Source organism: Antedon bifida, chromosome 6 (assembly GCF_963402885.1).
Source record: "Antedon bifida chromosome 6, ecAntBifi1.1, whole genome shotgun sequence".
NCBI lineage: Eukaryota > Metazoa > Echinodermata > Crinoidea > Comatulida > Antedonidae > Antedon > Antedon bifida.
Window position 1 is genome coordinate 3,976,842 of NC_136231.1, and position 61,129 is coordinate 4,037,970.

Below are 61,129 nucleotides of genomic sequence, written 5' to 3' on the forward strand. Positions count from 1 at the left end.
GATTTCAAAGAGGTCGAAATTTAGGTGATTTTCCGAAAAATCCCTGTACTATAACACAGGGATTTTCTCGAAAAATTACCAAATTTCGACCTTTTTATTTTTCGACATAAAGTGGTCCCATGACACTATAAGATGATGATATGGTACTATAGGTGCACATATAGCAATATTAGTGCATATTAATAGGATTTCAAAGAGGTCGAAATTTAGGTGATTTTGCGAAAAATCCCTGTACTATAGCACAGGGATTTTCTCGAAAAATTACCAAATTTCGACCGTTTTATTTTTCGACATAAAGTGGTCCCATGACACTATAAGATGATGATATGGTACTATACGTGCACATATAGCAATATTAGTGCATATTAATAGTATTTCAAAGAGGTCGAAATTTAGGTGATTTTCCGAAAAATCCCTGTACTATAGCACAGGGATTTTCTCGAAAAATTACCAAATTTCGACCTTTTTATTTTTCGACATAAAGTGGTCCCATGACACTATAAGATGATGATATGGTAATATAGGTGCACATATAGCAATATTAGTGTATATTAATAGGATTTCAAAGAGGTCGAAATTTAGGTGATTTTCCGAAAAATCCCTGTACTTATAGCACAGGGAATTTCGACCTTTTTATTTTTCGACATAAAGTGGTCCCATGACACTATAAGATGATGTTATGGTACTATACGTGCACATATATCAATATTAGTGCATATTAATTGGATTTCAAAATCATATAGCAATACTGGCATATATAATAGTAAATAGGAGTATATTTACTTGTGAAATTTGATGAAACCTATTACCTATGGCTCAAGTTTTTTTACAATTTGCAAATTTCAGAAATGTAGTTTATGAATCATACCCAAAAATGCATTATTTAGGAATGGGGTGGCCAGACAAGTTTTTACGAAATTACTAAAAATGTTGACTTTAAGAAAAACAATAAATAAACCCACTCGAAACCATAAATGATAGAGGATGTCATCGGTTATAATAAATTAAAAGTAAATGAAGTAAAATCGATGACGGTAACATTTAAATCTTTGTAAAAATTTAGATTATTCTAGCTATTAACCCTGAAAATACCAGCTGGCGCTCCATAAATGTCGCTACCTGCTTGTTGCCCACCACTTGTAGGCGATATTTATGGCAATAATGTTAACAGTTATTCTAGTAAGCATTGTATTTAACAGAAATTGGGGCTCGTTGATATACAACTTCCACGATTCGGTAGTACAAAATAACACAGCCGTTTCCCACACGTTACTATATCTAGAGACAATATTGTAGAGATAATTTGGTTAATTAATGGCTTTTACCGATAGGTTCACCGCATACAGTCGTTTACATGCCGTGATGTTAACGGAGTTCGACGTCTTGCACGATCAATTAAATGGTTAATTTTAGGTATTAGGAGGGCTTATATCTGAATACGAAATATATATATATATAAAGTTTTTATTTTCACTTGTGACCCGCTGCCATTCGGAATTCCTCAGTATCGCCCAATCACAGGCATATACATATTGTGCACGTCAGCTTCTGTAATTGCGTGTACCTTTTTGTTGATTTTCTTACAATTATGAATTATAGTTATTGGTAAGTCACGACCAAGTAATATATCTTAATACGCTCTCAACTTTACAGTGCGAGTTATCAGTATTTTAAGTAGAATCGTTTTGAATTCGTGTCATTCATTGAAATTGATTCCGTAATTAATGCTCGGCTTTTCAAGAGGCGCAGGCTTTTAATCGATTATAAGCCAATCAAGATACGCCTCTCTTTTCATTAAAATGACGCGCATGATTTTTGTCCAATCGCATTCTCTGTTACCTCGGTATTGTTTGTTAATGGTATGAGCCAATTTCAGCAACCAACTTATTATTAATATTACAATTGCAGTCTATTCGCACCTCCTCAAAAACTGACAACGTTTAGACGGTTGAAATGAAAACGCTATGGAAACTTAGGAATTAATTCCACAGATGGAAGTTTACATGGATACAAATTAAATGTCACGATTCGGATGTATTCGATTTTAATTTTCTAAGCTTCGTGTATGCACTTTCTTCTTAATGAAATTACTTGATTGTGGAATAAAATGAACTTTGTAATTACATAGGCTGTTATTTGAACTTGGGTATGTCATTTTGTGAATCATACGAGAAGTTATCATTATTTATATTGGATCGACGACAACGTTAATTTGTATAATGTGGCTATTAAGGACATTTTGCCTGATAGTAATCGGGAATAAAGGTAAGATACTGAAATTGTAATTTAACTTACTTTTATGAGTAAATGTTTCCCAACCTGGCGGGAATACTGAACCTAATCTGGGCACTACACCATGCATATTTTCGTACGTTTCTAACATTAATTCCTATTTCATTTGCCGTCTTAGACTTTCTCATACTAAAGCGCTATAATATTTTATTTTTCTTTTATTACTAAAAATGTATTCATTCATTTCATAATATTCATAACTTAACATTTACAGTACATCTCCTTAAATGTTAAGTTCTTAACACTAAAGCGCTATAATATAGTACATGGTATTTTGTACTTCTGAAATCTTTTACACATCATTTATTCAATCAATCAATCCTGCTTCAAGAAAACAAGGGGTCTCTTCTCCTCACACCCTGTGTAACATAATCAACTGTAAGGTTTAAGGAGTGAATCAAAATGTGTTCACACAGTTCACTCTCGACTATACATGATTGTATAATAAAGATTTCTTTTTGTAACAACCAAACAAATTATAAGCGAACTTACAGAACGTTTCGAAAGAAAGACATCTTTCTTATACCTAATGTAAAACCAGATGATAATCTTTCCAACAATATACCTGATTGATTTTGATTTTCTTTAAATGTATTATTCATTGTTCTTACGTTTACATTCAAAAGTGTATCAAAATCACATTTATTTATATATATTTCCTAGGACGTCATTTTGTAGTTAGTAATGTTAATATTAATATTGATAAATCAGATGTTTTTCTTTAATTTTACCGAACTTATATAACTCAAAACATTAGTTCTAGGCCGGTAGTAGAAACAATTTTTTAATGTTGGCGCAGAGCCCATTGTTTCTCTGGTCTCAATCTAACCCTTAGCTCGTTGGACACGTTAGCCTAGTGACGTAGAAGGTGTGGGTTCGATTCCAAGTTAGGAACACCTTAGAAGTGGAATCAGTCTTTTTAGTATTATTACATCAAAATTGGGAAAAACGTACTGTTCAATTCATCAATTAACTTCCTGATGAACCACATTAGTTTTTAATTATTTTGTTATTATCACATTCTTTCCAAAATATAATTATCTGTATAAAAACAATTCAAGACAGATCGACCGTATCAGATGTAAAATAACTCCATCCAGGTCATCAAAATAAAATTTATTTGCGTTCTCACATCGTATTATTTATACGTAAAGTACCTCCGTCAGCTTACGTAACTCTTACCCAACCCTACGTTATCTTAACGTAATAATACTAATAATATAATATAACCCCACCTAACGTTCTATAATAATTGTTTTGTTTAGGTTTCACCTCGATATGTCCTTGATCGTTTATTAAAACAAGCTATGGGGCTTTTAACCAATCACAGTATAAATTTATATCCGCTCTTTATCCTTATAGCAGTGCTAAGTCATTTATTCGATTATTTACGGTAATTGTTTTATTCTTTTGATTTTATATCGAAAGATTAAAACATAGTGGATAACACTAGTATCGATACAAAGCTGTGTCCTATATAACTAATAATACAATTGTTTATGGATCCGATAAAATAAACTTTCGCAATGATGTTGAAAGCTTCATCTCTTTAGATTAAGCGTCCTTGTTCAGGAGATTTCACAATGTCAATATTGGTAAATAAATTGTCATTTACACAATATGTTGTCACAAGTAGCAATCTAACGAGCACCCACGCGTCAGTGATATACACGATGGTAAGCATAAGACAACATAGCACATACAACAATATTGTTTTCGTCATAGGGTGGTGGAAAATTGAATAATGTAACCATGACAGTCTATCTATATTAAAATAATCTACTTTGACAGCATTGTCTGAAAATAATACCAAAACTCAGTATCGTGGCTATGATACAAACACAGTAGGGCTAACAACCATATAAAGCTTGATTCTCACTAGGACGCAACACAAGGACGTAGGCGCAACGTAAGTGAGTTGACCAATCATAAGCGATGGATTATTCGAACTGTCGCGTGTCATTGGTCAACACGCTTGCGTGGCGTTTACGTCCTTGCGTTGCGTCTCTAGTGAACCAAGCTTTAGTGAGTTGACCAATCATAAGCGATGGATTATTCGAACTGTCGCTTGTCATTGGTCAACACGCTTGCGTTGCGTTTACGTCCTTGCGTTGCGTCGTCCTAGTGGGAACCAAGATTAAGGAGTGTTATAGGCACCGCACTCTAAAGTAACTCTGGTATCCATTCTATATTCGATATATTAATTCATTATCGAATGCTCTGTAGTCTGCCTATCACACATAATCTGTTGGAATTGATTGAGAATAGAGAGACAATAGATTGCTAGATTGACTGTAATTTTCCAATTACAGCGACGCGTCCTTAGTTTAGTCTTAATTTTTGGAGGCTAAATAATTACAATGTAAGTTAAGTGCCATTATGGCCACTTCAATTAACACTAAACGTCATTCTACTTACTGCAAACGTTAAAGATCTACTCGCTCAATAAATTAAAACATACAGATAAAATCTATTGAAGTGTTCAAGTTAATAATTTAAGAACAAAACCACAAACAAATTATAAGTTTAGGTTTTTCAGCCTGGATCAGGTAGGCATATATCTATTCAATCTCGACCAGAAGATTTTTAAAGAGTGCGATTTCCGCACCTAGATGTCCATATTTCCTAAACTTTTCTCACCTCAGCCCCAGCCACGGTGGAGCTGAGGCTTATATTTATCAATTTTATCCCAACTCGAATACTTTTAAAAAGGTAGAATTTTGTATTAAATCTTACCACATTCTTCTTCCTCTTCTTTCCCTTTTCTTTCTTTTTTCTTTGCCTCTTTCCCTCTCCCCCCCCCCCCTCTTTCTTCCCCTCTTTTTCACCTTTTCCCTCCCTTTTCCCCTCTTTTTTTCCTCCTTTTTCTCCATCTCCTCTTTTTCTCCCTCTTTTTTCTCCTTCTTTTCTCCTTTTTCCTCCTTTTTAATCCTTCTTTTCTCCTTTCTTTCCATCTTTCTTTCCTCCTCTCATTTTCCCCTCTTTCTCTCTTTTCCCTCTTTTATCCCTCTTCCCTTTCCTCTCCTTTTCCCTCTATTTCCGCTCCCGCCACCTTTTCCTCTTCTTTCCCCTTCTTTCCCTTTTTCCTCTTTTTTTCTTCTTTATTTCTCTTCTTTCCTCTTTTTTTTTCTCTTTCCCCTTTTCCTTTCTTTTTTCACTCTTTTTTCCTCTTCTGTCCTCTTCTTTTCTCTTTATTCCTATTCATTCTTCTACATTCTTCTTTTTCCTATGTTTTTCTTCTTTCTCCTTCTTTATTCTTTTAGATTCTTTTTTTTATAGTCTTTTTTTTAATTCTTTTTTCTATGGTTTTCTGTTTTTTTCTATTCCATTTTGCTTCTTTTCCCCTCTTTTTCCCTCTGTTTCCCTTCAATTTCCCCCTTTTTCCTCTTCTTTTCTCTTTTTTATTCTTTTTTCTATGGTTTTCTGTTTTTTTTCTATTCCATTTTGCTTATTTTCTCCTCTTTTTCCATCTATTTCCCTTCTATTTTCCCCTTTTTCCTCTTCTTTCCTCTTTTTTCCTCTTTTTTCTTCTTCATTCCTTTTCTTTCCTCTTATCTTCTCTCCTCTTTCCCCTCTTTTTTTCCTCTTCTGTCCTTTCTTTTAGATGTTTTAATATTTAAAAAAAATTCTTTTTCCCTTCTTTTTTTCTTCTTATTCTTATATTGTTCTGCTTGCTCACATTTTGTTTCATGTTCTACAATATATAGTACGGTAGCTCAACTGTATCATCAGGATTAGTTACTCATGCAAGCCCAGTGGCTTAAGCGAGATTCATTGTATAAACTTCAAAATGAATGATTACTTTTTGAGGTTGCATGTCTTTTAACGAATTTCACGTACGATAAACTGTCCACGGGTTGATCATCCAGCATGACGTCAGACGTCATGGAAAATACAATACAGATTGATGGGGTGCTTAACGCAAGTGTAGAGACAGACCGATGGCATGCTACTGTGTTTATATCGATATTATTTTGTGTTTAAAAAAAGATCATAAAACAAATGCAGGATTTATTCATTCTTGATTGCTATAGATTGTTGCAAATCAAATTTCGGAATCATGAATGAGTGGCATCCTGTCGGTAGTCCTCGTACGAGTGTTTCCAGAATATTAACAGGCGGTTGGCCACTTGAGTCCACCAGTAGACAAATTCAGCCTTAATTAAAAGTAATTTCTGATTTACTCTACAAAAAAAATCACAAACAAAAAGCACCGTACGAGAAGACATTCATGTTAAAGTTGATGTCACCTTTTACACCTTTTACAATGCACAACCAATCACATAAATGAATCGCGTTGCATGTCGAGAGAACTACTTTGAGAAATCTAGTGTATGTAAATAGCAAAACGCCATTAACACGATTCGATATTGATTTATGTATTATGTGGTACGATACTTTATACCGTCTCATGCGATGCCCGCTCGCCATACCTATTGTATGCCAATATAACGAATTACGTTTCAACATCGGCTGATCACCTAGACGTTGTGATCGGGTGGTAACTGTTATTTTAGTTTAATGCTGTTTGTAGAGAGTCTATGTTTCATTATTATTTCATTTTGGCTATTAAATGAATCAGCAAATTAAATAGATAAAATTCTATGATAATATTTTGTCGGAACGACCTCGTGGTTTTCGGAAAAAATTGAAATTGCCGTTTAGGCCTATCACTGTAAAATAATCTGAAGTGTATGTGTTTGTCTTTTATGCTGAACGATGCCCTTTAATGGAACGACAAACTAAACATTATTAAATGTCTCGCCGATACTATACAAAATATCAAACAATCTAATAGGAATGCAACGTTATGTGCCATTCTAAGACGTTTTACTCGCATTAATATATGTCTGTATTTTGTTTATAGATCCTGTCCTGCAAAGAGTAAATATTGTAAAAATGTACAAATCAAAAGGTTTTATTCTTGGTGTTCCTTAAACACGGATAACCCATAGTTATAGAATCATTTATATTTTTCGTTATACAGTATCTTATATTTTCCAAATTTGTAATAAATTAGTATTGCTAAATTTTCAACTAGCTCAATTCCATCAAATGATTTCCCACTAAGCTCAATTTCAAATCAATGTAATAGGACTATATAATATAATTGACTATTTGAAATTGGCTGCGTAAAACGTTCTAAAACATTTTTTCAAGATAACTGCCGATTTAAGATGTTTTATGTCGTAATATCTCTAAGGTTCGTGACATTGGACGTACAAATACCAATATAAACTTCCAACAGTCGCTTCATCTGTTTCACATAGACTTCTGCAATTACCTATCATTGAATGAATCTGTAATCAAATTCGCTTCTCGAAAACTTTTGTATATGCATTTTCATTTACATATGTTCTATCACGTGACAAGTTAATGTTACGCGCCAAATTGACAACTGGGAGTTAGCAATGTTTTTTATTTTCTTAATGTACGATGAAGCTGTGGTACATTACTTGTACTCACGTGGGACCACAAAGGAAATAGTTTCGCCAAGAAAACTCTGTTTCGAAATGCCTGGTATAGGCCTAGACCTATATTATACATTGTATTTGTTTGTCACAACTAGACATTATGCCTACGCGTTGCTCAAAACATGCATGTGTCTTAGGAGGTATAAAGTAAGTGAACTTTAGATCTGAAGACGAATGCAGAACTACAGGCCAAAAAAGAATTTAATTTTTCATTTAAATCAATCTACATTATTTCATATCATGGCTAGTATAGAACAAATTGCAAAACTGTCTCCATAACAGCAGTTTTCATAAATTGGTAAATGTAATAATCGACCTATTCTGCTGTCAAAGTTTGAGCAAAAAATAACTTTGTTTCTGGAAATGTGTAGACTTTTTTTGTACAGTATCAAAGCCACCTGCTAACAATCTGTTGAAATAAGCTCGTTTGTCAGGCACTTTAGTCGATAGAGTCTCTGGCATCTAATTGTCGATTACAGTCGTAGTGTTAAGTGTTTTCTTAGAGAAAAAAAAACAAACGAAAAAAAAAAATCATGGATGTATTTTGTATGAAGTAATTTTGTTTGTAGTTTTGTTTGAATGCAAGCTACTACATTACTTTTACAATATTATAGAATAACTTATTTGTAGCAAATGGCAGTGTATATCTAAGTAGGTCTACTGCCTATTCTCTATCCACGTGATATCATAGATCTGTGCACAATTCAACACTCGAATTTATATGTCAATAAGAGATTACGTATTCGCAATTGGATTACTATTTATACGACCGCCGGCTCTTAACGTGTCGTTAACACAAAAGCCTTGGGGGAAATTAAACAACTTGTATGACGGAAAATATTACGGTATAGATTCTTATCACTTCTACATTAAATTCCCATATTATTGTGCATGTATTGTGGAGATAAACGCGCCGGCGGCTCAATGTGGACAGACACGATGTGACGATTTGCCATAAGAACATGTCCACACCTGTACAATTCAACCAACAGTTGTCTTCAGATATTGCAAGATCCATAATTTGTAAAGTTACAGGGACAAAGACGGATTTCATTTGCTGCAGGATATTTCTTAACGTCCTACCTTCAACACAAACACTGAAATCACAGGGGTCATGGAAAGTAGTATTTATATTTCCTATAGCAGTATTTTTATATTTGTATACCTTTTTGTGTTTGTATTGACTGCGTTTGTCCGTTTATATAATGATAGCTTTATACTTCTATATGTATTGTTCAACTTTAATTTGTTAATTCAGGTTAGGGTTTGCAATAAAACATTAAAAAAAGGAGAATCTTTCTGTTTTCCCAAGAAAGAATATAATAATTTTTAAAGAAATTTGCTGAAATTAATATTATGTTAGTTTATAGTTCAATGGACTTTGATGAACTTATTAAACTTATTTTATCACTAATCTATAATATTCATCTGTATTCTATAAAATATGTAAGTGATAGTATAGTCCCTTAGTTAAACACCCAATGTACCAATGAGGGTATCTTAGCCAAAGATTTTTCTTTAACGCATAATTTTAAAATTTTAAGTGAAATTTTTATTTTTGGATCCGATCTTCTTTCGAATTGTGAAAATGCTTTTTGTTGTATTGTTTTATTATGTACAACAATTTAAAATATTTGATTGATGAAGCTTGTGAGGCGCCTCTGTGTAATATATTGAATAAAAAAAAATTACCATTATAACTTTTAAAATAATCACATTTTTGTTGTAATATAGGCCCTACCAGTCTAAACTAGTCTATACCAGTCTATGAATCGTATTACCATTAACGTGTGCTTATCAACGTCTAGACTACCAAATTACATTTATTTTAATGTACGTTTATGAATTATATTACTATTGTTTCAAGCAAGGTTTTATCTTCGGATTACAATTAAATTAACAAAGACAATCCCATACATATTCATAAAGTACATGACGGATGTATATTTCTTATATCTTTCATAATTCTCCTTCTCCTTCTCCTTCTCCTTCTCCTTCTCCTTCTCATTCTCCTTCTCCTTCTCCTTCTCCTTCTCCTTCTCCTTCTCCTTCTCCTTCTCCTTCTCCTTCCTCCATAGATTCCTGGTCTAGGGCATTATACTGTCATGACCGTTATCCCTCAGTGATAGTTCATTAACAACGAACTTCTCAATTAATATATACATTACTTTACTGTTAAATTGCAGTTCGTTAAAAAGTAATCTATATACCATTATTGTATAGCATATTCACACGCATTTATGATCCAATATCACTAAAATGGCAATTATGCAATCTTATCGGTAGAAGTTTAACGTAGCTTCTGTTGCCGCTGCACCACGCCGCCTTTACATTAGGGAAAGGGATCGCATTTTAAAGCCCATTTTCCTGCATGATAATTCACTAGAGTGAGCACGAAATGATTCTGTACGTGTGCTTCGTGTTGTCAAGACCTTTGGTATACACAAATGTGGACTAGCTCAACAAATGGGATTTATGTGGAATAGATTATGTATGAAAAGATTAAATAAATAAATTACGTAAGATGCATTATTCATTCATTGAGAAATTAAGTGTTGGTTTTTGTTTTTTTTAAATCTTTTAAATTTGTTATGGAAATGGAAGCGGATTCAATGGAATCAACGCACATACTGGCGCACCACTTTTCTTCGGTCTAACACCTAAAACAGAATATATATAACTAACTAATACATTAAATTGTCAAATAAATCGTAGACAATTAGTATTTTTTTATATTTGCCTAGCCTATGTAGGACCATCAATGTTGGAATCAATTTCTTTTTTCTATATATCTGATACCAACACTACATGGTCTATATAAGGTAGATGTATAGTAGTTGACGCGTACATTCAAACTGGATTTGTTTTACTGATCTTGCTAAATGATAAGTGAAATTGATATTGTACATTTATATTGTACTGTAGACATATTATATTGGAAATTATTAATTGTAATTTACAAATTCACATAAAAGGACATACATAGCAGCACAAGGTTGAATTGTATGTTGCACCATTGGTTAAATATTTCTCCATGGTTGAACCATGGACCTATAAATTAGAAAACATGATGGATCAAAGAGCCATACTATGTTGTGAGTCCAGTCTAATTTATAGGTCCATGGTTGAACTGTAGTGGAATGGACTAACAAGATATACTGTAGTTACAAACATAATCAAATTTTAAAAAACGGTATTATAAAAAAGAGCAGTAAAACAAGAATGGACAGAAAAAATGTACCCTTGTAATATCTATTGATAATAATAATAATATCAAAACACCTGTACGCACATGTCCAATATGAAAAAGAAGTGATTAGATACAATAAGAACCTAATAAATGACAGAAAAAAATATTTTAATGGTAAAATCGATTGTATTCTAGACCTGGACACGGAAATTAACTAACTATTAGAGGAAACAAAAATATACTGTCAGTTTTGTTTCACTATATTATATACGCAATGTTATTTTAACGTAAAGTTAAACAGAGAGAAATGCTTACCATACAGTACGTACATTAACTACTCATACGTTGGTAATTGATCATGACAATACTTCAATCTTAAAAACTATGTCACTCCGAATTAAAGAGTGTAAAGTGCTGTCTACACTATCAAACTTTGTGTGACAAAAAAATGTGATGTACCCATATATGGACACAATGATGTCACATCACTACCATATTTGGTCATATCACTACCATATTTGGTCTCATGACACTTGTCAAGCTTGTTTGATAGTGTAGACAGAGCTTAATAGCAGTTGTGATGAATGTCACATTATTGAGACTTTGATTAAAGAAAGAAAAGCTTAATGTAAATACAGAATATTTGAAGTAACATGAAAAATAGCGCACCTAATACTAATAGAGCATCGAAGAGAACATCGAATAAAGAACCGAGTGATGCACTAATAAAGCACCGGAAATCTCAGAGCGTATCTATAGTAATTGAGCGTGTGGAACAGCGAGTACTAGAACCAAAATAGCACCGAGAAGATCAAAGATTCGAGCACCGAAAACATCACCGAGAACAAGTAGACCTCCAAAAAGTTCACGCACAAACAATTTAAATTTTTTACATAGAACATAGTTATAAACGTTCAACAAATCGAAAAAGAATATTTTGGTATTCAGATACTTGGATTTGCTGCTGCCTTTAGTATAGACTATATTTTATCATGATAATTATTAGAAAATGTGTGCTACTACGTCGGAATTTTGTTTAAATTAAATTCCAATTTTCTCTTTATTGAGTCACGATTTGCGGCAAAAGAGTGACAGTGCATATTTAACGTTGGAACATAATTTCAGACAATTTAACATAAGATATATACTTGGGTGCATTCCCGCCAATATCACGGAGTGTTTTATTCACTACTGTAGTAGCGTCGTGAAACTAAGCACCCTTACTATACGTAAAAGAAAGCAAAGGTAATCACATAAACAACATTTGATACCGTGGTTCAATAACAGACGTTGTGTAGATTATCTAACCATAAAACATTAATTAGGTTGCCAATAAAAATGGAAGATATCAAATTGTGAATTACGTTTGCATGTACACGATAGTTACATTTTGGCAAAGTATGCGCTTAATGCGAACGCGTATTAGCAACACAGTTAAGGCCCATTTACACTAGGACGATAACGATCGACGATAAATAGACAAAGGTGCATTTTTCATACATAAAACAAAAGAAATATAAAAACCAACCAAAAAGAATAACCATCTATGCTTCCTTTGATGAAAATGATATTTTCACACGTCCATTCAAATGACGTCATGATTAGTAAGAGCAATAATACCGTGACAATACAACGATTTTATTGTTTTTATTTATCATTACGTCATTTGGAATTTTAAAAATATTATTTTTATAAAAGACAGCATAAATGATTATCCTATAGTTCTAGAACGAAAACCTTTCTAATTTCTTTTATTTTATGTAAAAAAATGCATGCTTAAATAATTATCGTCGATCGTTATCGTTCTAGTGTAAATGGGCCTTTAAGCTCTATCTACACTATCAAACTAGTTTGACAAAAACAAGTGTGATGTGCCCAAATATGGTAGTGTTATGCTTAAATATGGTAGTGATATGACACCATCATGTCCATATATGGGCACATCACATTTTTGTCACATAAAGTTTGATAGTGTAGACATAGCTTAAAAGGCGAGCGTCAAACAAAACTCTTCATCAAGTATACGTACTGTTTGTACAGCTCCTTAGAAATGGGAAGTTTTGAATTGTTGTCTATTATTAACACAATCCATGTGGTAAAGATCAGAAAACGAAGTTATAATGAAATGTATATGTATTTGCCTTTGCATTTATAATATGAATATTCATACACGTCATAGTATGTTATGTAGAGCTCTGTAATGTGTGGTAAATAATTATTATTAATTAAATAACATTTCTTTATCTACTAAATATAAACAGGTTCGCAAGAATTAATTAGAATCAAAGATCTAATTTAACCGTAATGTTATTAGAAGTTATTTATTAATCACTTACATACCTGTGACTATTCTGGTAATTACGTCATAATTGCTGATATTGCTTGCAAATTTGTAACTACTGAAACTGAATTATTCATAGAAGTTTTAGATTAATAGAAAAAAAACCCAAAAAAACTTTTAAACCACGTGACGGATTAAATAATGACCTACTTTCAATCTCCATTAATACCTTTTGTTATCAATATGTCGTTAGCCTCTCATAAAGTCCCGCTTTACTATGAGCTTACACATTACAAACTTGTATTGTTTAATCTACGTCTAACATAATTGTATCATGTTGACAAAATTAACGAGTGTCCCAAACGGCGCCCCGTACGCTGGCCACATTCTGAATTATCAGTTCTCCTGAGTATTCCACAAGTTATCAAAGCATTTATGTACACAAGTGACATATGGCGTGAACGGTAATTGCGTTGGAAACGCTAATATCGTTGGAAACGGTAATTGCTTTGGAAACGGTAATTGTGTTGGAAACGCTAATTGCGTTGGAAACGCTAATTGCGTTGCGTTAAAAACTCGTAATTTAATATTGATCAATCCAAAGATATACAGCTGAATTATAGGTAATTCCGTTTATTATAAAATTCTTTGAATGCTCACATGAATATCTACCGGATACTAATGTCATTAAAACAAAAATTACCGTCCGAAGAGGCAATTATAATCTTAATTCAGAAGTGTGTTTTTTATCGTTTAATTTCAAATATGGTAGGAATCATTTTAATAAATATTGAGAATTATGAAACAAGTATCTACTTACCGTAAGTACGAAAGTTACCAAGTAATTCAAAAGTTCAATTTAAGAATAATTATCAAGACATTTCTACAGATCATGTCGGAGGGTGAAACTAATCCTGTATTGCGTCACAAGATTAACGTAATCCAGCATATTCACGGTTTGTAAAACTTTGAAGTCGTGATGAATTAAAATTACACTTTTTTACATGTAGGCCTATAGATCTGTTCGAAGAGTGACAATGTGTTTTTGTTATATATTTAATGTCAATCATTTTTCCCCATATTTATTTATAAAGGGTATATGCTTATTAGAATATTACAATAATTTATGTGTGTTTCTATATGCGTGTATAATGTTTCGTAAATTATAGATATTGGACATAATCTAGGTCTAGGCCCTACTCATGTAATGTTTATCGGTACGGACGCTAGAAGGTGAATACATCATGTGACACCCAGCTTCCTAATTATGTAAGGATGTCGAGTTTAAACAATTCATTTTGTAGGCTTATTTAATACTCATTGATTACAAATCAGACTATCTGCATTATGTATCTTATGTTAGCGTAACAGCAACAACAGCATGTATACAATTAGCTTTGAATTGACCAGAACACGCATTTAAACCACGCGCGCGCCACGACACTGATATTTCAGAATGTGTTTATGATACGGTACGTGCACTGTTTAAATAATGTTTACGATTGACCAGCACCTGTTTATGCGTCAACACGAAGTTAGCCTTTAAGAGCCATGGATGTTTTCGAATGAGCACGTTCATACCCATGAGCAATTTAGCAATCTGCAAATCACAAGTTATTCTTGCATTTTTTTTACTTTTATGGTTAAAATTTATTTTAGAATTTAGCACTTCAAAAGAAGTGGACTGTCCGGCCTATTATTGAAAAAATGTTTTAGTAGGTGTACGTGTTTATGAGTTGAGTACAGTATTACTGCTTGGCTGTGTCATATTATAAGATGACGAGGCGTTACAGCTTATACTTTACGATTGGTTGGGGGTCGTCTCATAAGCACTACACTGATTATTAGTTATCCGCTTGGTATACCAAGCGGATAACTCCTTGTAATTGTATGAGATCAATATTTTTTTTCTGTATTATTCTTCTTTCCTTCCTTCCTTTTTGTGAGTCGTGTTCCTCTAAAATGTGTAAACATAACATTTCATAACTTTGACAACATATGGGCATTTACGTGAAGTTGTGCACCTCCTATTTTTGAATGACGTCATAGTTGCGCAACGTGACTTATGCGCAATTTTATGAATTTCAATGATTGATCATAGATTAAAAACCAAAAGTCATTTAGTATTGACACTTTGACAAAATTTAAGTCATATCAGGGGCAAACTTTCTACGGATTAAAAATGGCATGTTTGACAAGAAGTTACGCGCGCACGCGCATTTAAAATTTCAAAATGCGCAAAATTAATTTCTAATCAACTTTTTACGCGTTTCTTGTCATTTTGAGCATGTCAAAAATTCCCACGGGCGCGCAATTTTTTAAGCGCGCGGTGCGCACATAGCGTTAAAAACATATTTTTTTCTCTTGAATTATATTTTTCAAGCCTTTCCCAGTGATTTTGAAAACAATTTAGACCTTTTCCAGTTTAAATAACGCCATACGAACACGTTGAATTAGACAATTCGTGCGCGTTTTTTATGAAAAAGCTTAAAAAATCGTCAAAATTATGTCTTTTTTTAAACAGTCATAGTTTCTAAAGTAAACCGTTAACCGTTTATTTTTATTACAAAATCTAGAAGTTGATGAGTTGTAGATATCGGATCATGCATCAATAAGGCTAAAAAAACATTGTGACGTCATCGTATGGCCACACGAATGTAAAATATAGGATTTTTGTCTCTTTCGTTATTGCTCATCACATTCAATGGAGCGCATCGCGCTTATCTGTATTCCTTTTTCTCCTACATTTATATATTGTGTAGGTCAATCAACTTTCTTTAGCATGAGATAAAAATATTTTAATTTTTATGACGTCATCATGCCTAAAAATTTTAATTACGTGGGTCATTAATTTCATCTTTACAGTAAATTTTAATCTGTAATAGCTCGTAAGAATAAAATGTGATAATCACGATTAAAACGTTTTCTGGAAGCTATTGGATTGTAGATACGAATTCATGTAAACATTTTGTCAATCGGATGTTGTGACGTCATCATATGGCCAGTTGAATAAAAAAAGTCGTATTTTCATATTTTGCGTAATAGTTCATCACATTTAAAAAGGTGCGCATCTATATTTTACGTATTCAAATTTCTTCTACACGTTAATATGTTGTTCCTGAGATAATTTCCTTCTGAAATTGCTATCTAAGTGTTTCATTTTGATACCGTCGCCATGTTAAAAATTGGAATAAATGGCGGGTCCCGTAATTTCACCTATTCTACACTGTATGTAATATGTATACAGCTTATACTGTTTGCATGTATATACTATATGACACAAAATTCAGCACTAACAGCATGTCATATTCTTCAGTTCTTGTCATAATGCCATAATCTTTATCTGTGTGCAATATTCCAACGTATGACGTGCACGTGGCGTTTGTCGTGGTGCGGATAACTAACTCGTCAAAGTGACGAGTTTCATGTCTAGTATAAATTGGGTCAATCAATCACCTCAATTGATTAGGCCAATGATAACGCAATATTATCATTGTCGGTGACTTTATAAAGAGACACGCGCGCGTACAAAAACTGATAAAATATTACTGGTACTTTATCTTGTATATTGATAGTGAAATTGATTTTGACCAAATAAATGAATAAATGAATGAGCTAATCCTTTTTTCGATTGCTACACTAATGTATATGGTTTATGAAATTATGATACTAAAATATACCCGGATGTTTTATAAGCTGCCGTTTATTACTGCAAATCACAACGTTTAATTAATATATTCCATTCGTTTATGGTTGGCCTACATTTCACAATACAATTAAAATCCTTTGTAATCTTAAATTACTAAATACATATCAGTAAGTTTAATAAATAAATAATACAATTCTCTAAATATATGAATATTCCTAATATTAATGAACCTAACTCCAACGGTACATATTGCACATAGATGTTTAGTTCGATGGTCAGTTTTTTTCCTACTATTCACAGACTTTTTTTAGTACCTACCCCAATGGAAACTGTTGAAGTTAATAGATTCATCTTGATTGAAGGTACTATTGTAATATAATTGTATTTTATATATATTTAAAAAAAGAACAAAACAAAGTAGTCGATTGCTGGAACTATATACAGGAGACATTATCTACTGCAGCCAACTACGGGGCGCCGTAAATTAGCAATGTCCCATACGGCGCCCCGTAGCCAACCAGTGTTTGTTGGAACAACCTAAAATGCATTTTTGTTTCTAGGTTGTCGTAGTAAATTATCATGATGTTGACAACATAATCTCTCAAGTCATAGTTTTCAAACGTCATTTGAATCGCACTCGGTGTTCAAATTATATCACACGTCATTCATACACAACCCAACTAACCTTAACCACTCTATTCCGAGCCCTTATAAACATCCCTAATGGAGGTTATCCAATTAAGTTGATATTACGTCCCACATATCACAATTCTAACACGACCTAAAACTATGAAGAAACCCAAAATATACTTATAGGTCCATACATACAACTTAAAAAACATATCCTTAAAGATGTATTGTCCCCCTGAAAAAATAATTGTTTTCAATTTTATTTGTCGAATATGCCATTTTAATGTCACATAATAGTTATCCACTTTGAACAAAAATTGAACCTGAAAAAACTGTAATTTAAAACAAAATATAGCCAAATTGGCTGCCAGCCAATAAGTTTTTGGTTGAATTTGACCATTTTATTTTCTCATTTTATAAGTGAAAACATTATTTTTCCGGGGTCTTTTTCTATGGAAGTAATTAACTTTATTAAAACTACAAAATGACCTATTCAAAGTCAGATAGTATTAATCTTCATTTTTCATGTTTTTTTGGGGACAATACATCTTTAATGTTTACCGGTTTTGTTATGTATACACATTATTGATGAATTCCGAAATTTGGCTTACTAATCATAGTTTATTTTGTTCTAGCTGTAAACTGTTCATGGAACAACAAACTGTTAATGAAGAAGCTATTTGAGGATGATAAGTATAATAACCAAGTTAGACCCGTGCTGGACACCTCTACAGTTATCAACATGACAATGCTTCTGTATGTAGCGCAAGTTCTAGATATGGTAACTATTAATATTAATAATAAACAATACAGATAATAAGATAAGCCTAAAATTACAACTATATAGGTATTTCTTGTATGGGGATTCATATTTTTGTTCTATATGTCAAAATATAAACCGTAATTCTACTAAAACCATGGAATAATAATTCTATTCTCCCCTGAGAAAAAAAGTCCATTCTCAGCATAGTTTCTAAAAATTGTATATTGTTCATTCATTACTTACAAAAAAAGCATGAAGGCAATAAAACCAGAACCTTGCGATGCCGTGGTTCATAGGCATTAAAGGTGTTGCGGAAGCAGCGTCAGTGAATATATACAAATGTGTTTATTCATCAAACCATAATATGAAAATAGTGATATATGTACAATGATTTAGAAATAAAAATGATGAAATGGAGTTTCAGACAACCTTTTTTAACTGTGTGATATATACGACCGAATCGTTGAACTGTTCATGTTTACGATTAAAGGGTTTCCATATTGGTATTAGTTCCTCTAATAATAATCAGACCCCTATTCAATTATTGTGTGCTATATTATTTGCTTTCGACTCTGGTCTGTGGCGTTATAGGTGGGAAAACATGCAATACAATGACGGTATACTTGCACATTCACAAAGTACGGTCTTACCACGTTGAAACACCGGTTCCCGTCAGATCACCCAAGTTAAGCAACGTTGGGCCCGCTTAGAGCTTGGGGGAGACCATCTGAGAATACCGGGTGCTGTATATGGAGATGCGGTCTCATTAGGTATTTGAAATCAGCACTGCTGACTCTTCTTATGGCAGCCCCTGCATCTAGTATCTGCTTTAGTTGGCTTATGCCTTTCCTCTGGTTAAGGTGGGCACTGGACGAGAGAAGCCATTGGTCAATGTTGAGACCAGCCAAAGGTGCTTTAAATAGTCATTCAGATGAATGTAGGAGTAATTGTCATTGTCGTTTACGACAGAAAGGCGCCCATAAAAAAATACCAGCACATTCAAAGTAGTTCATTCTTTGTTTCAGGATGAAAGAAGACAAACTTTAAAAACAAATTTATGGATGACCCTGGTAAGTGGATAATAACCAATACATTTGATTATTTAATTTAATAATACACCGGATAAAACTCTGTGCGAAAATATGGAATGTATAATTTGTTTTAGTACATGGAGCTGCATAATTTAAAAAAATAGATTACATCAAAATTCATTAAAAAAAAAATCAAAAAGGCCAGAAAGCTGATGTCAATTAATTATCAATGCATGATGTGTTGAATCAAACATGCATATATTGTACTTTTACAATAATTATTTACCATAATGTTTTAACAATAGCACACAGTTTGCATAATACCTTAGATAGTGTCCCGTATCACTAGAGATGATTAAAATTATCAGTTGTCTAATGTTATTACAACACTGCTCATTCATTCCAATGTAACTCCGCAGAGTATGCTTTACATGTTGTAAGTTATAATTTGATTATTTTTAATATTCTAACAATAACACGACAAAGGCTAGTTAAAAGACGTTTATTATTTAGCGATACATCAAAATACAGCAAAACTCATATTAATAATTGAACGTTACTGAAAAAGGGGAAAACATTGAATTTTCTAAAACTATAACAAATACTGAAATTAGTCATTATTATTGTTAATTATTATAATTATTTATTTATAAAATAATATAGCAAAAACAAACTTTTAACCAGGGAAGTTCCCTGTTTAGACTATCAATTTGTAGTGTGAATTTTTTTAATTTACAAATTACAATACGGAAATCAATGCTTTTCAACATAATTATTTAAATTTGAAAGAAAGGAACAGTGTTTTAATTGTTGTTTGAAATAAATACCAATATAAATAAATATCACATATCCACTTTATTTGCAGACCTACCATAATTAGGCCTTATAATTATACATTATTGTCATAACAAATAATTACATATTACATTACAATACAGGTTATGCAATAAATCAAACAGATCAAAATGGTTCTTTGAATATTTCATAGTGAATGTTTAAAACACGTAAACGAGCTGTTTATAGTTATCAGGTCGTTCTTGTACCTTGGCGTATAGCTTTGTGAATAGGACCCAAAAAAAAGGACAATATGGGCGCATATATATTATTTTTACCAACGTGAAGGCACAAAACATGAATGCATAAACACAATTATTCATAATAAATCAATAAATTACAGAGAGTCACTAGACGTGTGACGTAATGGTCAACTTTTCTTGCTTTTTTTTGTGAGATATTATAATAAGGTAGGTTTTATATTTATCTGGGTGTGTGTAAGCTATCTTATCTTACATAAATGCATTATTAATGGTTTCTGCCTTAACACGTTGGAAAAAATAATGGCAGCGAACTTTCTTTTCGTTGTGAATATCAGGTATGGCGTGACCACTATGTCAACGCACCTAAACCAACTTTCCTTTTGTTGTGTGTATCAGAATTGGCGTGACGAATATTTACAATGGGATCCGGAAGATTTTGGTAACTTGAAGATGATTAAAATACCCTCAAACCTTGTATGGATGCCAGACATAGTTCTATACGATAAGTATGTTTAATATAAATATTTTATTTTTATTTTTTTTTATCTTTTGTGGTTAACGACCATCTTTTTTCTGCATATTTTTTGTTATGTTATCTATAAATATTTTATATTAATTTTCAAATATACTACTATAGTCTGGGGTTCGTTGCCTACGGTTTATACGTGTCCTTATCCGAAAAGACTTGTTCCACCACAAGAACTAGGAGCGAGTCGGTAGAACCCATGCCGATATTGTTGGCTCTTTGGGTACTAATAATGTGTTGTAAATAATAACTATACCTTCTACGCAGCTGTTGAGTCTAATAGTTATTCTGCGCAATAGTTATACTGAGCAGTGTAGTCGCGAATTCCTGAAACTGAAAGAACGCTTATTATATGTAGATTGTAGAACATAATGAAACCGATCGAAATAAGTTAATGCCCTGTGTTTTCACATTAATGTACATGATATAAAACAAATAAACAATAATTTAAAAAATCCATCATAATCTTCATATTTCCTAATAATGTTGTAAAGATACTATCACTTGATACGGTCAATCAATTACATACGTCATCAACATTGTGTTGCTGCATCGATTTATTTGCAAACGTATCATTATCACGTCTTCTTCAAGGAATTACAAATAAGTAAGACACCTGATCGCAAAAAAAATGTTTGGAAAATTATTACCACTTAGTAATTATCTGCATAATTTATATCATTAATATATTTGTATCAATAACTTAGAACATATATCAATACTAGTTTTTTTTTTGGTCACGAAGAACATTTTTATTGATTTGATTTGGGCAGAAATCTTCACAGGACGATTATGAGTTAATTTTATACCGCATGCAACAACCATGTACATGGTATTATCTTAAAATTATATAGGAAGAAATTATGCACAAGTTATTTGAGATGAATAGTTTTGTTTCAATTGTTTTTTAAAATACACATCGAATAGCGAAACACTCGCCAATTACAGGATGGATAAACTATAATTTTATCATGCGTTAAGAAAAGTCTCATTTGAGGCTTAGGAGGAGTGGAGTGGAATAGAGAGAGTCGTGAATTACAACCCGGGTCAGGATTGAACCCCAGACATTGGGAATGGAAACCTAGGCACGTTAACCATCAAACAACAGCTATAATTTGCTGTCAGCTTTTGCAAAACAAATGATACATTTTGTGCTTATTAAAATTGAACTAATTAGGCAGCGTAGAGTATACGACATGGAAGTGTTGATTAAGACGACACACAGACAGCTGATCTGCTAAAACATCATGGACTAGGCCTACTCGTCAATTAGCTCAGAATCCAGCATAGGTCACAAACCTTGTAACGAGTACTGAATTATTAAGCAAGGGACAGTGAACACCGTTTTGAAATTAAGTAGCAGATTCAACTTAAATATAGGGCAGGTTAATTGTGGACAAGCCGACCTGTCTATATTCAAAACAATGAAATTACATTTCGTTTTAAAGCACTTCTCATCGTTATGTTATTGTAACGAATTTAATGTAATAAGCCTACTTCTGTGATAAAAACAAATGTGTATTGATGAGAATGAGACGCTTAGTTCAGAATATCTAATTTATTTCAATGCAAATGCCATGACATTCATATGTTGAAACTGACGGAAATGGGTCGATTAATTTCACCGGGTTAAAAATGTTCACATGGTTATTACCCTTAACGAAAATCGATTATCTACGGTAACGATTATGACTCACGTGTGTATTTACATACAAATCATTTCGTACCGGTATAATAAATGGCTAGTGACAATTATATCTCGGAACGAGCTGCTTGAGACCAGAAATTGTAGCACCGGTGGTGGTTGGTGTTATTGGTCTGAATTACCATACCTACAAAGTGTTAAGGAAACCAAATCAAATTTAGGATGAACACATTCAAGGAATTTATTACGTAATAAACTTCTTTGAACATTACAGTTTACAATTAATATTAAAACTCCTTTCTTTTGTGGGTAACCATCATATTCATTCATCTTTGAAGTCTTTCTTATCGGTCTTTAATAATTTGCAGATACAGATGTTACAGTCTAGTTACGTGATGTTTTGACAATTTTAATATAATACAGTTTAAGAGCCGAGTTTTACGGTTTTTTTTAAACAATTGACAAAAGTAAACGCGATTTGGCAGGCCTAGGCCTATACAGCACACAATCATTAAATAAACGTGTGTTTTAAAGTAATTGCTATGTTCTTTGTATATATTATCATATATATTATACCTTGTAATAAACGCAAACTCATTCTACTTATTACCAATATACTTTCTTCGTACAAACCAGACACATTACCGGTACTTTATGGTTTACAAGTTACTTTATGCCTTTTTAACGATTCTCATTTCCATTAAGTAATTGTAAATAATCAGATATTAATTTATATTATAATGAAATCTAATTCATCCAATCTTAATAAACAATTTCATTAATTTAGTTCAGTTTTTTTTCTAATTCATTTTAACACCTTATCGATTACTCTATGAACCAACTATACTTAGCTGAACTTTGACCTATTAGTAGTTAATAGACCCACTGCAACCGTACTGGTTACTAAAGGTTGATGTATGAGACCTACACAAAACCTACTGACACAAACATAGGGCCTACAGATACAATTAACAATAGTGTAAGTTTTTAAAGCAACTTTTCAAATGAAATTAAGTACTTTGACTCTGATACATATAAATAATGAAGTAGCATTTCAGCTGTTATGTTATTAATATTTTGACAGACAATACAGTATGTTAATAATTGCATCGTCACGGAGCTAAGTGTTATTCACGTGTGGTTTAGATAGGTGACATGTCAATTTTGTTCCTTTTTCAAAGAAAGTCTGACAGATACACTGTATAGAATATATTTAATGAATTAGACATACAATGAAATAACTACGTTGATAAAAATGAGAGGGAGAGAGCTCAGCTTTTCATTTGAATCTTGGGATAGTTATTATTATTGCTGTTTAAATAATTCACGTTTAAACAATTTATTTGCAGTGCGGACACAGCCTACTTGCCGTTTTTACGGGACAAGATAATAGTTCTTTACCACAATGGAACATGTAATTGGGCGTCGCCTATAATCGTTAAATCTCATTGTCGACTTAACGTAATGAACTTTCCTTTTGACGAGCAAAGCTGTAAAATGAAATTTGGACCATGGCAACACGATGGGACGGAGATTGTGATGTTGGGACAAGGTAATGTATAATACAAGTTGAAGCACTGGGCTCTTTTGTCATAATAGGTGATGGAATATGTACTTATATAACACGCTCTCGACAACCGACGACGATACGAACTTATAAAACTGTCTCAGAAAATTAGTAACACAATGTGTTTAATAAGGAGTGTGTTAGTAGTGGATTTAAGGCGGGGAGGGAGCCTACCACTCCCGTACTATACCGCTACATTAATAAATGCCTCAGTTACTTCTCGCCTTGACTGTTGCACCTCTATTTCCTTTGCCCTACCGACATCTTTGATGAATCGACTTCAACGTCTCCAGAACACTTCTGCGCGCATTCTAACACTCACTAGAAGAGCCTCAAACATATCTCCTATTAATAACCTCCATTGGCTACCTATTGACTCCCGTATAAAAAAAAGATCATTTTTTTTTCATTCTAACATTTAAAGCGCTACTTCTTAAACAACCTACTTATCTCCTTGATCTTCTTCCCTCCTACACCCCTCTTGCTGGTCTTCGTTAGCTGATTAAAATCTACTGGTTGTTCCTAGAATAAACACCAAATCCTATGGACAAAGGTCTTTTATGTTCTCTGCTGCTTCTCTTTGGAATTCTCTCCCTCGACATACTAAATCAACATATATTGCTATTTTTAAAAAAGAACTTAAAACGCATCTTTTTAACATCTAATACAAGCGCCTTTGATTTTTACTTCGGTTTAGTTGATACTGGCGCTATACAAATACTTACATTATTATTTATTATTAATTGTAAAATGAAGACCCTGTGTAATCTATAATGTTCTATCTTGTTGGATTCACCTATGTGTAATTCATTGCCATTGTGATTCATCCTACTATCATAAAAAAACTTAATACACGAGAAAAACTTATTCGTGCTGTGACCTATTGTGGATCGCCATGCACCGTATCCAAATTTACATATAACGTGCTCATTAGTCTTCAACATGTACCCAGTACATTACCCCAGGCTTACTTTTATATTAAAGACAATAAAGAATGTGGCACGTAGGCGGCAAAAGTCTCACTATAAATCAAGTCATATCGATATTGTGGGTAAATTCTTAATCCTTTTCCTTGATGAAATGCAAATATTTTTATATTCAATTTTAATCAATCAATATTGTAATGCTTGTGTATATTATTGTATGCAATGCACATAGGCTTACGTGTAGAAACGTATTCATTTTCATCGTTTTCACTATAAGCTAATTGTCATGTCACCAAAATATCCTCATCGTAACCTGCCATCGTCACCATGCGTAGGAAAGAAAGATCCAAAAGGGGTTGGAGGCAGCCTTTGAACATTGCAAAGCAAAATAGGACGTTAGGTCATAGTTCAGAAGTTTTTAACAATGTTTCCCTCGCGCAATGTGGTAAAAAATTACTTAAAGATGTACCATAATCATAACGACATAATTAAAAATAATTTCACTTTAATTATAACGCTTAGGTGATGACTCATTATTCAATAGTGATGGTGAATGGGACATTAGGTCATAGTTCAGTAGTTCAATTTGTCCCTCGGCCATCTATTTTAAAAAAAGAAGATTACTTAAAGATGTAGGCCTACCACAATCATAACGATATATTTCATATTTTCACTTTGCTTTTAACGCTTAGGTGATGACTCGGTATTCAATAGTGATGGTGAATGGGACATGATAGGAATGAACGCATCTTCAAATATCCAATCGTACCCGGATGCTCCTGGAATACCATACACCGATGTCGTCTACACGCTATTCTTCCGACGAAGGTCCATGTATTATGTTTTCAATTTAGTGTTGCCGTGTATTCTCATCTCATCTACTACGGTTCTGTGTTTCCTTCTTCCTGTCGACTCTGGAGAGAAGATTAGCCTCACCATCACCGTTCTCCTATCTTTAACCGTTTTCCTGTTGCTGATTGCAGAATCAATGCCGCCCTCTAGCGAGGTACCAATTATAGGCAAGTTTGCAATACCGTTTATATAGGCCTATATAAATTATGCTCATTTCTGGAATAGGTAGACACAATGTAAAACGCATGTCACCAACTCCGTGTCGGTTATTTCTGTCTTAGAAAGATATTATTAAGAGTTTTAAAACAAAATTACTGATTTCATCGGTAGATTTTTAACCGTCGGCGGTAATAAATTTAGTTCCGGTTCGTCATCACTTTGCGACTACTTCCGGGTTTTTTTGCTGCCCTCTCTGATCTCTAGCTGGCAATGTTGGCCGTTGGCGGCGACATTCATTTTTTTTTCATGAATCACACGTGAAGTTAAAATAGAAAGTATACTGCAAATCAAACATATTCATAAATCATCGGAGTATATTGCGGGGAAATTGTAAAATCATATTATAAAATCGGATAAAAATTACATTAGGTCTACATCGGGAGAACTGATAATTGATATCCATAGATTTGTTTGGCTTGAGTGAGTTGTATTAATGTGCTGTACACCCTCAATTATAATTTTTCAAACGATTACTTCTTTTTAGGAAAGTATTATGCTGCAACGATGCTTCTGGTTTCGATTTCAATGGCAATGACCATTATTGTCCTGAATCTACACTACAGAGGTCCGATGTACTCCCGAGTTCCAAAGTGGGCTAAGATATTTTTCTTAAAATACCTCGCCAAAGTTGTCTGCATTCGTATACCCAAAGCAACGTCCGTCTCAAGAGACTCTTTCCTGCGTAACAGTGATATAAGTGATGAATCAGGCTCCTTGATGGAGATGGTTCTACTAGATGGTCAACTTGAAGGATCACCAATAAATGGCTTAAGAAAACTTAAGAAGAACATATCCAAATTGTCACCATGCTGTTCTGAGCATGTGGCGCTTCTACGAATGCTTCTTCAGGAGGTGAAGAAAGTTACAAGAAGATTTGAGCAAGAGGATACCGATGAACATATGAGAAACGAATGGAAGCAAATTGCAATGGTTATGGACAGAGTTTTTATGATTATTTACCTGTGTTGCACTTTTATGACAATGTGGCTGATAATGAATAAGATTCCACAATCATGAGAACGTTTTTTTTTTATATAAATATAAAGAAATAATAATTAATTGATTGCTGGTAATTGATTAATATTATTAACATTTTAGCTTTGTTATACTGACATATTGTATAGAGATAAACATTAATTTTACATACATGATAATTAATTAAAAATTACTGTATATCAATTAGGTAAAGTTAAATAGGTTATACCGTAAATTATCGAATAAAGCGCGTAAAGAAAATGTATCGGCCGTATCGTACTTTCAATAAATACCATAAATTTGGATTGAAACATAACTTTCCCAGAATTTCAGATCAGACTTTGGCCAAGACTTCATAAAGAAATAAGCACTGTCCGGTATAATTCGTAACCCATCGTAATCCTAAAAGTTCGCGATTTACGATATAGGCCTACTATAAATTAAGTTCACATACAAGTTTGAGACGCGCAATGCCGACGGATGACGTGTGTGCCTAGATAGGCCTACTATACTATAAGCATACAGGAATTTAGGTACAACTTTATATACAGATACTACTGCGTGGTACAGTAACTATGAAGCAAGTGGGAAAAAGAAATGAGTGCATTTCTTACGTCATATAACTAAAATCGGTGTTCTGATAGCATTCGCAACTACCCATTTTCTGAATTGCTATATTCAAGGACAGGACGGATATTTGCCAACCATTATCACAAACAACCTTCTTAATATTTAAGAAATTCAATGACATTATATTGCCTCTGGTACATTCCTATCATATAAAGTACATCATCAGTCAGTTCAGGTATAAGTTATCTATGATTACCACATCTTACCTTACATAATTAATTCTCTCATTATCGGTAAGGCTGATTAAGAATACTCGAATTTCATTCATACTTTTCAGTCATAAAACTGTGAAAAGAAACAAAAACAAATTACGTACTTTTAGCACATAAACTAACCGAGATATGATTTATAATCTGAAAAAGTGGAATTTCAGTATAAAAAAACCACACCACACTTTTTCTGCTTTATAGAGAGGGATACGGACGTATTGCAAAGATAAACAAATAATATGTAAATCCCAAAAAAAAACAATTTTCCAGTGTCACAGGTATGTCAACACAGAGTTCACTCTCAGCAGTTACAGTCAAACCCTATTGGTTGGTTAATTATCATATCATTTGGGTAAATGGGGCCGCACCAACACATCACAATGTTTTCATCTAGAAGACAATTTCACAAGTTATGTAATCCTATTTAAATCTGTTTTGATCAACAGAATCGATATACAACTCGTTGCCAAATAAGTAATTCTGGGCACTACCTGTGAGCATGCGCGTATACTATGGATCATGCGTATGAACGACGGTACCACGACTCGGCAACGAGCGAAATGTGCATGCGCATATTCGTAACTGAGCATGCACGTATTTTTAAATGGATCATACGTATAATAATAATAATAATAATTGGTCTACCACGTATTGAAAAACTTCGTTTTTTCTGCGTTAAAAAATTATAGTAAAGAGTAAGTACCAATGATATGTACAATGTTAATTTATTTTATATAGTAGCCCTATGTATAGTACAAAGTATTTGTCACATTTAATGTAGATATTATTTTATTTCAACAAAGGTATTCCCATTAATGTAACAGGTCAACATTTTGACTGAATCAAATTAATGTACATTGTGATTATACATAACTTGTTTGGGAAAGGACCGGAGCATGTGCCATGGTCATCTCCTGGACATAGAATTCACAAAGACGGTGTTGGGGGAAAACCATGGACAAATTGGTCACTTTTATGGGGGAACGAGTGAGGAAGAAATTCCCTCATGCCAACTATGTATTTACATGACGTAGCTAGTTCATATAAGTAGGTCGTCGACAATAGCTTCCTCTAAACTTTCAAAAAGAATCTAAAAACCCGTAACATTATTATTATTATTTTTATATCAAAATTTATAAAGCGTCAATTCAAAGACCGAGGTACAAAATCAATGGCGCTATGCATGTTAGTGGTCGAAAAAATAAGTTTTGAGCAATTTTTTAAATAAGGCAACAGTGTTTAATTTGTGCGGGGAGTGAATTCCAGAGTGTGGGTGCTGCAAAAGAAAATGATCTAGGCCTATGACCAAAGGCTTTAGTAGCTATGCGTGGAACAGAGAGTAAGAAATCATCAGATGATCTAAGAGTCCGTCCAGGAACATAAATGGTGATTAATTGACGGATGTGTAAGCAGGTTAGTTAAAAAGAAGTGCTTTAAATGTAAGGAGCAAGATTTTAAATTTGATCCGATTGTCAATGGAGAGCCAGTGAAGTTCTCGAAGAACAGGTGTAATGTGAGAGCGACGGTTAATGAATAGTGATTCGAACAGCCGAGTTCTGTAGTCGTTGAAGACGATTAATTTGAAAATTCAGAACGGCATAGAACAGAGAATTGCAACAATCAAGACAAGAAGAGATAAAACCATGAATGATAGAGGATGTGGAGCGTATAGAAAGAAAGCGTCGAATTTGTGCAATACATGAATGTATACTGCATAGATGAATGCTGACTTTGTTCATGTTTTAATGGCTTTCACCACATTTGATTCTAAAGATCAATGATGTATTATGTACAATCAAAAGTGTATATAGCAAATCAATAGTATAAATAACAATTAATTTAATTGAGGAAAACTATATGTATGAGAAGTTTGCGTTCTTTAAATTATCTTTATAATAAAGACAAATTCAATTCAAAAATCTGGTTTACTGGTATTAGTCTAGGACCTGGCGTAATTGTTGTGTTTATTTATATAATATTAAATAATTTCAGTGTTTGGAAGAGCTATATAGTATCAAATAAAAGCCCATACAATTCTATCTATTGCTATCCAACTTGTAATAAAAATCTGTAATTGGGCTATGATGCTAATTTTGTAAAAAATGTGCATATTTTATTGATTTTTTTACAAAAATGAGTATACTAGATAATGTAAATTTCGTTTGGTTTATTTATGATATTAAATAATTCAAATGTTTGGAATACATATTTGGTATTAAAGGAAAGCACATGAAATATGCTATCCATAACTACCCAACTTGTATTGAAAATTATGTGATGCTATTTTTGGAAAATGTGCATATTCTATTCATTTTAGACAAAAATGAGTTAAATTAGTATAAATTTATTTTGGTTTAAATAATTCTAGCGTTGTAATGAAATATTTGGTATAAAAAATAAAATCCCATACAATATGCTATCCATTGCTACCCACCTTGTATTGAAAATCTTTAATTATGATGCTTTTTGAAAATATTCATTATTTGACAAAAATGAGTATACAGTAAGTAGTGTAAATTTATTTTGGTTTATTTATATTATATAATTCTAGAATTTTGATGAAAGTTTTTAAAATATGTATATTTTCCAAAAATATTATTTTCAATACATATTTGATAATCTGTATGTACTAGGTATCATGTTTTATGAGGTTTCATTTGATACCAAATAGTTAGTTAAAACACTATAATCAAATTTATAAAAATATATTTACACTAACTGTATAACACATTTTCTAAATTAGCTTTATAATTTTAACTTTATAATTCAATTGGATAGCATATTTGATTGGCTTTCATTTGATATGTCACATAGTTCATTAAAGCTAAAAAAATATTGATTTATTATACAAAATAAACCAAAATAAACTTACACTAATCAAAATACTCGAAACATATATATTTATTTAACACAACTTTTAGCGAACAAATGAACGGAAATGCTTTTACAATTCAACATTCTTCGTCTGCTGCAACCATGGTCAGATTTTCTTTCAGCCATGCTTCATACAGTCTTGATTGTCATCGTAGGCCTATAACAATATTGTGAATTATTCTATTGCCTTTTGTGCATAATTTTCATTCATTTCTGCTTTATAATACGGGTATATTTTGTTTTTATTATAGACGTTCTAATATTATTAGTGCTTGACTTGTATTATTTGTTACAGTTGTAATAGCATACTATCTGATGTAATATAATGATTGAAATGGCTAGTATTGGAGTCTCTAACCCTGGTGGGTCATTCACCACAATGTAGTATTTTTGGTAGAAATTATGTCAGAGTTCGGCAAAACATCTGACTGTCTCGACGTAGATATGTATCAGAATATCATGTTATTTGAATATCTGCTTACGTAATGAATGACGCATATATTGTCAGGGACTCAGCAAAAATATTTTGATGAACGCGTTTAAACATTGATTTTTAAAAAATGGTACGACTTTTACGCGCGCGTCAAAATAATGTGTCTCTAAAATATTGACCCTTCCAACGAGTACCTATTGTATGAAATGGAGATTTTATATGCATAGCTAATGACGAATGTAATATAAAACACTAACACAATAAACAAAACAATTGGGTATAGTTTCTAATGCACTTTATTTGAGTATTTTGGATATTTAGGCCTAAGTATAATGTTTTAGGTTGAGCAAAACATAACATTGATAGTCGTTGAAAGCTATTTTAGCATTTACTCTGTGGCCAGTCCTTCAACGCCTTGTTGTAGTTAGCCCTAGCAAAGCATTCAGCACCAGCTTTATCACATTGGCACATGGCAGCGGCACACTCGGGGTATGGGCAGTCGTTCTGGCCATACTCATTAACACCGGCTAGAAAAGGGGAGGGAGAAGAAAAAAAAGAAAATTATTCAAAGTGTATAATCAGGTACATGTCTTCCTTGATTTTGTTTGTAAACTTGAACCAACGATGAGAGTATCAAGAACAGTTTTTTATGCGTAAGTTTCAGATTTAAACAGTCATCAGTAACAACTTAGTAAATTTGTTTACACAGCTAATATTTGAGAAACAAAAAATTGAGTTAATTTTCTGAGATAATCTTGAGTGTTGCATCCGTTTTGAAATAGTTGTTATAATATTATAGGCTTATACTGAATTTACATATTTTCAAATTAGAATTAATCAACATTATACAAAAGGAGAATTGTACACACACAAAATGCATAGACGCAAAAAGGGAACGTTGTAATTGGAAGTGGTATATACATTTAGAAAATAAGAAAATGGATTTGAACACTTACCACATAGGATTTGAGAGGATGGGGTCTTGCAGTTGAATATCCTGTACTTATACAGCACAATATACACGTAATCTTCGTATGGACACATCCCGCTTTTCATAACATCGCCGTAACAATTATCGTGTTCAAGACAGCACCTACAAAGTCAATATAAACACAAATTTACAATCATACAATAAGAATTTGAATAATTTTTTCAATCTAATTCAAAGTTGACCATGTAAACTTATATAATGTGTAGTACATAGTCATTCTATCAATTTAAAGCAACAATTACAGGTGACATCACATAATGCGCGCGCGCGTACAACCATGTACCGTTTGAACGCCGCGTAAGATTATCGGCAGTTAAATAAAACGACTTTAACCGGTACTCACTGGTCTGTGTCATCGATGGGCTTGCCAGTACCTCCATAACCACAGTAACAACCATAACCGTCGTAATCCAGCCAGGATGAAATGAAATTTCGATCCGTCTGACAGTGGATCATGTCACCCAATTGGCCAACATTTGCTAAAATAATAATGTATGTAATGGTGGTCAATAACGAAATGGTGTGTTGAATCAGATTAGGATTTGCATATGAGTAGACTTTTTAAAGTGAATTTCTTTTTTAACACATAGAGAAAGGGGGAACAATAGAAACACTTTTTAAGGTAGCCTAATTCTAATAATAAAAAATGATTTTTTTAAAAAAAGATATGCGACAACTATCTCAGATCCCTAATAAAACTGGGTTTAAGATTTTCCAGGATAACGTAAGATTGAGAAACACACTTGTGACCACATTAATTGATTTACCCTGGATCTGTAACGGCTACCACTGTTGCTGATACAAGGACAAAATGTTGCCGACGTATCATTGAAGATGTTTCTTCATGAAATGTCGTATACACAATTATAGTTAGGCCTAAATAGTGACTCAAAATTGCACATCATACTCGTCAATCGTCAATGGCACGATGAAGAGACACACAATGTAACGCGCACATTCAGGTCATGATGAAGTGCATGCGTGACAGTCTCTCTCCATGGTTTAATGTGCCACGGCGGTCGATAATAATCAAGTATTACAGTAATTACCTGTTGCTACTGCAATCAACGTCAAGAATACCAGATACTTCATTGTGGTTGAATTCAGAATTCGACTGTTGCACTAAACCGGTCCATTGTTCGCTTATAAAGACAAACCAAACATGCTGACAAACGTTATGTTATGAATTACATTGATAATTACACAGCCATCACTAGTTAATTAGTTAGTTAAACATTATTTCAATTATTAACATCGCTACTATCTTTCATGAGTTGGTGGTCGGTACGCCATTATATATTTTTAGATTTAGACGTCAAATGTGAAATAATACTAACATTTTCTGTAGATCATGTAGTTAGTATTTACAAAAGTGATAAGCAGATTGATTATAACAAAATACTTGTGAGAAAACCTACAGGTGATACCATTCAACGAGTGGGAAGACGCCCTGTTACATATCAAAATGTTCTATATTTACAGTTTTATCTACTTCTTTATTCAATGTGAAAAAAGTTTGGACAATTAGTTCTTTTATTTCATACACATCCAACAGCGAGCACAAACTCGCCAATTACAGGATGGATAAACCATTTTATAATTTGTCGTGCTTATAAACTAAGTCTCAATTGAGGCTTAAGGAGTGGAGTTGAAAGAGTCCTGGCACTAGGTCAAGATTGAACCGCGGACCTTGGGATTGGAAGGCAAGCACGTTAACCACACAGCTTCACACATAAGAACAGACATTTCCAATTCTTGAGTCCAATTCGGTTTTCGGAGTCTGAATGATAATTCACAATTCAAACTCCTAAAAGTTTTGAATAGTTTTAAGCTTCCTACAGTTAAAGCACAGTAAATATACTTGACACCAGCAAATAAAGCAATCGTTACTATATACTTGACACCAGCAAATAAAGCAATCGTTACTATATACTTGACACCAGCAAATAAAGCAATCGTTACTATATACTTGACACCAGCAAATATAGCAATCGTTACTTCTTCGGGTCCGTGGAGACGATGATTCCACGATCTAAGTCGCACCACATTTTCAAAAAACACTTTCAAATGATCTTTTGCTGTTTGCATTTACTTGGTTTGTCATCCTTGGACGGATCATAATCAATGTCTTCATCTCCCTCCTCCTCTTTCACCTCTGTAATTGGGCTATGATGCGAATTTTGTAAAACATTTGCATATTTTATTGTTTTTTTTTACAAAAATGAGTATACTAGATAGTGTAAATTTAATTTGGTTTATTTATGATATTAAATAATTCAAATGTTTGGAATACATATTTGGTATTAAAGGAAAGCAATGAAATATGCTATCCATAACTACCCAACTTGTATTGAAAATTATGTGATGCTATTTTTGGAAAATGTACATATTCTATTAATTTTTGACAAAAATGAGTATAAATTTATTTTGGTTTAAATAATTCTAGCGTTATAATGAAATATTTGGTATAAAAAATAAAATCCCATACAATATGCTATCCATAACTACCCAACTTGTATTGAAAATTATGTGATGCTATTTTTGGAAAATGTGCATATTCTATTAATTTTAGACAAAAATGAGTATAAATTAGTATAAATTTATTTTGGTTTAAATAATTCTAGCGTTGTAATGAAATATTTGGTATAAAAAATAAAATCCCATACAATATGCTATTCATTGCTACCCACCTTGTATTTAAAATCTTTAATTATGATGATTTTGAAAATATTCATTTTTTGACAAAAATGAGTATACATAAGTAGTGTAAATTTATTTTGGTTTATTTATATTATATAATTCTAGAATTTTGATGAAAGTTTTTAAAATATGCATATTTTCCAAAAATATTATTTTCAATACATATTTGATAATCTGTATGTACTAGGTATCATGTTTTATGGGGTTTCATTTGATACCAAATAGTTAAATAAACACATTTTCTAAATTAGCTTTATAATTTTAACTTTATAATTCAATTGGATAGCATATTTGATTGGCTTTCATTTGATGTCACATAGTTCATTAAAGCTAAAAAAATATTGATTTATTATACAAAATAAACCAAAATAAATTTACACTAATCAAAACACTCGAAACATATATATTTATATTAATAGGCCACTATGTATGTGTCATTTTTTCGTTAAAAGCAAAATTCCAGCTGATTTAGTTTCTCTAAGATGTAAAGTAATAAAAACAAGGCCATATACATGGCTGCAGTCACGTGCTCAAGTTAGTGTTTACCGACCGACCGACCGACCGACATAGTGAGCTGTAGAGTCGCGTTGCATGCGACTAAAAATATGTTGGCATTTTTCTAAAAAAAGCTTAAGGGTGTCAAATCCAAGATGACCACCAATACATAAAATAACCAATAAATGTAACATATTGGACAAAGTAACACCCATTTTGAATACAATTTTTTTCATATAGTCTAGGACCCGGGTCAGATTTGTATGCATTTAATTCAGAAGAGAATGCTTTTGGTGTCAAATTGTTCAGAATATTATACATATTTATATTCAGTCAAACACAACTTTTAGCGAACAAATGACCGGAAATGCTTTTACAATTCAGCATTCTTCGTCTGCTGCAACCATGATCAGATTTTCTTTCAGCCATGCTTCATACAGTCTTGAATGTCATCGTAGGTCTATAACAATATTGTGAATTATTCTATTGCCTTTTGTGCATAATTTTCATTCATTTCTGCTTTATAATACGGGTATATTTTATTTTTATTATAGACGTTCTAATATTATTAGTGCTTGACTTGTACAGTTGTAATAGCATACTATTATATCTGATGTAATCTAATAATTGAAATGGCTAGTATTGAAAAGTCTAGCCCAGGTGGGTAATGCACCACAATTTAGTATTTTTTGGTAGAAATTATGTCAGAGTTCGGCAAAACATCTGACTGTGAAACTTGATTTCTTGACGTAAATATGTATCAGAATATAATGTTATTTGAATATCTGCTTACATAATGAATGACACATTGTCAGGGACTCAGCAAAATATTTTGATGAACGCGTTTAAACATTGGTATGACTTTTACGCGCGCGTCGAAATAATGTGAGTCTATATTGTGACGTTAACCAACGAGTACCTATTGTGTTAACTGGAGATTTTATATGCATAGCTTAATGTAATATAAAACACTAACACAATAAAGAAACAATTGAGTATAGTTTCTAATGCACTTTATTTGAGTAGGCTTATTTTGGATATTTAGGCCTAAGTATAATGTTTTAGGTTGAGCAAAACATAACATTGATAGTCGTTGAAAGCTATTTTAGCATTTACTCTGTGGCCAGTCCTTCAACGCCTTGTTGTAGTTAGCCCTAGCAAAGCATTCAGCACCAGCTTTATCACATTGGCACATGGCAGCGGCACACTCGGGGTATGGGCAGTCGTTCTGGCCATACTCATTAACACCGGCTAGAAAAGGGGAGAGAGAAGGGAACAAAGACAATTATTCAAAATGTATAGTCAGGTACATGTCTTCCTTTATTTTGTTTGTAAACTTGAACCAACGATGAGAGTATCAAGAACAGTTTTTGTATGCGTAAGTTTCAGCTATAAACAGTCATCAGTAACAACTTAGTAAATTCGTTTACACAGCTAATATTTGATAAACAAAACATTTTAAGAATGTTCTGAGAGATGATCTTGACCATGTGAAAAACACCAATCTGGTGATTCAAGTGTTGCATCCGTTTTGAAATAGTTATTGTTATATTATAGGCCTATATACAGAATTTTAGAAAATAAGAAAATGGATTTTAACACTTACCACATAGGATTTGAGAGGATGGGGTCTTGCAGTTGAATATCCTGTACTTATACAGTACAATATACACGTAATCTTCGTATGGACACATCCCGCTTTTCATAACATCGCCGTAACAATTATCGTGTTCAAGACAGCACCTACAAAGTCAATATAAACACAAATTTACAATCATACAATAATAATTTGAATAATTATTTCAATCTAATTCAAAGTTAACCATATAAAACTATATAATGTGTAGTACATAGTCATTCTATTAATTTAAACAAATGAGCGAACAGTAAGCAACAATCACAGGTGACATCACATAATGCGCGCGCGCGTACGCGTACAACCATGTACTGTTTGAACGCCGCGTAAGATTATCGGCAGTTAAATAAAACGACTTTAACCGGTACTCACTGGTCTGTGTCATCGATGGGCTTGCCAGTACCTCCATAACCACAATAACAACCATAACCGTCGTAATCCAGCCAGGATGAAATGAAATTTCGATCCGTCTGACAGTGGATCATGTCACCAAATTGGCCAACATTTGCTAAAATAATAATGTATGTAATGGTGGTCAATAACGAAATTTGATTTGCATACGAGTAGACTTTTTAAAGTGAATTTCTTTTTTAACACATAGAGAAAGGGGGGAACAATAGAAACACTTTTTAAGGTAGCCTAATTCTGATAATAAAAATGATTTTGTTAAAAAGATATGCGACAACTATCTCAGATCCCTAAAAAAACTGGGTTTAGGATTATCCAGGATGACGTAAGATTGAGAAACACACTTGTGACCACATTAATTGATTTACCCTGGATCTTTAACAGCTACCACTGTTGCTGATACAAGGACAATATGTTGCCGACGTATCCATTGAAGATGTTTCTTCAGGAAATGTCGTATATAGTTAGGCCTAAATCGTTACTCAAAATCGCACAACATACTCTACCAAATCGTCCATGGCACGATGAAGAGACACAATGTAACGCGCACATTCAAATCATGATGAAGTGCACGCGTGACAGTCTCTCTCCATGGTTGTGCGACGGCGGTCGATAATAATTATGAAGTATTACGGTAATTACCTGTTGCTACTGCAATCAACGTCAGGAATACCAGATACTTCATTGTGGTTGAGTTCAGATTTCGACTGTTGCACCAAACCGGTCCGTTGCTCGCTTATAAAGACAAACCAAACATGCCGACAAACGTAACTATATCTTATCTTAACTTCGCTATTGTTATGAATTACATTGCTAATTACCCAGCCATCCATTTGGTGGACATTATTTAAACATTATTTCAATTATTAACATCGCTACTATCTTTCATTTGGTTTATTTATGATATTAAATAATTCAAATGTTTGGAATACATATTTGGTATTAAAGGAAAGCACATGAAATATGCTATCCATAACTACCCAACTTGTATTGAAAATTATGTGATGCTATTTTTGGAAAATGTGCATATTCTATTCATTTTAGACAAAAATGAGTTAAATTAGTATAAATTTATTTTGGTTTAAATAATTCTAGCGTTGTAATGAAATATTTGGTATAAAAAATAAAATCCCATACAATATGCTATCCATTGCTACCCACCTTGTATTGAAAATCTTTAATTATGATGCTTTTTGAAAATATTCATTATTTGACAAAAATGAGTATACAGTAAGTAGTGTAAATTTATTTTGGTTTATTTATATTATATAATTCTAGAATTTTGATGAAAGTTTTTAAAATATGTATATTTTCCAAAAATATTATTTTCAATACATATTTGATAATCTGTATGTACTAGGTATCATGTTTTATGAGGTTTCATTTGATACCAAATAGTTAGTTAAAACACTATAATCAAATTTATAAAAATATATTTACACTAACTGTATAACACATTTTCTAAATTAGCTTTATAATTTTAACTTTATAATTCAATTGGATAGCATATTTGATTGGCTTTCATTTGATATGTCACATAGTTCATTAAAGCTAAAAAAATATTGATTTATTATACAAAATAAACCAAAATAAACTTACACTAATCAAAATACTCGAAACATATATATTTATTTAACACAACTTTTAGCGAACAAATGAACGGAAATGCTTTTACAATTCAACATTCTTCGTCTGCTGCAACCATGGTCAGATTTTCTTTCAGCCATGCTTCATACAGTCTTGATTGTCATCGTAGGCCTATAACAATATTGTGAATTATTCTATTGCCTTTTGTGCATAATTTTCATTCATTTCTGCTTTATAATACGGGTATATTTTGTTTTTATTATAGACGTTCTAATATTATTAGTGCTTGACTTGTATTATTTGTTACAGTTGTAATAGCATACTATCTGATGTAATATAATGATTGAAATGGCTAGTATTGGAGTCTCTAACCCTGGTGGGTCATTCACCACAATGTAGTATTTTTGGTAGAAATTATGTCAGAGTTCGGCAAAACATCTGACTGTCTCGACGTAGATATGTATCAGAATATCATGTTATTTGAATATCTGCTTACGTAATGAATGACGCATATATTGTCAGGGACTCAGCAAAAATATTTTGATGAACGCGTTTAAACATTGATTTTTAAAAAATGGTACGACTTTTACGCGCGCGTCAAAATAATGTGTCTCTAAAATATTGACCCTTCCAACGAGTACCTATTGTATGAAATGGAGATTTTATATGCATAGCTAATGACGAATGTAATATAAAACACTAACACAATAAACAAAACAATTGGGTATAGTTTCTAATGCACTTTATTTGAGTATTTTGGATATTTAGGCCTAAGTATAATGTTTTAGGTTGAGCAAAACATAACATTGATAGTCGTTGAAAGCTATTTTAGCATTTACTCTGTGGCCAGTCCTTCAACGCCTTGTTGTAGTTAGCCCTAGCAAAGCATTCAGCACCAGCTTTATCACATTGGCACATGGCAGCGGCACACTCGGGGTATGGGCAGTCGTTCTGGCCATACTCATTAACACCGGCTAGAAAAGGGGAGGGAGAAGAAAAAAAAGAAAATTATTCAAAGTGTATAATCAGGTACATGTCTTCCTTGATTTTGTTTGTAAACTTGAACCAACGATGAGAGTATCAAGAACAGTTTTTTATGCGTAAGTTTCAGATTTAAACAGTCATCAGTAACAACTTAGTAAATTTGTTTACACAGCTAATATTTGAGAAACAAAAAATTGAGTTAATTTTCTGAGATAATCTTGAGTGTTGCATCCGTTTTGAAATAGTTGTTATAATATTATAGGCTTATACTGAATTTACATATTTTCAAATTAGAATTAATCAACATTATACAAAAGGAGAATTGTACACACACAAAATGCATAGACGCAAAAAGGGAACGTTGTAATTGGAAGTGGTATATACATTTAGAAAATAAGAAAATGGATTTGAACACTTACCACATAGGATTTGAGAGGATGGGGTCTTGCAGTTGAATATCCTGTACTTATACAGCACAATATACACGTAATCTTCGTATGGACACATCCCGCTTTTCATAACATCGCCGTAACAATTATCGTGTTCAAGACAGCACCTACAAAGTCAATATAAACACAAATTTACAATCATACAATAAGAATTTGAATAATTTTTTCAATCTAATTCAAAGTTGACCATGTAAACTTATATAATGTGTAGTACATAGTCATTCTATCAATTTAAAGCAACAATTACAGGTGACATCACATAATGCGCGCGCGCGTACAACCATGTACCGTTTGAACGCCGCGTAAGATTATCGGCAGTTAAATAAAACGACTTTAACCGGTACTCACTGGTCTGTGTCATCGATGGGCTTGCCAGTACCTCCATAACCACAGTAACAACCATAACCGTCGTAATCCAGCCAGGATGAAATGAAATTTCGATCCGTCTGACAGTGGATCATGTCACCCAATTGGCCAACATTTGCTAAAATAATAATGTATGTAATGGTGGTCAATAACGAAATGGTGTGTTGAATCAGATTAGGATTTGCATATGAGTAGACTTTTTAAAGTGAATTTCTTTTTTAACACATAGAGAAAGGGGGAACAATAGAAACACTTTTTAAGGTAGCCTAATTCTAATAATAAAAAATGATTTTTTTAAAAAAAGATATGCGACAACTATCTCAGATCCCTAATAAAACTGGGTTTAAGATTTTCCAGGATAACGTAAGATTGAGAAACACACTTGTGACCACATTAATTGATTTACCCTGGATCTGTAACGGCTACCACTGTTGCTGATACAAGGACAAAATGTTGCCGACGTATCATTGAAGATGTTTCTTCATGAAATGTCGTATACACAATTATAGTTAGGCCTAAATAGTGACTCAAAATTGCACATCATACTCGTCAATCGTCAATGGCACGATGAAGAGACACACAATGTAACGCGCACATTCAGGTCATGATGAAGTGCATGCGTGACAGTCTCTCTCCATGGTTTAATGTGCCACGGCGGTCGATAATAATCAAGTATTACAGTAATTACCTGTTGCTACTGCAATCAACGTCAAGAATACCAGATACTTCATTGTGGTTGAATTCAGAATTCGACTGTTGCACTAAACCGGTCCATTGTTCGCTTATAAAGACAAACCAAACATGCTGACAAACGTTATGTTATGAATTACATTGATAATTACACAGCCATCACTAGTTAATTAGTTAGTTAAACATTATTTCAATTATTAACATCGCTACTATCTTTCATGAGTTGGTGGTCGGTACGCCATTATATATTTTTAGATTTAGACGTCAAATGTGAAATAATACTAACATTTTCTGTATATTATCGAAGATAATGTGCAATTAGTATTTATAAAAGTGATAAGTAGATTGATAACAAAATACGTGTGAGAAAACCTACAGGTGATACCATTCATCATAACGAGTGGGACTACGCCCTGTCGTCATATATCAAAATGTTCTATATTTACAGTTTTATCTACTTATTCAATGTGAAAAATGTTTGGACAATTAGTTCTTTTATTTCATACACATCCAACAGCGAGCACAAACTCGCCAATTACAGGATGGATAAACTATTTTATAATTTGTCGTGCTTATAAGTCTCATATGAGGCGTAAGGAGTTGAGTTGAAAGAGTCCTGGCACTAGGTCAGGATTGAACCGCGGACCTTGAGATTGGAAGGCAAGCACGTTAACCACACAGCTTCACACATAAAAACAGAAATTTCCAATTCTTGAGTCCAATTCGGTTTTCGGGGTCTGAATGATAATTCACAATTCAAACTCCTAAAAGTTTTGAATAGTTTTAAGCTTCCTACAGTTAAAGCACAGTAAATATACTTGACACCAGCAAATAAAGCAATCGTTACTATATACTTGACACCAGCAAATATAGCAATCGTTACTATATACTTGACACCAGCAAATAAAGCAATCGTTACTTCTTCGGGTCCGTGGAGACGATGATTCCACGATCTAAGTCGCACCACATGTGTAATTTTAGGTTCTTTCAAATGATCTTTTGCTGTTTGCATTTACTTGGTTTGTCATCCTTGGACGGAGCATAATCAATGTCTTCATCTCTTTCCTCCTCTTTCACCTCTGTAATTGGGCTAATGATGCGAATTTTGTAAAAAATGTGCATATTTTATTGATTTTTTTTTACAAAAATGAGTAGGCCTATACTAGATAGTGTAAATTTAATTTGGTTTATTTATGATATTAAATAATTCAAATGTTTGGAATACATATTTGGTATTAAAGGAAAGCAATGAAATATGCTATCCATAACTACCCAACTTGTATTGAAAATTATGTGATGCTATTTTTGGAAAATGTACATATTCTATTAATTTTAGACAAAAATGAGTATAAATTAGTATAAATTTATTTTGGTTTAAATAATTCTAGCGTTATAATGAAATATTTGGTATAAAAAATAAAATCCCATACAATATGCTATCCATAACTACCCAACTTGTATTGACAATTATGTGATGCTATTTTTGGAAAATGTACATATTCTATTAATTTTAGACAAAAATGAGTATAAATTAGTATAAATTTATTTTGGTTTAAATAATTCTAGCGTTATAATGAAATATTTGGTATAAAAAATAAAATCCCATACAATATGCTATCCATAACTACCCAACTTGTATTGACAATTATGTGATGCTATTTTTGGAAAATGTACATATTCTATTAATTTTAGACAAAAATGAGTATAAATTAGTATAAATTTATTTTGGTTTAAATAATTCTAGCGTTATAATGAAATATTTGGTATAAAAAATAAAATCCCATACAATATGCTATCCATAACTACCCAACTTGTATTGAAAATTATGTGATGCTATTTTTGGAAAATGTGCATATTCTATTAATTTTAGACAAAAATGAGTATAAATTAGTATAAATTTATTTTGGTTTAAATAATTCTAGCGTTGTAATGAAATATTTGGTATAAAAAATAAAATCCCATACAATATGCTATTCATTGCTACCCACCTTGTATTTAAAATCTTTAATTATGATGATTTTGAAAATATTCATTTTTTGACAAAAATGAGTATACATAAGTAGTGTAAATTTATTTTGGTTTATTTATATTATATAATTCTAGAATTTTGATGAAAGTTTTTAAAATATGCATATTTTCCAAAAATATTATTTTCAATACATATTTGATAATCTGTATGTACTAGGTATCATGTTTTATGGGGTTTCATTTGATACCAAATAGTTAAATAAACACATTTTCTAAATTAGCTTTATAATTTTAACTTTATAATTCAATTGGATAGCATATTTGATTGGCTTTCATTTGATGTCACATAGTTCATTAAAGCTAAAAAAATATTGATTTATTATACAAAATAAACCAAAATAAATTTACACTAATCAAAACACTCGAAACATATATATTTATATTAATAGGCCACTATGTATGTGTCATTTTTTCGTTAAAAGCAAAATTCCAGCTGATTTAGTTTCTCTAAGATGTAAAGTAATAAAAACAAGGCCATATACATGGCTGCAGTCACGTGCTCAAGTTAGTGTTTACCGACCGACCGACCGACCGACATAGTGAGCTGTAGAGTCGCGTTGCATGCGACTAAAAATATGTTGGCATTTTTCTAAAAAAAGCTTAAGGGTGTCAAATCCAAGATGACCACCAATACATAAAATAACCAATAAATGTAACATATTGGACAAAGTAACACCCATTTTAACTTGTATGCATTTAATTCAGAAGAGAATGCTATTGGTGTCAAATTGTTCAGAATATTATACATATTTATATTCAGTTTTACACACAACACAAATAAGTAATGCTTTCCCAGTTTATTAAGAGTATACATTTAACAATACATAATATTTATTTCTACTGATACTGTACAAGCAATGCTAAATACTACTAAAGCTTAATAATAAACTACATTTGGCCTCTTGGGGGCTACCACTCATATGACATCGCTGTATTAAAGGTCCAGTGTGTTGTCACAGGAGCCAGTAAATCAAATTGTTGTTATTAAGTATATCGGTAAGGATGTAAGTGACATCCGTTAGGTAAATTGTGGAATTTGGGGGCAAAATAATTCCCCAGAATTATACCAGCCAAATGAGCGAATAGCATGAGTAACATATGAGTAGCGCCTGTGTTGAAGTTAGGTGTTGGATGATGCCGGGGGATGGCCGGGTGGGAAGATTGAAAAGTTTGTACAACTATTGAACGGCTAATTTAACAATGAGGTGTGCTAGTATGCATCTTAGTAACCAACTAAAACACTCTGAATTCCCATTGGTTGCCAATTAGAAATTAGCCTATCCTACATTTTTGTGGTTCCACTATTAGATATACCCGTTGGTCTATAGAAATACATTGTCAATTACTGTGGTTGGAACTTTGATAAAGTGTCTCCCTTGACTAACATTCACTTTTTAATTACCTGTAGAAACAATATACCATTCATCCTAACACTTCTGTTACTCAGAAATCTACCCACATTTATATACCACATCCTTAGTTAAAAGTACTTGTGCTGTGTATAAACTATAATTTATTACTTTAAATTTCCTTTTACACACAACACAAATAAGTAATGCTTTCCCAGTTTATTAAGAGTATACATTTAACAATACATAATATTTATTTCTACTGATACTGTACAAGCAATGCTAAATACTACTAAAGCTTAATAATAAACTACATTTGGCCTCTTGGGGGCTACCACTCATATGACATCGCTGTATTAAAGGTCCAGTGTGTTGTCACAGGAGCCAGTAAATCAAATTGTTGTTATTAAGTATATCGGTAAGGATGTAAGTGACATCCGTTAGGTAAATTGTGGAATTTGGGGGCAAAATAATTCCCCAGAATTATACCAGCCAAATGAGCGAATAAAATGAGTAGAAGCCCCCAAAGACAGTATTTTAGTTATATGTATATTATTTTATTGTCGCTATTATGGATGAGAACGGAGACATGGAGGGTATTGGGGGAAGATGCGCTCCCCTAGCCGAACATGTGTATTTGGATGAAGATCCTTTTTTTTTTTTTTTTTTTTTTTTTTTTTTTTATACATCATGAAGCAGTGGCAGGGAGGCCTGGATAATTGGATGAAGATCCAATGGGAAGATAAGCGCTACCCTAGCCGAACATGTGTATTTGGATGAAGATCCATTTTTTTTTTTTTTTTTTTTTTTTTTTGTTTTGTTTCTACAACATGAAGCAGTGGCTGGGAGGCCTGGATAATTGGATGAAGATCCAATGGGAAGATAAGCGCTACCCTAGCCGAACATGTGTATTTGGATGAAGATCCATTTTTTTTTTTTTTTTTTTTTTTTATTTTTTTTTTCTACAACATGAAGCAGTGGCTGGGAGGCCTGGAGAATTGGATGAAGATCCAATGGGAAGATAAGCGCTCCCCTAGTTGAACATGTGTATTTGGATGAAGATCCATATTTTTTTTTTTTTTTTTTTTTTTTTTTTTTTTTCCACATGAAGCAACAGCAGGGAGGCCAGGATAATTGGATGAAGATCCAATGAGAAAAGTGCTCCAAGCAGAAGCAGGAAGGCCTAAATGAAGCAGTTAAAAATGGGCAAGTGTGATGGGGCCCGAGAGGGAGGAGGAAGGGACGGCACGTTCTCACATGTCATTTTGTGCTTGTTTAACTACTTCTAGATTTGTTCTGATGTACCTAATATAGCAGTTGGATGTCCAACGACCCATTGTTTTAATAACATGATCCTCCACTCCTGCAGCAGCAGCTGATGTTGCCGCCCCTATTCTAAACGAATGTCCGTGGAAATGTTGGTAATGACCACATATTTGTAGTATATCATGAAGCCAGGATAAGAAAGTTACTCGTGATAAGGGCTCCGTACTAGATTCGTTCTCTAGAAAAAGCGGCGCTAGTGGAGATGCCCCTTGACTTAACCTAATAGCGATGTAGTTAGACATCGTTTGGACGGGACTTAAATTATCGTTTTCGAAAATAGGTATTTCTACCCCTGTTCTAAATGGGTCGGTTTTAGATGCCTTTAAACGAAGTAAAAAACATTGTGATTCGGGCTTTAATGTAACATCATTAATTTGTAGGTATGTACCTGACCCTCTTATACTTGTAAATTCGCCGCATCTTAAAAACCCATAGAAAGCTAATTTAAAAATACATTGTAACATAACATCTATGAAAGGTGTAATTATTGTCCTACCAGCAGAAAGTATGGCGCACATATCGCTCAGGATTGCTGACGTTATCGGGGCGCGTTTTGCCTTACAGATGTTTTGCGACTTCTTAATCCCTCGTAACACATAGTGGAGTCTGTTTGCCCCCACTGTAACATCTTGTAAACCTGCTTTAATATAATGGAAACGTATTCCCGCCAGATACAAGTTGATTGTTTCAAATTTCAGATCTAGCGCTTTTTGGCAATGGGTAACGAAGTATATAAGTTGGTCCTCGTCAATTAGCGGAAGTGTTGCTTTCTTTACTGGTACGCCTGACATGGTCAAGAATGTTAGGAAACACCGCAATGCAGATTTATATACTCTCTTCGTAGAATCAGAAATAGAGTTTTCCCATAACTGTTCGACTTGTAGTTTCAATTCATTAGAAGCTCTGAATGGTGTACCAATGGTGTCGGAAGAGCATTGGCTGTTGGTACAAGCCGTCGAAATTTCTGCATCTGGTGGCGAGAAAGAGCATCAGCTATAACGTTATGTTTCCCTGCAATATGAGTAGCGCATATATGATAATTATGGATAGCAGAATGAAATGTTAGTTTCCTCATCAGTTTCATAATATCAGGTATTCTGGACCTACCCTTGGAGACGATTTCAACCGTGGCCATATTATCGCAAAAGAACATTATTCGTTTTCTAGCCCAATTATTACCCCATAATACACATGCCATGACGATGGGATAAAGTTCAAAGAACGCCATGGACGTCTTGTCCGTAAGGTATATTTGTGGGAAATTTCCCTGAAACCATTCGTTCCGATATATACCACCAAAAGATGTGCGTGTTGCATCGGTGTACAGCGAAATGTCATTAGCAATTGTGATATTATCATTTAAAAAGAAAGATACACCATTCCAGTGTTTTAAAAACAGGGACCACATCGCTAAATCTGCCCTACAATCTTTGTTGATACGTACATGATGGTGTAGTTTCTTAACTGTAGTTGACAGGCTGATTAAATGCGATACAAATGAACGGCCAGGGTGTATGACCCTACAAGCAAAATTTAGATGCCCCAAGAGACTCAGTAATTCTCTTTTTGTACAGGAGGCACGCTTACTGAATTCCGTTGTAATATTTCTAATTCTAGCTATTTTTTCTGTTGGTAGTCTCGCTTCCATGTTAATCGAATCGAGGTATATACCGAGGTATTCTAACGACGTAGAAGGTCCTTCTGTTTTCTTTTCTGATAGCGGAATACCAAGGGTTTTAAACATATCCAGAAAACGCATCTTGGTTGAATGTGCGTTTGCCGTCGGCGATTCTATTACAAGAAAATCGTCCAGAAGATGAAGAATATTATGAATGTTATAAACGTTGGAAGCTATCCAACAAACTGCTTGGGATAGTGTGTCAAATATTTTTGGACTTGAACGACAACCAAAAACAAGTTGTTTAAAGAAGTAATATTTTTCGTTCCATTTAATTCCATGGTAGCCTCTGAGTCCTGGGTGGATGGGTATTATTTTGAATGCGTCAGTTATATCTGTTTTTATCAATAATGCTCCACGACCCTGATTTTTAATCATTCTAATAGCGTCGTCTATTTTGACGTATTGTAGTGAATACTGATCTTTATCTATAAGTTCGTTCAAGCTCGGGTTGTTAATATCATCGTGCGGAGCGGACAAGTCCACGATTAGTCTCTTTTTGTTGGAATATTTACCTTCTGCGATACCGATAGGGTTTATGCGATATTGTTTGTATGGAATAACACTGTATGGGCCTAATAAATATCCCTTGGTAACTTCTGTTTTTACCAATTCAGCAACCGTATCGGGTTGTTTTGTAGCTGATTTTAAGTTCTTACATTCAATTGATTGCTCTGGAAGTGATTTGATACCTGTAGAAAAACCATATACCAACCCGTCTAACAAATAGTTCTTTAGATACGTGTTTGGACACAGTGACATATGTTTATGTAGCTGTTCAATATTTATAGGGGTGGTTATTGTTGTATCATAGTTAGCGGTTTCGTTTAACGTTGTGCAGTGGCCCCTATCACTTGAGGCCCCTGTCCGTTTTTTGACCACCTGCATGCTGACTGTGAGTGGCCGCCTTTACATAACAAGCAAATGTGAGCTAAATTGCAGTTTGTCTTTACACACCCTCTATCACCGTTATAATTGTTGCAGATTTCTCTGCCTTGATGAAAAACGCGTCGTCGCCCATACCAGTCGTTGTCTGCGTTAGGGATGGCCGTATTCCTAGTAGCTTTCTTAGGTAAATTTTCAGATATATCGCAGAAGGCTGTACTGTGTAGTGTGCTACTGCAATAGTTGCATGTGTTAGGGCGACTATTGGCAAAAATGTTACAGAAAAGCGTGTTATTTCGTATGGACCAGTCGACAAGGACATTGTTGTATCTCAAATGTGATGCCGCAATTAAGCTAAATTGTTTGTGATATTCATAAAAACCATTTCCAGGGTATCGAGAAGCCATGTCTACAATGTCTCTTTCGTATTTGTCGAGCTCCTCTCTCCGCTGGGGATGAGCAGTGCACATGATGTTTTTATAAATCCCGAAGGCTTGGATAAATTCTCCAATATTGAGGGATTTTGCCAATCGTGGATCGTGTTTGAACGAATTAATTTCATCTTTATTGTCTCGGGGCGAAGCATTGAATAAAGGAATTAATAGAGAAGCAAGATTAGTGTTCCTACCTGATACTATTTGTTGGCGGATTGCAGGTGATATAGTTTCCACCATGGGCAGTGATTCCGCAGCGTATCCAAACCTGGTACGTATGTGTGTTCCTCTTTGTGAGGATTCTTCAACAACAGTTGCCGACGTACTAGGCCGTTCGAGTGCCTCGACTGCTGAACGAATGGAGAATGGCTCCAGTGTGATGTCCTCACTTGTCATTGCCCTAGAGCTAGTGGCATTATTATTGATTGGTGAAGGACTACCAACTGCCGGCTGTTGTTGAGAACTCAACGAACTCACTGTTTGTGTCCAGCATTCTTCGTCTGCTGCAACCATGGTCAGATTTTCTTTCAGCCATGCTTCATGCAGTCTTGAATGTCATCGTAGGTCTATAACAATATTGTGAATTATTCTATTGCCTTTTGTGCATAATTTTCATTCATTTCTGCTTTATAATACGGGTATATTTTATTTTTATTATAGACGTTCTAATATTATTAGTGCTTGACTTGTACAGTTGTAATAGCATACTATTATATCTGATGTAATCTAATAATTGAAATGGCTAGTATTGAAAAGTCTAGCCCAGGTGGGTAATGCACCACAATTTAGTATTTTTGGTAGAAATTATGTCAGAGTTCGGCAAAACATCTGACTGTGAAACTTGATTTCTTGACGTAAATATGTATCAGAATATCATGTTATTTGAATATCTGCTTACATAATGAATGACGCATTGTCAGGGACTCAGCAAAATATTTTGATGAACGCGTTTAAACATTGGTATGACTTTTACGCGCGCGTCGAAATAATGTGAGTCTATATTGTGACGTTAACCAACGAGTACCTATTGTGTTAACTGGAGATTTTATATGCATAGCTTAATGTAATATAAAACACTAACACAATAAAGAAACAATTGAGTATAGTTTCTAATGCACTTTATTTGAGTAGGCTTATTTTGGATATTTAGGCCTAAGTATAATGTTTTAGGTTGAGCAAAACATAACATTGATAGTCGTTGAAAGCTATTTTAGCATTTACTCTGTGGCCAGTCCTTCAACGCCTTGTTGTAGTTAGCCCTAGCAAAGCATTCAGCACCAGCTTTATCACATTGGCACATGGCAGCGGCACACTCGGGGTATGGGCAGTCGTTCTGGCCATACTCATTAACACCGGCTAGAAAAGGGAAGAGAGAAGGGAACAAAGAAAATTATTCAAAATGTATAGTCAGGTACATGTCTTCCTTTATTTTGTTTGTAAACTTGAACCAACGATGAGAGTATCAAGAACAGTTTTTGTATGCGTAAGTTTCAGCTATAAACAGTCATCATTGGCAACTTAGTAAATTCATTTACACAGCTAATATTTGATAAACAAAACATTTTAAGAATTTTCTGAGAAAAAAAACACCAATCTGGTGATTCAAGTGTTGCATCCGTTTTGAAATTTAAGTTATTATTATATTATAGGCCTATAGGCTAGGCCTACAGAATTTCCAATTCTTTTACAAATTAGAATTAATCAATATTATAAAAAAGGAGAATTGTACACACACAAAATGCATAGACGCAAAAATGGAACGTTGTAAGTAGAAGTGGTATATACATTTAGAAAATGGATTTGAACACTTACCACATAGGATTTGAGAGGATGGTGTCTTGCAGTTGAATATCCTGTACTTATACAGTACAATATACACGTAATCTTCGTATGGACACATCCCACTTTTCATAACATCGCCGTAACAATTATCGTGTTCAAGACAGCACCTACAAAGTCAATATAAACACAAATTTACAATCATACAATAATAATTTGAATAATTATTTCAATCTAATTCAAAGTTAACCATATAAAACTATATAATGTGTAGTACATAGTCATTCTATTAATTTAAACAAATGAGCGAACAGTAAGCAACAATCACAGGTGACATCACATAATGCGCGCGCGCGTACGCGTACAACCATGTACCGTTTGAACGCCGCGTAAGATTATCGGCAGTTAAATAAAACGACTTTAACCGGTACTCACTGGTCTGTGTCATCGATGGGCTTGCCAGTACCTCCATAACCACAATAACAACCATAACCGTCGTAATCCAGCCAGGATGAAATGAAATTTCGATCCGTCTGACAGTGGATCATGTCACCAAATTGGCCAACATTTGCTAAAATAATAATGTATGTAATGGTGGTCAATAACGAAATGGTGTGTTGAATCAGATTAGGATTTGCATACGAGTAGACTTTTTAAAGTGAATTTCTTTTTTAACACATAGAGAAAGGGGGGAACAATAGAAACACTTTTTAAGGTAGCCTAATTCTGATAATAAAAATGATTTTGTTAAAAAGATATGCGACAACTATCTCAGATCCCTAAAAAAACTGGGCTTAGGATTATCCAGGATGACGTAAGATTGAGAAACACACTTGTGACCACATTAATTGATTTACCCTGGATCTTTAACAGCTACCACTGTTGCTGATACAAGGACAATATGTTGCCGACGTATCCATTGAAGATGTTTCTTCAGGAAATGTCGTATATAGTTAGGCCTAAATCGTTACTCAAAATCGCACAACATACTCTAACAAATCGTCAATGGCAGAGACACAATGTAACGCGCACATTCAAGTCATGATGAAGTGCACGCGTGACAGTCTCTCTCCATGGTTTAATGTGCCACGGCGGTCGATAATAATATCAAGTATTACAGTAATTACCTGTTGCTACTGCAATCAACGTCAGGAATACCAGATACTTCATTGTGGTTGAGTTCAGATTTCGACTGTTGCACCAAACCGGTCCGTTGCTCGCTTATAAAGACAAACTAAACATGCCGACAAACGTAACTATATCTTATCTTAACTTCGCTATTGTTATGAATTACATTGCTAATTACCCAGCCATCCATTTGGTGGACATTATTTAAACATTATTTCAATTATTAACATCGCTACTATCTTTCATGAGTTGGTGGTCGGTACGCCATTATATGTATTTTTAGATTTAGACGTCAAATGTGAAATAATACTAACATTTTCTGTATATTATCGAAGATAATGTGCAATTAGTATTTATAAAAGTGATAAGTAGATTGATAACAAAATACGTGTGAGAAAACCTACAGGTGATACCATTCATCATAACGAGTGGGACTACGCCCTGTCGACATATATCAAAATGTTCTATATTTACAGTTTCATCTACTTCTTTATTCAATGTGAAAAAATGTTGGACAATTAGTTCTTTTATTTCATACACATCCAACAGCGAGCACAAACTCGCCAATTACAGGATGGATAAACTATTTTATAATTTGTCGTGCTTATAAACTAAGTCTCAATTGAGGCTTAAGGAGTGGAGTTGAAAGAGTCCTGGCACTAGGTCAGGATTGAACCGCGGACCTTGAGATTGGAAGACAAGCACGTTAACCACTAAGCTACAGCTTCACACAAAAGAACAGACATTTCCAATTCTTGAGTCCAATTCGGTTTTCGGAGTCTGAATGATAAGTCACAATTCAAACTCCTAAAAGTTTTGAATAGTTTTAAGCTTCCTACTTCATCTCCCTCCTCCTCATTCACCTCTTCCTCCTCTTGTTCAAATTCATCCTCTATGGAAAATCGAGTATTACAATTTTACAAGAAGAATTTTACACATAAGTATGGTCATTTATTAATTTGCGACACTGACTTTATACGATTAACAATTAGAATCTGTGAATGAATACCTATAAAATACATAGCGAACGGGCGAATCGTGAAATGTTCTTATCAAGGCTTAACCATGGTAGAACTGACGCCTTCTCTAGACCTAGTATTCACCAGGTCCCTTCCTCTATTAAATTTACTGCAGCATTTACGAATCCGTTTAGTGACATTTTTTGTGTTATCCACTGAGTTCCCCTTGTTTGATGTTCTCTTTTGTTGATCCATTAAACAATAATGATATTTTTAAAAAAGAACATTACTCTATATGAGACATACTTTAGTTTACCAGAGTTAGGCCTCTTTCTTGTTACGTCGGCGACATTATTTTAGAGACACTGCGAAAATACGTGCGTCTCATCATTTATTGCGCTTTCGAAAATATGATTTTTGATTATTCTCTATTTTTAATATAAAATGAATTGAAATAAACATTTAAAACATTGCGATGATTGTTCGTCAGATGTTACACACTCATGGGACTGGAGCATGTGTCTCATCTGCTTGTTTAATTAAACGAGAGTAAAGCGCTTCTTATCGTGTCAATATTTGGATACAATTAGTAATTAGATTCAACGCGGTGATAACGTGTTCAGATTTTAATGCAGATGATAAGTAATGGTATTTACATTTCTGATCAGAATAGGTTCTAGAGTTTAAGAAGTCACTAAATCGATTTTACTAAAATGATTGTGAAAATGTGCTATGGGCGTTCTTAAAAAATTGTCATAATTGTTGATGTTGTACATAAACAGTATCTCTTTTGATTTGGTTTTTCCGATGTTTTCAATGGATCATTATTATGAAATTCGATTCCTAATCATTATTATAGGCCTATACATTTTTATTTTGTTTTTCTAAAATGTTATAAGTTGAATTGAATAGTAAATAATGCTATAACGATGTTGCTGAGTTGTTGATTTTAGTGATGAAGTGTGATGTTGAAAATTACTGGTTACAAATTTGATAATTTTGATGGAAGAAAATACGTCATAAAAGATGACAACAAAACATATTTAACATTACAACATAGGCCTAGTCACAAATAAGACGCACAATTATGTTTCTGGATGTTTTTATTTTTCGGAGGTAGGCGCGGATTATTTATTATTCCTCTAACTTATTGAAGATGATTACATGGACGCAAGAACGCATACAAAAAAGACATTGGGCTACATACTTGCAGTAAGTCTACAGGAGGGGAAACTATTTATCATAGAAGCTATTGTAAAGAAACTGTTGATAAAAACACAAACATAACTGTAGATTTTGTGGGAGGATAGGATAACGTAATGAATCGGTATAGTTAAAGATAACAATAAATAAAACGACGATTTAAAAGCAGTGACGTACCATCCAGCCGATCGGAAGTATACATATCTCTAACATTCGAACTTAAAACATATCGCGTACGCTTAAAAGCATCTGTTGCCAAACCAACCACTAATTTCCTTGATAAGGAAAACAAACTTAGCATATTTATTAATGGTTTCTTTACTGATAATATAACGTATATAAGATTTTGTGAATTAAGGTTCAGTCACTTCAACTTTTTCTTTCAAGAAACTACCTCAAATTTCGTCTTTTTTTTTGTCCGTAAAGTCACCGATCACAATGTTGAAGGTTCTGTTACTTGTTGTCTTAGCTACAATTACTAGTAAGTATGGTTATTTTACTTTTCCAGTGCAATTCGCGCATTCCAGCTAAATATTACGGCATAAAAGAGCAAAATCGTATAACAGCACGTGACACAACGAAATACAATTGAACGCGTGTTCAATTTCGAATATTTACGATTTTAAAGGGGGATTCTGGGTTTAAAATTGCTTTTAAATATCGTTTATTTATTAAATAAAAAATATTATAACAATATAGACATGTCAGAATGAAGAAGTAATAACGAGAAATTAAAAAAATTAAATTTCATATACATTTTAGGGTAAATTCATGGAAAGTCTGTCTTTCAGCAGCTTAGGGAAGCTCATTAATATTCATGAGATATTCACAAAATCACGTCATCAGTGGATTCCAAACTCGCGACGTCATGTACGTTGTGTTTGTCAACTAATTTACATCTCTCTCCCCTGTCAAACGACGACCACCCGATCATTGTGAAATACATTTTTTGTAGATTTTCTAAGCTAGGCCTAAAGTGTAATAATAACAGTAGTAGCATATATTTATTTGACATTTAATGAAATACAAAATTTAGTACAGATTATATATAGATTGTATACAGTTATAGTATTTTTATACCTCGAATAGTTCAGATCGTATTATCGGCTTCAAGTACTAGGCTAGGCCTAGCCTAAATCATTTTTTGTCATGGGTGAGAGCCATTCTGACTAGGGATTCCATGCCACGATGGCTACCCTACGTTTTAAAACATTGGGGCCCATCATGGTTGGGCCTATAGCTAGCCTACTACTAAACGATTGGCCCATAAATAACAATCCAAACCCATCCTATCAACCAAACTCCTAAACAATCTAAACCTAAAACGTTCTACAAAATCGGCTGTAAATATTGAGGCAAAACAAGGTCCGATCGCCGTCCGCACGTATGGTGTCCCGGTCGTCTAAGTAGGCCTAAAATAGGCCTAGGCTAGTTTACTCTCCAAAAAAGCGGATACTGCATCAAGCAAGTAGACCAGGTAGTAGGAAGGAGACCTGGCCGATCCGGCCCAGTTAAAAATTGAGCTAGCTAGTGTAGTAGACCCTATGCGAATTGATACTACCAGGCCTTTTACTATAGGATACACTTGTTAAAATTAGCAATACTTATGTTTACAAATATTCCAACTCTCTCATTCGAGCTATGTTATCTATACCATTCCGGTAGGTCGAGTCGACCTTCAATAAAATACTGTACATCGTTCATGTTGTGATTATAGACGGGTATACTCTCGACCCGACCAGTTTGGTATTGTATACTGTATCTGCTTATCACGTGACGATGCCAAGCATGGGCAGAGAGAGCACGTGTATCGTCGTCTCGCTCTCCTCGCTCAGCAGGAATGTATACGTTACGCTTCATTGATTTTGAAGGCTTTCCCTAAGTCAGTGCGAAAATCGGCAAACGTAAAGTGCAAACATATCTAAGTTTTCACTGTTTTGATAAATTTTCATAGAAAATTGACTTCATAAATGGGAAGACCGACTAAAATTACATCAGATAAGTATAATTTTACAAAAGTAATTGATATGGTTAATGATAACGAGTCGTCGGAAGATTGACCATTTCACGAATTTCCTATTCTGTAACACAGTGTCATATCGCCGTAGCTGCACTTGTAATCTGGCCTCATTTCACAGCCTTCGTTCTGCTTCACTGGGCGCTTATATAAATTGAAACTTTTACCGTTCAAGAGACAAACAAATATATTTTACATTTTTTACTATTCATTTTAAACCCGGAACCCCCCTTTAAGGTTTTCTTCGAGGACTGCGAAGAATCTATATTCATAGTAAATTTCCACCAACAATTGGTGCTTCGCGTACACTTATTGGTAAACTATTTAATAAAAAACAAGTATGCAATGTTTTTTTATGCTTAAAATAGCACGTGGCACAACGCGTGTTCAAACTCGAATTGTCAGGTTTTATTCGAGGCTGCGAAGAATCTATATATTCTATATAGTAACAGTAAATTTCCACCAACATTGGTGCTTCGCGTACACTTATTGGTAAATTATTTAATAAAAAGTATGTAATGTTTTAGCGCCGCGCCTGTAGGCAGTTATATTCAACAATGCACATGATATTTTGTTGGGTACTGATGCATTACACCTGAGTGAATTGACACTTGGAAGCGAGATTAATGTTCCATTCATCGCCAAGCAATACGTTTGTATAAACATATTATATTAAATCTATTAAAATAGTACTTTTTTAATCAAGTTGGTTTGTCATCAACATTATGATGCTGTACTCGATTTCTTAAACCGTTTATGCTTACTTTTCAATAAAAAATATATATTTGTATACAGTATCGTCAGCATCATAATCTGTTTTCTTTATTTCTAGGTGCTTCGCCAACCCGTTCTAAACGGAATGTAGGCCAGTTTGGGAACATGATCAGTTGCATGACTGATCTAGGCTTGATTCGATCATGGACAGACTACGATGGATATGGTTGCTATTGTGGCTTAGGAGGAACAGGGTCACCACTTGACGAAACTGACAAGTTAGTCTAATATAACTTAGGTGTGAACTCGTCACCATGACGAGTTAGCTGGTCCTCGCATAACACTTTTTAACTCGTACTTTTTTATTTTTCAATTTATCTTTATGTAGTTAAGCATGAAGTCATACCGTAATAAGCCTGAATTCTTATTTAAAAACCTTGTATTATTAGCATCAAAAGACTTTTAAATCGTACTTTTAAACTGAACATATCGTACCATATCTTAACTTTCCCATTGGTGAATAAAAAATAATAGACATAGAATATCTCTACAATGCTTTTGGTTGATAAACTGAGCATTATCGTACGATCTTCTTCATCTTTTACATTGATGAATAAAGAATAATATACATATAGAATATCTCTACAATGACAATAATAGGTGTCGCTATAACAATGTAATATACCATCATAATTTGGAAACGACACATATCATATTAAACATTCATATCTCCTGCAAAGACAATGCTAATTATTTTCGCAAGAATAATATGTTGTAAATTATATAAATAGATTTAATGACAATCATAAACTGGATCAGAATTATTCACAATCACAGCGAGTTTTCCCTGATTAAGGCCCGTTGAAATGAAATTCAAGCATTTAAACATTCTTTCAAGTGTAAGAAATAAAATAAATTTAAAGGAAAACTTTACCGAGAACCATATTTTGACAATGTATTAGGGATGTACATATGATTTCAGAACAATTGCGAGATTTACGATATAGTTGCGCGCGCTCGCCCGCCGTACAGCCTTCGTCGTAAATTGTTGTGACGTCAAGTGTGCTTAGCAAAATCTACCTCATGAGTTTTCACTACAGTTGTTAACATAGCCTATAAGAGATACCTGTCATTTCAATTGCTAATTTGACCTGCATTATTAGGCTTAAATTTGCCAAAATCTTTAGTCTGTTATTTTGAAGAAACACTTCAATATCCAGAAAAAGAAACAATACAAAAATTCAACATTTATATTTTTTACGATTTATTTAAAAAGTGTGCTTACTAGAATTGTTCGCGCTTTTCTAGACTTGATATTTGTGACTTTTTCTTAGATGCTGTGTAACCCACGATCAATGTTATGATACAGTCATGAAAAGCGGAATGTGTCCGTTTGAAAGTCACGTGTATCTCATACTTTATGAATACGAAACATCAAAATGCAACTCACGTGATGCCAAGATCACATGTGGTAGGTGCTATAATATCATTTTCAATGTCTATATACCAGAAGAGTCACCGAAGTACAGTAGTACAATGTAGATTTTGTTTGAAAGTGTTTCTCAACTCAAACTGGCATTGTTTAAAAACTGATATAGGCCTACCTCAAGTTGTACTTTTTCCAGATACTTAATCTCATGAAATAATGATTTCTGCCTCGGATGTCCAGAAAAGGATTCGGATCCGGGATACTTCTTATTCACCGACTCGTACCGTATACAGTACAGATTGTAAATGTATATACGGTACCACTTATCCACGAATTGGTAAAAAAAAACTTGATACATTGAGATAAATAATATGTATATATTTTTTTAATCCATAGCTGCAGTGGAAGACTACAGATTCTTAGACACTCCATGGCCTGATTGTGCAGCTGCAATGTGTGAATGCGACGCCAACGGCGCCAAATGCTTTGCAGACGCTTCACACACGTACGATAAGAAATACAAGAACTGGCCTCAAGAAAACTGCTAAAAACTATAGGACGCAATTTAGATTTTGGCGATTCAAAATATTGTTTTATCTTTTAAATTCACATTAAGTATGTCTATCCATCTTTGATTATTGAAGGTATTGGGAAATAAGTTATTAATTGAATAAAATGTACGGGTATATTGACTTATTGTTGTTTTTTATTCTGTCTCTATGTTGGTGCTTTATTTCCACTAACACGCAACGCAATGCAAGTAATTTGACCAATCACAAGCGATGCATTATTCCAACTGTCGCTTGTCATTGGTCAACTCCTTCTCTTTGGGAACCAGGCTTAAAGCAGATCACCGAGGTGGCGCGTTGATTAAAAGGCAATGTGTCCATCCATACACACTCCTCAAATTGTTTAGGGGCTACCAGAAAAAAAGAGCGGCATGCGATGACTTAAAGTAAGTTTGGCCAATTCAGGTTACCTTACCAACACCTTCAACATTTGATAAGCTGGACATACTCCATTCTTACTGACGGGGCCACAGAGTATGTTCAAATAAACTTATTAATATCAAAATATAAATAGACGAAATAATTATAATAGTTACGCAAAACAATTTAATTTATTTTCTTAGAAAACACTACTACAGGATTGACCGAAGACAAAAGTGAAAACGTCAATGGAAAACCAAGAAAACACACATTGCGTTTGTCTTAACTAATAGCGAGACACAGTATAGACCTTTTAAAACTTAAACTATAGACGAGAACGATTCATTGAACCATTTTAAGATAAGATATTGAAGTTATCACGAAACATCTTTAGTCCACAACCACCTCCCACACATTGGCCAACACTCGCACCCTTCTCATCAAGCCAATTTTGTTTTTAACTGACCGACCAAACCGTTCAACTCGCCCCCATCCCAGCTTTTATACCAACTGACCAAGGTCCTAAATCAGTCACTATAGTCACGCGCCAACCACGGCGATCCACCTATCGTCAATATGGTCTCACCATGGAGGTAAAAATAAATTGTTTACCTCCATGGTCTCACCTAACCCCCCTGGACTTAATTTAAAGCTTACGGCACCCTGAACTCAATCAGTTGAACGAATTGCAAACAAATGAATACGATATGCTAAGAAATAAATAATTATTAGATTGTTATCACTAAATACTTGCTATGATAATTGACCTAAAATATCACACCTTCCTGGTATACAAAATACTTGATCAATAAATGACTTACTTACTATAATAAAGACAACATGTAGGCCTAGACACCTCTATATTGATGAGTGTCAAACGTTTTCTCTACGTTTCAGCAATAACATGAACAATCGCCTTCAAACAATACAACCGAATTTTCAGTGTTATGCAAATGTATTACTGAATACCGGTGTTCGCAAATACCTTCAACACATTTTTGTGTTTAATGTATTTTTATATGCTTAAAACTTACTTACAATTTTGCCAGGACTTGTACTGACTTAGCGCGTATTAACACAAATATGTTTTCATGTGTAATTAGCATTTAAAAAAATAATATACGATTCAACCTCATATTAATAAATGGAATAAACAATAAATAAATATCATTTAATTAATTATTTACAGTTACCTACAATGGTATACTTTTCAAATTGTAGGTATAAACATTATTTTGTACAGCAATCAGCAATTTACGTCACCGGGTGTAATAAGTCAATAACTTAAGTCTACAATACTTTAAATATCAATTATTTTACCGTATTTTTTCAATGGAATGTTCATATGCTCTTTGATATTTCATTTAAACAATTAATTTATCAATATTATCAATAGACCTTAATATTATGTTACAAATGTGTCCTAGAATAATATTTACACTATTTCATAAATTCTAAGCTATATTGTAAATTCGATCTTGTGGATTTTGTAAAAAGGCTTTTAAAATAGTTAGTTTAGGGTTGTCCTGACTTTCTATTAATTTTCTATATTGTACTGTCATTGTTATACATTTATTTTATTTTATAAATTCAAATAAAGTCCGTTATGTACAGTCAGTTCGCAACAATTTCGATATTCTTCTTCGATTTTCTATATAAATTGTTTTACTTCATGGTGCTCGCCATACCTCATCATCCGTGGAATGCCATCAGCGTCATAATTGTTCAAAACGTATAAACCGACATATTTATACTGTATTGG

General features: G+C 33.5%; 6 protein-coding genes and 1 pseudogene across 6 annotated transcripts; 3 read left to right on the plus strand and 4 right to left on the minus strand.

The window, feature by feature from the left end:
• The first annotated feature begins 1,933 nt into the window (after window positions 1-1,933).
• Window positions 1,934-27,397, plus strand: LOC144844770 (neuronal acetylcholine receptor subunit alpha-10-like). Its single transcript, XM_078701828.1, has 7 exons — window positions 1,934-2,265; window positions 18,152-18,297; window positions 19,305-19,349; window positions 20,744-20,853; window positions 23,868-24,070; window positions 25,704-26,030; window positions 26,567-27,397. Exons 1-7 carry the CDS (start codon window positions 2,220-2,222, stop codon window positions 27,097-27,099), a joined length of 1,410 nt encoding a protein of 469 aa, XP_078557954.1. The 5' UTR covers window positions 1,934-2,219; the 3' UTR covers window positions 27,100-27,397.
• Window positions 18,916-19,031, plus strand: LOC144846694 (5S ribosomal RNA; annotated as a pseudogene).
• Window positions 27,398-31,500: 4,103 nt separating the features above from the next.
• Window positions 31,501-33,356, minus strand: LOC144845231 (neutral phospholipase A2 3-like). The gene is made up of 4 exons (XM_078702412.1): window positions 33,244-33,356; window positions 32,538-32,673; window positions 32,160-32,296; window positions 31,501-31,730 (listed from the first exon to the last, which is right to left on the minus strand). Exons 1-4 carry the CDS (start codon window positions 33,284-33,286, stop codon window positions 31,585-31,587), a joined length of 462 nt encoding a protein of 153 aa, XP_078558538.1. The 5' UTR covers window positions 33,287-33,356; the 3' UTR covers window positions 31,501-31,584.
• A 3,110-nt stretch (window positions 33,357-36,466) lies between these two features.
• On the minus strand, window positions 36,467-38,222 carry LOC144845229 (neutral phospholipase A2 3-like). The gene is made up of 4 exons (XM_078702411.1): window positions 38,076-38,222; window positions 37,398-37,533; window positions 36,996-37,132; window positions 36,467-36,640 (listed from the first exon to the last, which is right to left on the minus strand). The coding sequence occupies exons 1-4, from the start codon at window positions 38,116-38,118 to the stop codon at window positions 36,495-36,497; spliced, it is 462 nt and encodes a 153-aa protein (XP_078558537.1). The 5' UTR covers window positions 38,119-38,222; the 3' UTR covers window positions 36,467-36,494.
• Window positions 38,223-39,764: 1,542 nt separating this feature from the next.
• On the minus strand, window positions 39,765-41,620 carry LOC144845621 (neutral phospholipase A2 3-like). The gene is made up of 4 exons (XM_078703053.1): window positions 41,508-41,620; window positions 40,802-40,937; window positions 40,424-40,560; window positions 39,765-39,994 (listed from the first exon to the last, which is right to left on the minus strand). The coding sequence occupies exons 1-4, from the start codon at window positions 41,548-41,550 to the stop codon at window positions 39,849-39,851; spliced, it is 462 nt and encodes a 153-aa protein (XP_078559179.1). The 5' UTR covers window positions 41,551-41,620; the 3' UTR covers window positions 39,765-39,848.
• An 8,764-nt stretch (window positions 41,621-50,384) lies between these two features.
• LOC144845962 (neutral phospholipase A2 3-like) lies at window positions 50,385-52,215 on the minus strand. The gene is made up of 4 exons (XM_078703493.1): window positions 52,116-52,215; window positions 51,424-51,559; window positions 51,022-51,158; window positions 50,385-50,565 (listed from the first exon to the last, which is right to left on the minus strand). Exons 1-4 carry the CDS (start codon window positions 52,156-52,158, stop codon window positions 50,420-50,422), a joined length of 462 nt encoding a protein of 153 aa, XP_078559619.1. The 5' UTR covers window positions 52,159-52,215; the 3' UTR covers window positions 50,385-50,419.
• Window positions 52,216-56,963: 4,748 nt separating this feature from the next.
• On the plus strand, window positions 56,964-59,029 carry LOC144845963 (phospholipase A2 AP-PLA2-II-like). The gene is made up of 4 exons (XM_078703494.1): window positions 56,964-56,984; window positions 57,128-57,287; window positions 58,344-58,480; window positions 58,835-59,029. Exons 2-4 carry the CDS (start codon window positions 57,175-57,177, stop codon window positions 58,984-58,986), a joined length of 402 nt encoding a protein of 133 aa, XP_078559620.1. The 5' UTR covers window positions 56,964-56,984; window positions 57,128-57,174; the 3' UTR covers window positions 58,987-59,029.
• Window positions 59,030-61,129: the final 2,100 nt, after the last annotated feature.

What these genes read in the sequence shown, in the direction of transcription:
- LOC144844770 (XM_078701828.1), top strand. Translation starts at nt 2,220, where the DNA reads ATGTGGCTATTAAGGACATTTTGCCTGATAGTAATCGGGAATAAAG. An exon ending in GATAGTAATCGGGAATAAAG is followed by an intron (nt 2,266 to 18,151) that starts GTAAGATACTGA and finishes ATTTTGTTCTAG; the next exon opens with CTGTAAACTGTTCATGGAAC. An exon ending in GACATAGTTCTATACGATAA is followed by an intron (nt 20,854 to 23,867) that starts GTATGTTTAATA and finishes ATTTATTTGCAG; the next exon opens with TGCGGACACAGCCTACTTGC.
- LOC144845231 (XM_078702412.1), bottom strand. Translation starts at nt 33,286, where the DNA reads ATGAAGTATCTGGTATTCTTGACGTTGATTGCAGTAGCAACAG. An exon ending in GTTGATTGCAGTAGCAACAG is followed by an intron (nt 32,674 to 33,243) that starts GTAATTACTGTA and finishes TTATTATTTTAG; the next exon opens with CAAATGTTGGCCAATTGGGT. An exon ending in ATCCTCTCAAATCCTATGTG is followed by an intron (nt 31,731 to 32,159) that starts GTAAGTGTTCAA and finishes CCCCTTTTCTAG; the next exon opens with CCGGTGTTAATGAGTATGGC.
- LOC144845229 (XM_078702411.1), bottom strand. Translation starts at nt 38,118, where the DNA reads ATGAAGTATCTGGTATTCCTGACGTTGATTGCAGTAGCAACAG. An exon ending in GTTGATTGCAGTAGCAACAG is followed by an intron (nt 37,534 to 38,075) that starts GTAATTACCGTA and finishes TTATTATTTTAG; the next exon opens with CAAATGTTGGCCAATTTGGT. An exon ending in ATCCTCTCAAATCCTATGTG is followed by an intron (nt 36,641 to 36,995) that starts GTAAGTGTTAAA and finishes CCCCTTTTCTAG; the next exon opens with CCGGTGTTAATGAGTATGGC.
- LOC144845621 (XM_078703053.1), bottom strand. Translation starts at nt 41,550, where the DNA reads ATGAAGTATCTGGTATTCTTGACGTTGATTGCAGTAGCAACAG. An exon ending in CCCATCGATGACACAGACCA is followed by an intron (nt 40,561 to 40,801) that starts GTGAGTACCGGT and finishes TTGACTTTGTAG; the next exon opens with GTGCTGTCTTGAACACGATA. An exon ending in ATCCTCTCAAATCCTATGTG is followed by an intron (nt 39,995 to 40,423) that starts GTAAGTGTTCAA and finishes CCCCTTTTCTAG; the next exon opens with CCGGTGTTAATGAGTATGGC.
- LOC144845962 (XM_078703493.1), bottom strand. Translation starts at nt 52,158, where the DNA reads ATGAAGTATCTGGTATTCCTGACGTTGATTGCAGTAGCAACAG. An exon ending in GTTGATTGCAGTAGCAACAG is followed by an intron (nt 51,560 to 52,115) that starts GTAATTACTGTA and finishes TTATTATTTTAG; the next exon opens with CAAATGTTGGCCAATTTGGT. An exon ending in ATCCTCTCAAATCCTATGTG is followed by an intron (nt 50,566 to 51,021) that starts GTAAGTGTTCAA and finishes TCCCTTTTCTAG; the next exon opens with CCGGTGTTAATGAGTATGGC.
- LOC144845963 (XM_078703494.1), top strand. Translation starts at nt 57,175, where the DNA reads ATGATCAGTTGCATGACTGATCTAGGCTTGATTCGATCATGGACAGAC. An exon ending in CCACTTGACGAAACTGACAA is followed by an intron (nt 57,288 to 58,343) that starts GTTAGTCTAATA and finishes ACTTTTTCTTAG; the next exon opens with ATGCTGTGTAACCCACGATC. An exon ending in TGATGCCAAGATCACATGTG is followed by an intron (nt 58,481 to 58,834) that starts GTAGGTGCTATA and finishes TTTAATCCATAG; the next exon opens with CTGCAGTGGAAGACTACAGA.